This window comes from Oryctolagus cuniculus, chromosome 9, assembly GCF_051225735.1.
Source record: "Oryctolagus cuniculus isolate XC-2025 breed Fujian yellow rabbit chromosome 9, ASM5122573v1, whole genome shotgun sequence".
NCBI lineage: Eukaryota > Metazoa > Chordata > Mammalia > Lagomorpha > Leporidae > Oryctolagus > Oryctolagus cuniculus.
The window spans coordinates 30,413,643-30,485,731 of record NC_142875.1 but is presented as its reverse complement, the minus strand read 5'-3'; the positions used below and the strand labels follow the sequence as shown (position 1 = coordinate 30,485,731).

The window sequence follows — 72,089 nt, the reverse complement described above, 5'->3', positions numbered from 1 at the left end:
AAGAATTCAATAGATCAAATGAAAAGCACATTATAGAGCCTTACAAACAGAATGGGTGAAGCAGAAGAGAGAATATCGGACTTAGAGGACAGAGAACAGGGAAGGATACAGTCAGACCAAAGAAAGGAAGAGGAAATTAGAAAACTAAAAAATATTGTTGGGAATCTACAGGATACTATTAAAAAACCCAACATTCGGGTTCTAGGAGTTCCTGAAGGCATGGAGAGAGAGAAAGGATTAGAAGGCCTTTTTAGTGAGATACTAGCAAAGAACTTTCCGGGTCTGGAGAAGGACAGAGACATCCTAGTACAGGAAGCTCATAGAACCCCCAGTAAACATGACCAAAAGAGATCCTCAACACGACACGTTGTAATTAAACTCACCACAGTGAAACAGAAAGAAAAGATCCTAAAATGTGCAAGAGAGAAACGTCAGATTACTCTCAGAGGATCTCCAATCAGACTCACAGCAGACTTCTCATCAGAAACACTACAGGCTAGGAGGGAATGGCGAGACATAGCACAGGTGCTAAGAGAGAAAAATTGCCAGACCAGAATATTATATCCTGCTAAGCACTCATTTGTGAATGAAGGTGAAATAAAGACCTTTCATAGCAAACAGAAATTGAAAGACTTTGTGGCCACTCGTCCAGCCCTGCAAAAGATACTTAAAGATGTGCTACACTCAGAAACACAGAAACACAGCCATCAATATGAAAGAAGGTAAAGGAAGAAAACCTACCAGTAAAAGAGCATGGGAAGCTCAAAGCATATACTAGAAAATATCTCTGGTAAAATGGCAGGGCAAAGTCACTAAGTATCAATAGTCACATTAAACGTGAATGGCCTGAACTGTCCAGTTAAAAGACACAGACTGGCTGACTGGCTTAAGGAACAACACCCAACTATTTGTTGCCTACAAGAAACACATCTCTCTATCAAAGATGCATGCAGTCTGAAAGTGAAAGGTTGGAAAAAGATATTCCATACCAACAGAAACCAAAAAAAAAAAAAGCAGGTGTAGCCATATTAACATCAGACAAAATAAATTTTAATACAAAATCTGTTAAGAGAGACAAAGAGGGACAATATATAATGATTAAGGGTTCAATTCAACAGGAAGATGTAACTATTATAAATGTATATGCAACTAATTACAGGGCACCGGTCTATTTAAAAGATATGTTAAGGGACTTAAAGGGAGACTTAGATTCCAATACAATATTACTGGGGGACTTCAATACTCCACTCTCAGAAATAGATAGATAATCCAGACAGAAGATCAACAAGGAAACAGTAGATTTAATCGACACTATAGCCCAAATGGATCTAACAGATATATACAGAACTTTCAATCCTACAGCTAAAGATTTTACATTCTTCTCAGCAGTACATGGAACCTTCTCTAGGATTGACCACATACTAGGCCATAAAGCAAGTCTCAGCAAATTCAAAAGAATTAGAATCATACCATGCAGCTTCTCAGACCACAAAGGAATGAAGTTGGAAATTAGCAACTCAGGAATCCCTAGAGCATACGCAAACACATGGAGATTGAACAACATGCTCTTGAATGAACAATGGGTCATAGAAGAAATTAAACAAGAAATCAAAAATTTTCTGGAAGTAAATGAGGATAACACCACAACATACCAAAACTTATGGGATGCAGCAAAAGCAGTGTTAAGAGGAAAGTTTATGTCAATAGGTGCCTCCATCAAGAAATTGGAAAGGCACCAAATAGATGAGCTTTCAATTCACCTCAAGGATCTAGAAAACCTATAGCAAACCAGACCCAAATCTAGTAGGAGAAGAGAAATAATTAAAATCAGAGAAAAAATCAACATGATTGAATCCAAAAAAACATTACAAAAAATCAGCCTCACTCTTACTGTTGATGAGCAGCTTAATATGTTATCCTTCTTAGTATTTTTTTGTTTGTTCTACTTAATACTTTTGGTTGAATACTGTAATCAATACACAATTCTTCTTAAGTGCTGAAACTTAACTGAAAAGTGATCGCTGTTAAATATAAGAGTGGGAATAAGAGAGGGAAGAGATGTGCAATTTGGGACATGCTCAAGCTGACTTGCCCTAAATGATAGAGTTAGAAACATACCATGGGATTCCAATTCAATCCCATCAAGGTGGCATGTACAAATGCCATCTCACTAGTCCCAGTGATCAATTTCTTTTCACAATTGATCATAATGATAGGACTAAGAACCAAACAGATCACTTAAACAAGAATAGTGTCTGCAATTACTAGCTGATAGAATCAAAAAGGGAGAGAATGATCCAACATGGGAAGTGAGATACACAGCAGACCCATAGAATGGCAGATGTCCTAAACACACTCTGGCCTCTGAATCAGCCCTTAAGGCATGCGGATCCAGCTGAAATGCCCATGAGAGTATTTCAGGCATGCAAAGCCAAGACACTCTGGGGGAAAAAAAAAAAAAAAAAAAAAAACCTAAATGAAAGATCTCCGTGAGTGAGATCCCAGTAAAAGAATGGGTCATCAAAGAAGGAGGTACCTTTCTCTGAAGGGAGGAAAGAACTTCCACTTTGACCATGGCCTTGTCTAAATATTATCAGAGTCAGTGAACTCAGGGGGCTTCCATCGCCTTGGCAGCTCATGACAAGAGCCTAGGTTGATTACTGAGGCCATAAACAAGAGTGTCAATTTGTTAAGTCAACAACAGGAGTCACTGTGCACTTACTCCTCATGTAGGATCTTTGTCCTTAGTGTGCTGTACATTGAGATTTAATGCTATACCTAGTACTCAAACAGTATTTTTCACTTTATGTTTCTGTGTGGGAGCAAACTGTTGAAATCTTTACTTAATGTATGCTAAACTGACCTTCTGTATATAAAGAGAATCGAAAATGAATCTAGATGTGAATGGAAGGGGAGAGGGAGTGGATAAGGGGAGGGTTGTGGGTTGGAGGGACTTTATGGGGGGGAAGCCATTGTAATCAATATTCTGTACTTTGGAAATTCATATTCATTAAATAAAAGTTAAAAAAAAGCCAAACAGGAGCTGGTTTTTTGAAAAAATAAACATAATTGACACCCCATTGGCCCAACTAACTAAAAAAGAAGAGAAAAGACCCCAATCAATAAAATCAGAGATGAAAAAGGAAATGTAACAACAGACACCACAGAAATAAAAAGAATCATCAGAAATTACTACAAGGACTTGTATGCCAGCAAACAAGGAAACCTATCAGAAATGGATAGATTCCTGGACACATGCAACCTACCTAAATTGAACCAGGAAGACATAGAAAACCTAAACAGACCCATAGCTGAGACAGAAATTGAAACAGTGATAAAGGCCCTCCCAACAAAGAAAAACCTAGGACCAGATGGATTCATTGCTGAATTCTACCAGACATTTAAAGAAGAACAGACTCCAATTCTTCTCAAACTATTCAGAACAATCGAAAAAGAGGGAGTCCTCCCAAATTCTTTCTATGAAGCCAGCATCACCTTAATTCCTAAGCCGGAAAAGATTTATCATTGAAAGAGAATTACAGACCAATATCCCTGATGAACATAGATGCAAAAATCCTCAACAAAATAATCGCCAATAGAATGCAACAACACATCAGAAAGATCATCCACCCAGACCAAGTGAGATTTATCCCTGCTATGCAGGGGCGGTTTAATGTGCGCAAAACAATCAATGTGATACACCACATTAACAGACTGCAGAAGAAAAACCATATGATTATCTCAATAGACGCCGAGAAAGCATTTGATAAAATATAACACCCTTTCATGATGAAAACTCTAAGGAAACTGGGTTTGGAAGGAACATACCTCAATACAATCAAAGCAATCTATGAAAAACCCACAGCCAGCATCCTATTGAATGGGGAAATGTTGGAAGCATTTCCACTGAGATCTGGTACCAGACAGGGATGCCCACTCTCACCACTGCTATTCAATATAGTTCTGGTAGTTCTAGCCAGAGCTATTAGGCAAGAAAAAGAAATTAAAGGGATACAAATTGGGAAGGAAGAACTCAAACTATCCCTCTTTGCAGATGATATGATTCTTTATTTAGGGGATCCAAAGAACTCTACTAAGACACTACTGGAACTCATAGAAGATTTTGGCAAAGTAGCAGGGCATAAAATCAATGCACAAAAATCAACAGCCTTTGTGTACACAGACAATGCCATGGCTGAGGAAGAACTTCTAAGACCAATCCCATTCACAATAGCTAGAAAAACAATCCAATACCTTGGAATAAACTTAACCAAGGACGTTAAAGATCTCTACGATGAAAATTACAAAACCTTAAAGAAAGAAATAGAAGAGGATACCAAGAAATGGAAAAATCTTCCATGCTCATGGATTGGAAGAATCAATATCATCAAAATGTCCATTCTCCCAAAAGCAATTTATACATTCAATGCAATACCAATCAAGATACCGAAGACCTTCTTCTCAGAGCTGGAAAAAATGATGCTGAAATTCCTATGGAGACACAGGAGACCTGGAATAGATAAAGCAATCTTGTACAACAAAAACAAAGCTGGAGGCATCACAATACCAGATTTCAGGACATACTACAGGGCAGTTGTTATCAAAACAGCATGGTACTGGTACAGAAACAGATGGATAGACCAATGGAACAGAATTGAAACACCAGAAATCAATCCAAACATCTACAGCCAACTTATATTTGATCAAGGATCCAAAACCAATCCCTGGAGTAAGGACAGTCTATTCAATAAATGGTGCTGGGAAAATTGGATTTCCACGTGCAGAATCATGAAGCAAGACCCCTAATTTTCATGTTACACAAAAATCCACTCAACATGGATTAAAGACTTAAATCTACGACTTGACATCATCAAATTATTAGAGAGCAAAGGAAAAACCCTGCAAGATATAGGTACCGGCAATGACTTCTTGGAAAACACCGCAGAAGCACAGGCAGTGAAAACCAAAATTAACATTTGGGATTGCATCAAATTGAGAAGTTTCTGTACTGCAAAAGAAACAGTCAGGAAAGTGAAGAGGCAACCGACAGAATGGGAAAATATATTTGCAAACTGCAACTGATAAAGGGTTGATAACCAGAATCTACAAAGAAATCAAGAAACTCTACAACATCAAAACAAACAACCCACTTAAGAGATGGGCCAAGGATCTCAATAGACATTTTTCGAAAGAGGAAATCCAAATGGCCAACAGGCACATTAAAAAATGTTCAAGATTACTAGCAATCAGGGAAATGCAAATCAAAACCACAATGAGGTTCCACCTCACCCCAGTTAGAATGGCTCACATTCAGAAATCTATCGACAATAGATGCTGGAGATGATGTGGGGAAAAAGGGACACTAACCCACTGTTGGTGGGAATGCAAACTGGTCAAGCCACTATGGAAGTCAGTCTGGAGATTCCTCAGAAACCTGAAGATAACCCTACCATTCCACCCAGCCATCCCACTCCTTGGAATTTACCCAAAGGAAATGAAATTGGCAAATAAACAAGCTTTCTGCACATTAATGTTTATTGTAGCTCAATTCACAATAGCTAAGACCTGGAATCAACCCAAATGCCCATCAACGGTAGACTGGATAAAGAAATTATGGGACATGTACTCTATAGAATACTATACAGCAGTCAAAAACAATGAAACCCGGTCATTTGCAAGAAGATGGAGGAATTTGGAAAACATCATGCTGAGTGCATTAAGCCAGTCCCAAAGGGACAAATATCATATGTTCTCCCTGATCAGCGACAACTAACTGAGCATCAAAGGGGAAACTTGCTGAAGTGAAATGGTCACTATGAGAAACAGTGACTTGATCAGGTCTTGTCCTGACGGTTGATATACAATGTAATACTTTATCCATTTTAGTATTTTTTTGTTCTAGTACCATTGGATGAACTCTGTAATTAACACACAATTATTCTTAGGTGTTTAAATTTTAACTGAAAAGTGATCCCTGTTAGGAATTTGGAAAACATTATGCTGAGTGAAATAAGCCAATCCCAAAGGGACAAATACCACTTGTTCTCCCTGATAGGTGACAACTAACTGAGCACCAAAAAGGAAACCTGTTAAAGTGAAATGAACACTAGGAGAAATGGTGACTTGATCAGCCCTCACCCTGACTGTTGATGAGCAACTTGATATGTTATCCCTCTTAGTAATTTTTGGTTTGTTCTACTTAATACTTTTGGTTGAATACTGTATTCAATACACAATTATTCTTAAGTGCTGAAACTTAACTGAAAAGTGATCACTGTTAAATATAAGAGTGGGAATAAGAGAGGGAAGAGATGTGCAATTTGGGACATGCTCAAGCTGACTTGCCCTAAATGATAGAGTTAGAAACATACCATGGGATTCCAATTCAATCCCATCAAGGTGGCATGTACAAATGCCATCTCACTAGTCCCAGTGATCAATTTCTGTTCACAATTGATCATAATGATAGGACTAAGAAACAAAGGGATCACATAAACAAGAATAGTGTCTGCAATTACTAGCTGATAGAATCAAAAAGGGAGAGAATGATCCAACATGGGAAGTGAGATACACAGCAGACCCATAGAATGGCAGATGTCCTAAACAGCACTCTGGCCTCTGAATCAGCCCTTAAGTCATGCGGATCCGGCTGAAAAGCCCATGAGAGTATTTCAGGCATGCAAAGCCAAGACACTCTGGGAAAAAAAAAAAAAAAAAAAAAAAAAAAAAAAAAAAAACAACAACTAAATGAAAGATCTCCGCGAGTGAGATCCCAGTGGAAAGAATGGGTCATCAAAGAAGGAGGTACCTTTCTCTGAAGGGAGGAAAGAACTTCCACTTTGACCATGGCCTTGTCTAAATATTATCAGAGTCAGTGAACTCAGGGGGCTTCCATAGCCTTGGCAGCTCATGACAAGAGCCTAGGGTGATTACTGAGGCCATAAACAAGAGTGTCAATTTGTTAAGTCAACAACAGGAGTCACTGTGCACTTACTCCTCATGTAGGATCTTTGTCCTTAGTGTGCTGTACATTGAGATTTAATGCTAGAACTAGTACTCAAACAGTATTTTTCACTTTATGTTTCTGTGTGGGAGCAAACTGTTGAAATCTTTACTTAATGTATGCTAAACTGATCTTCTGTATATAAAGAGAATCGAAAATGAATCTAGATGTGAATGGAAAGGGAGAGGGAGTGTGAAAGGGGAAGGTTGCGGGTGGGAGTGACATTATGGAGGGGAAGCTACTTTAATCCATAAGCTGTACTTTGGAAATTTATATTCATTAAATAAAAGTTTAAAGTGGATTTATCTGCTAAGCTACAGTGCTGGCCTCAAGATTAGTCTTTTCTTTAAATGATACTGACAAAACTGGATGTATTTATGTAGATGAATGAAATTAGTTTCCTACCTCTCACCGTACATAAAAACTACCTCATGACAAAGCAAAGATCTCAACATAAGAGCAGAAATTATGTAATGGCTAGAAGAAAACCTAGGATAAACACTTCAACACCTAGGTATATGTGATGACTTCTTTGTTAAGACACCCAAAATATAAGCAACAAGAGCAAAATCAGACAAATGTGCTTAATAAAACTCGGAGGAAACAGTAAATTGAGTAAAGAGATATCTGACAAAGGGAAAATATTTGCAAGCTATTAGTGTGACAAAGGATTAATATTCAGAATACATCAGTAAATTAAAAACTCAACAGCAACAAAAATAATTAAGTTAAAAATGGACAAACTCAACAGCAACAAAAATAATCAAGTTAAAAATGGACAAAGGACCTCAGTAGACAGATCTCATAAGAGAAAAAGTAGATATCTGACAAATATATCAAAAACTGCCCAATATCATTAGCCATCAGGAAAATGCAGGTAAAAACCACAATGGCATATCAGTTCACCACTGTAAAAATGCTATTATCTACAATCAGTAACAAATATCTGTAGAATGTGGAAAAAAACGAACTCTTAAACATTCCTGGTGAGAGTCTAAATTAGTGAAACCACTGCGGAAAACAGTATGTAGATGTCCTTTAAAACTGGATATGAAACTGCCGTAAGATCCTGCAATCTTACTACTGTGGATACATCAAAAAGAAACGAGCTCATTGTATTAAAGAGACATCTGTAGCATCATGTTTATAGCAGCAGTATTCACAATACTCAAAATACTAAACCAAGCAAAGTATTCATCATCAACTGAATGGATAAAGAAAATGTGGTATATGTGGCCAGTGCCATGGCTCACTTGGTTAATCCTCTGCTTGCGGCACCAGCATCCCACATGGGCGCCAGGTTCTAGTTCCAGTTGCTCCTCTTCCAGTCCAGCTGTCTGCTGTGGCCTGGGAGGGCAGTGGAGGATGGCTCAAGTGCTTGGGCCCCAGCCTGCGTGGGAGACCAGGAGGAAGCACCCGGCTCCTGGCTTCGGATCGACATAGCTCCAGCCATAGAGGCCATTTGGGATGTGAACCAACGGAAGGAAGACCTTTCTCTCTGTCTCTTTCTCTCTCTCTCATTGTCTAACACTATCTGTGAAATAAATAAAAAAAAAAAAGAAAATGTGGTATATGTACACAATGGAATGCTATTCAGCAATAAAATAATGAAATCCTCTCATATGTTGCAAAATGGACAAAAGTGGAGATCATTATTTGAGTGAAATAAGCCAGATGCAGAAAAATATACTGCATGCTCTCTCTTATATGTGGAGTTAAATTTTAAAGCAAAATAAAGAGACAAACAAAAAACCTCAATCTGAACATAGAATGTTGAATACCAGAGGCTGGGATTGGGTATTGGTGGGATATAAGGATTAGATGAAAAAAAAAAAAAAATATATATATATATATATATATATATATATATACAGGTAGCACAGGCAAGGCCAGTACTAAGTACCACTTTGGCATAGTACATTAAGTTTCCACGTGTGGTGCCAACATGATAGATGGGTGCCATTCTTAGTCTCAGCTGTTCCACTTCTGATTCAGCTCCCTCCTAATGGCCTGCTAAAGCAGCTGAGGATGGCCCAATTGGTTGGGCCCCTGTACCCATATGAGAAACCTGGAAGAAGCCCCTGGCTCCTGGTTCCTGGCTTAAGATTAGCCTAGCTCCAGCCATTGCCATTATTTGGAGAATGAGCCAGCAGATGGAAGATCTCTCAGTCTGTCTCACCCTCTCTCTGTAACTCTGCCTTTCAAATAATATAAATAATTCTTAAAAAGAAGCAAGTAGCACAGGCAATTATATCCCTACAAATTTGCTAATATAGAGGTCATGAATAAATTCCTAGAAACATACAACTTAACATGATTGAATCAAGCAGAATGGAAAGCATAGATAGAACAGCTATAAAGAAAGATATTGAAGTAGCAATTAAAACTGTCCAAAAAAGAATACTTCAGATCCAGAAGGCTTCATGGCTCAATTTTACCAACTAAAGATTTAATAACAATCCTTCTTAAAGTATTAAAAAATGCAGAAGAAGAAGAATATTTTACAATTCTTTTCATGAGGGATGGGTTTTGTTGCAGCAGCTAAGATATGTATCAGAGTACCTAGGAGTTTTTAGTCCTGGCCTCATTTTTGAGCCAACCTTACTTATAATGTACACTTTACAATGAAGCAGGTGACTATTCAAGTGATGGATCCCCGCCATCCTTGTTGGAAAATGAAATTGAAGTCCTGGCTTCTGGCTTTGGCCACCCTGGTTTCCTAGTAATGGAATCTGAAAGGCAGCCAATGATGGCTCAAGTGCTTGGGTCCTTGAATTCCATGTGGGGTATCTGGATAGAGTTCCAGGCTCCTGGTTTCAGCTTGTCCCAGCTCTGGTTGCTGTGCATATATGGGGAGTGAACCAGTGGATGGAAGTAAACTCCTTCCCTTCCCTCCCCTTCCCTTCCCTTCCCTTCCCTTCCCTTCCCTTCCCTTCCCTTCCCTTCCTTCTCCTCCTCTCCTCTCCTCTCCTCTCCTCTCCTCTCCTCTCCTCTCCTCTCCTCTCCTTTCTTCTCTCTCTCTCTTCCTTTCAGATAGATGAAAATCAATAAGTAAACATTTTAAAAATGTTTGGAAAAAATTTATTTGTTCACAAGAGGAATTGTGCGTACAAGTGAGAGCTTCCCTCTAAAGCATATCTTGCAGCACTCACAAAAATTAATTTGAGCTAGATAATAAACCTAAATGGGATTCCTTAAATTATAACACTTCCCTGAAAAAAGAAACTTTCCTATGGGGTGAGCAAAAATGTCTTAGATGAGTCATAATATTCAGGAAATATCTAAGCTACATTTCAGCAAAATTTCCCGAAAGTCTCTTTTAATGGTAATGCTAAGAAAATGAAAACACAAGGGCTGGCGCCATGGCTCTCTAGGTTAATCCTCTGCCTGCGTCGCCGGCATCCCATAGGGGCGCCGGGTTCTAGTCCCAGTTTCGCCTCTTCCAGTCCAGCTCTCTGCTGTGGCCAGGGGTGGGAGGCAGTGAAGGATGGCCCAAGTGCTTGGGCCCCTGCACCCTCTTGGGAGACCTGGAAGAAGCACCTGGCTCCTGGCTTCAGATCGGAGCCGCGCTGGCTGTGGCGGCCATTTGGGGGAGTGATCCAATGGAAGGAAGACCTTTTTCTCGGTCCTCGATCTCACTGTTATATATCTACCTGTCAAATAAAAAAAAAAAAAAGAAAATGAAAACACAAGCTACAAACAAACACAAAATGTATCAACAATTGGGACCTGTACTGTGGTGTAGAAGGTCAGTGTTGGCATCTCATATGGACACCAGTTCAAGTCCAGGTTTTTCCACTTCTTTTTTTATTTATTTATTTTAGAGGTAGAGTTATAGACCGTGAAAGGGAGAGACAGAGAGAAAAGTCTTCCTTCCATTGGCTCACTCCTCAAAAGTCCGAAATGACCGGAGATGCACCAACCTGAAGCCGGGAGCCAGGTGCTTCTTCCAGGTCTCCCATACAGGTGCAGGGGCCCAAGCAATTGGGCCATCTTCTACTGCTTTTTCAGGCCAGAGCAGAGAGCTAGATTGGAAGAGGAGCAGCTGGGACTAGAACCGGTGCCCATATGGGAAGCCAGAGCTGCAGGCAGAGGATTAACCTACTGTGCCATGGCACAGGCACCAGTTCAAGTCTAGACTGTTCCACTTCTGATCCAGCACCCTGCTAATGTGCCTGGGAAAACAGCAGAAGATGACCTAAGTATTTGTGTCCCTGAGCCTAGGTGGGAGACTCAGAAGAATCTCCTGGCTCCTGGCTCTGGCCTGGTCCAGCCCTGACCATTGTGGTCATTTGGGGACTTAACCAATGGATGGAAGAGCTCTTTCTGTTTTTTCATTCTCTCTTCCTGTAACTCTGCCTTTCAAATAAATAAATAAATTCTAATCAGCATCTGTGATGAAGCACTTAGTATGCAGTATATGTAAAGGATTCTCCCCATTTAATAATATAAATAAACAAAAAATAAGCAAAAAAAGTGGGCAAAAGTCTTAAACATATACTTCACTGAAGAATAAATATACAATAAGGAAGCCACACAATTGCAATCAACAACATCAGTTATTAAAATTAAAACCAATGAAAAAGTGGTGTCGTGTTCCTGTGGGAATCATCATATATTTTCTCTGATATGTGGTTGTTTTATGGAATACAACAAAATACAACAAAATATTATGTAAGCAAAAGACATTTTGTGATTTGATTGTTTTTAGGCCTAGTTTGGACTCCTATTGAACTGTGATCTTTCTCCATTTTACTTGTTGAATATGATGGTTAGTGGCAAATTAACCATGTGATTATAGGGTGAATTAAAATTATAGTTTTGCAAAAATTAAAGAAAAGAGATTTATTTTTCTTTAAAAAAAGATTGAGGGATTGAGAGAAGGAAAAAAGGAGAGGGAGAAATATGGTTATCTTCTTAGAATTATACCTTTGCCTTAAATGAAATTTGCTTGCAACATATTAATGAAAATTAAAAAAAATATTTTAAGCTGATGAAAATGAAGGATACCACCAGGAACGTTGGGTATCTACTGAAATTATCATACATTTTGGTGTAAAAAGAACTCAAAGAGAAAGTTCCCAATAAAATAATATATACATTTAACATATGACCTTGCATTTGTGTTTCAAGGTATTATAGAAAAAGAAATATTTAAAAATGAGGTCATTAATGCCAGTATTAATTGCCCCACTGGAATTAGTCCATCTGGGGAATGTGTATCTTGTGATCAATTTACATGATGAAACATTACTTAATCAAAAAATGAACCTTTTCTAATGTCAAGAATATAGATGGCTCTCAAAAGTAATTTTTTATAAAAGAAAATATACACAAATATGTATAGGCTATATGATTTCCTGAAAATTTGACAACTTTAAGGATACATGGCAACATGAGAAGACATAATTATGGCGTCCCCTTGTAGTGCAGTGGCCAAAAACACTGCCTGAGAAATTAGCATCCCATATGGGCTTAATTTGTGTCTTGGCTGCTCCACTTCTGACCCAAAACCCTGCTAATGACCTGGGAAAACTAGTGGAATATAATCCAAGGACATTGGCCCCTGTCATCTATCTGGGAGACCGAGATGAAAGTCTTGGCTCATGATGTTGCTTGTCTCAGCCCTGAAATTTGTGCCCATTTGCAGAGATTGAAGCAGATTGAAGGTTCTCTCTTTCTCCCCCCACCCCGCTGTCTCCCTCTCTTTCCTAGAACAGACCTGCAAAGTAATAAATGAATCTTTAAAAGAGAGAAGACCTAATTATTATTCATTGCAACAGTGATGGGGGTTACATAGATACATGACTATATACATTTCTCAAACCTCTTAGAACGTAATTTGCTACTAGATGTGTGTTATCCCTCAATAAATCCATTTAAATATGTAACTTGGATTTCTGATCTCAAATCCAAAACAAAGAATGATGGAAATCATCACTTTCATTCTTACAGCAAAAATAGCTGAATGGAAAAGCAGTGACTTTTTTTAGTGCATCAGAAAACTGACATTTCATGGAAAAATGCTCTCCTCAAATCTAGAGAAACAGGGTAATTGAGAATGACAGTCGAAATCTGCTTACTTACAGCAAAGCTATTAGAGGAAGAAAGTGCAATGAAAACAAGCAACAAAATTGAAAAACGCTGGAGGTTGCCTGTGGATTCCTATGTTGGTGACAATCTTCTGAAAATCACAGTCTTGGCAGGGACACACACTTTTATGGTTTTACCTTTAGGTGCTCTGTCAGATTCTAAGAATGAAGAGCTGACAAAGATCCCCTGTGATTCTGTCTGAGAGAGGAGAATGACTATCAACATATAATAAAACCTGAACACTCTAACAAATAGATTCTCTTCAGGGTTGAAGACTTCTCCAAAAATAAAGTCCACCTAAGACAAAGGCAGTCACTCAAGGCCTACTAGCACTCCTGTCTCATGCAGTAGGGTAGGCATAAGGCACACTTGTAAAAAAAAAAAAAAAAGGCATAGAAGGTAAGGAACAGGGACCAAAAAAGGGCAAAGATTCAATAGCATTTTATTATTAGATTTAAAAATACAATGCAATTCTTCCCCAACACTTAGAGCAAGATAAAACCATACTTGGGTATAACACTGGCCAACAGTTAAAAGTTCTGCAAGATGTTGAAGTTTCATGTAGGAGATATTAGGGAAGCTCCAAGTAAACAGGGGATACTTACTCCTTAACATTAACCACAGTCCAGCTTCTTAAATAAAATGTCATATCAACGCCTCTTTATTACAATTCCTATTAGCAAAAACATATTTAGATTTCCAAAAAGGTAATTACAAGTCATAAGAAAATCAGAAAAAGCTGCAGCCTGAAGAGACAATAAACACATTAGCAAATTTCATTGCCATTGCCATTATCCCATAAAGAATTTAAAATAGTTATGAATAATATGCAAAAAGATCCAATAAAAAGTAGGTAATATATGAAATACGTTTTATTGTGGAAATGATACAAATAAATTTAAAGTAAATGGTAGGTAGAACATATATAGAAAAATTAAATCTAGAACCATACATGTAACATGTATTTTAAATATATTGCTGTAAATGTATTTGCAAAATTATTTCGAAGTTTTATCACACTAGTTATATGATAGAATACTTTTACACTGGTATCTATTAATACTGCTATTTATCAGAAAGTTACAATAGTTTCTTCTCTGAAATTTGCATTTAACAATCACTATTTTGCATTTTTAAAATTTGTGTAGAAAAATGTAGTCATGTGGATAAATGAAAAATAGTCATGCTTAAAGAGCAAAGTGTCCATTAGTGTCAGGTTGACAAACGTGTTAATAATCTCCAAAAGGAAAATTTTCATTTTTTTAAGAATGAGTTTTCAAGTCCCATTAGAAATAAGCATACAATGGTGAGTCATCCAATATTTGAGTGTGATTTATGCTCTGATGAAACAAATGGAATAGATCACTGTTTAGGTTATTCAATTGATTTTAAAGATGCCATAAACAAGAGTGTCAATTTGTTAAGTCAACAACAGGAGTCACTGTGCACTTACTCCTCATGTAGAATCTCTGTCTTTAATGTGCTGTACATTGTGATTTAATGCTATAACTAGTATTCAAAAAGTATTTTTCACTTTGTGTTTCTATGTGTGTGCAAACTGTTGAAATCTTTACTTAATATATGCTAAACTGATTTTCTCTATATAAAGAGAACTGAAAATGAATCTTGATGTGAATGGAAGGGGGGAGGGAGAGGGAAAGGGGAGGGTTGCGGGTGGGAGGGACGTTATGGGGGGGGGCATTGTAATCCATAAGCTGTACTTCGGAAATTTATATTCATTAAATAAAAGTTAAAAAAAAAGAACAATTGTAAAATATAAACAAAATATATACAATAAACACAGAAAATAATAATGATAATTTCAACAGAAATCATGAAGTTCCAACATAAATGAGAATCTGCGTAGCTGATACATATTTTTATATCTTGACAGGAACCTCACTCCAGCACACTTAGGGTACCCTCTGGATGACAGTTTGGCCTAAAGGAGGCTCAAGGAATTGACAATTAAACCTTAAAATGTTTATGTTTTAACCTCAAAGTGATGTCCAGTTTATATCTGACCTTTCCATTAGAGTGATATGGGTGTAACTATGGATGGTTTAGTAAAAAGTAGTGCTATTATGTATACTAGAATGAAATTTTGAGATTTTTTTTGGATATGGAATGAGAGGCAAACCTAGTGCATGAGAATGGAACACCTAAATTAGTTAAAAAAGAAAAAAAGGAATTGTAACTATTTAACAAAGATTGCATATAAAAGGCTTACTTCACATCAAAATAAAAATAGATAAAAAATAAAAGTAGGCAAATTAGTATCTATCAGAGACTATTGATACATAAAAATGATATCAGACAGAATATATTGAAAGGAGAAATTAATTTTAATGATGACAAAAAGGCTCAATAAATCTAAACATTCATAAATGTTTATGTACTCATAAACAGTCCTCAAAGTAAACAAAGCAAAACTTAAAAGCACTGAAAATGGTTATAGACAATATTAGTTGGCTTTTTCATTGCATTTACTTTATTTAATGTTTATTTATTTGAATGACTGAATACCAAATAGAGAAATATTTCATCTACTAGTCCACTTCTCAAACTCCCATCACAGCTGGGACTTGGCCAACAAAACCCAGGAGCCCAAAACCCAACTGGGTCTCCAACCTGGATGGCAAGGAGCCAAGTACTTGAGTCATCATTTGATGCCTTCCCAGACACATTAGCAGGGAGCTGGATCAAAAGCAGAGTTAATATTCAGTTCTAGGCTCTTAAGTATGGGATGTGGGCCTCCCAAATAGTGAATTAACCTCATTTACAGCTCCCCATCCCATCAATATCCTCCAATGTATTTCTTTTTAATAAATGAGAGAAAATCCTGGGAGAACAGAATGAACAATACTGCAAATTGGAATCAATGGTATGCCAATGGGAAAGGAGGAAGTCAAATTACCCTGTTTGCCAATGATTTAATCTTTTACAGAGGGGAACAAAAAGACTCCACTAAGAGATTGATGGAACTCATAAGAGAGTTGGCCAAGTGACTACAAAATCAACACACAAAAAATAAATAGCACTTGTATAAACAACGCCATGGTTGAGAAATAACATTTAAGATGAGTCACATTCACAATACCTACCAAAAATATAAATACCTTGGAATAAATTTAACTGAGGATGTAAAAGATTTCCACAGTGAGAATTAGCAAGCATTAAGGAAAGAAATAAAAGACAAAAAATGGAAAATATTCCATATTCATGAATTTAAATAATTAATATCTTCAAAATGCCCATATACCCTGAAACAATTTACAGATTCAATGTGATTTGATTAAAAATGCCATGGAAATTCTCAGGTCTACAAAAATGACCTTAGAATTCATGTGGAAACACAAGAGGTGTTCAATAGCTATAGAAATGTTAAACAATAAAACAGCTAGAGGCATCACAGTCTCACACGCTGTACATAAGCCAAATCAAAATAGATCAAAGATCTAAATCTAAGAACTGAAACCATTAAACTAGTAGAAGAAACACAGGGGAAACAGTGCAAAACATTAACAATGGCAAAACCTTCTTAGGAAAGACCACAGAAGCATACTTAATAAAAGCAAAAAAGACAATGTTTTAAATCAAGCTAAGAAGCTTCTGCACAGCAAAGGGAACACTCAACAGTGTACACAGGTAACCAAAAAAATAGATGAAAATATTTGCAAACTATTAATCTAATAAGTGATAAATTTCTAGAACACATAAGGAACTTAAGAAACTCAGGAAAAATAAAACAAATAATCCAGTGAAGAAATAGGCTAAGACAACGAACATAGGCTTTTCAAAGAATGAAATACAAATGGTTGACACATGAAAAAAAAATGCTCATGATCACAAGCCATCAGGGAAATGGAAAAAGCAAAAACATAAGGAAGTTTCACCTCGCCTCAGTTAAAATATTTGTCATCCAAAAATCAAAATATAACAAATGCTAGTGAGGAAGTAGAGAAAAAGGTACCCCAATACACTTTTGGTGGGAATGTAAACTAGTATGATAATTATGGATGCGAAAATAGATCTAATATATGACTCAGTCATCCCACTCCTGGGCATTTACAAAGATAATGCAATCAGAATATGAAGGAGTTTTCTATATTCTCATGTTTGTTGCTGCTCAATTTACAATAGCTAAGCTATTGAATCAATGGAAATGTCAATCAATGGATAAATGGGTAGGGGAAGGCATTGTGGCACAGCAGGTTAACACTGTGGCCTGAAGTGCTGGCATCCCATATGGGCATCAGTTCTATTCCTGGATGCTCCTCTTCTCATCCAGCTCTCTGCTATGGGATAGCAGAAAAAGATGGCCCAAATCCTTAGGCCCCTGCACCCACATGGGAGTCCCAGAGGAAACTCCTGGCTCCTGGCTTCAGATCAGCGCAGCTCTGGCAGTTGTGACAAACTGGGGAGTGAATCATTGGATGGAAGAACTCTCTGCCTCTCCTCTCTTTGTGTGTAATTCTGACTTTGAAATAAAAGAAAGATAAATGGGTAAAAATGTGGCATATATGCATGATGAAACACTACTAATCTATAAAAAATAAGGAAATCTTGTCTTGTCTTTCACAACAAAATGGATGCAATTGAAGACCATGTTGCATAGAAAAATAAGCCAGTATCAAAATGTAAGTAGATGCTTTCTTTGATTTGTGGTAACCAATATATAGAGCACAAATACACAATGTATATGACATCATGAGATTTGATTATTGCTCATAGCTTCTGCCTATATTCCTGAGGAATAGTGGTATTTCTACTTACTACTTGTTGAATTCTTTGTCCACTGGAGGTTAAAGATTATGAGTATAATGTAAACTGAAATTATGTCTTCACAAATATCTAAAGAAAAATAAGAAAGAAAGGAGGAAGGAAGTGTGGGAAGTATCATCATGTTCTTAAAACTGTATAAATAAACCACGATTCAAAAAAGTAATGACAAGGGAAATAAAAATAATTGAACTCAGTCGTATATATGGGATTCAAGTGAAACAGGGAATAAAAAATAAAACTACATATGTATTAATAGATATATTAGTATAGAAACATTTATGTTAATTACCAAAATGCTAATAAAAAGAACACACTAATCCCAAGAAAACCTTAAGAAGATATAATAAAATCATAACAGTACAGAATAGGAAAAAGAAAGAGAAAAAAATGAGACCAAAATTTTGCATTTTAAAATCATTAACAAAAGACAAAGATATAGTTAGACTATTCAAAAAGTTAAGTAATCAACATACTCTGAGGAACAGTTCTTTAGTGAAAATAAATCAGTTACAAGTTGACTAATATAACACATTTATTTACACACTTGAAATATAATCAGCTGCTTATTATGTGCAAGATATTATGCTTATTTATATGGAAAATAGGAATGACATGAACACAATTAAATTAAATAGTGTGTATCAATTTATAGTCTGCTTATTTTTGTAATCATTAAATTAAATTCTTCTCGGTTTTCCTAATTTGCAAGAACAGTATTGTTTAGGTTTCATATTGATTAAGTCTTAAAACACACAGCATAGCTATTTGTGAAATAGGAATAATATTATCGCAATTTATTTTCTAAATTATAGATTTGAAGGCCATACCTATTAAGTGGCCTGTTACTAGTCAAAAATAAGATAATGACAAACTAAGACTTCTGTCTAGGACATGTATATCAAGATTCAGTGCTTTTAATCACCATGCTACATAATATTATTGTATGATGAAGTGTTTTGATCAACACTTAGAATATAGGTCAGCATTTTTGTTGTCCACTATTTGTGTTGTCAATGTTCTATAAACATTGCAAAAATAAACAAATGCCTATCAGTTAATATTCTCTTCAACTTGGATATATTTTACCAAATAGAAAAAATAGGAAACACTAATATAGTATATATATTTTTCATATGACTAAACTAATGCGAATTGCCATAATTTAACTTCATTTCAAATATGGGGAAATTTTCTCCTAATTAACCTGTGCAAATACATATACTGCTACATCTATTGAAAAAAATCCTTAATGTTCATGGATTGGAAGAATCAACATCATCAAAATGTCCATTCTCCCAAAAGCAATTTGTAGATTCTATGCGATACCAATCAAGATACCAAAGATATTCTTCTCAGATCTAGAAAAAATGAGGCTGAAATTCATATGGTGACACAGGAGACCTCAAATAGCTAAAGCAATCTTGTACAACAAAAACAAAGCTGGAGGCTTCACAATATCAGATTTCAGGACATACTACAGGGAAGTTGCCATCAAAACAGCATGGTACTGGTACAGAAACAGATGGATAGACCAATGGAACAGAATTGAAACACCTGACATCAATCCAAACATCTAGAGCCAACTTATATTTGATCAAGGATCTAAAACCAATTCCTGCAGCAAGGACAGTCTATTCAGTAAAAGGTGCTGGGAAAACTGGATTTCCACGTGCAGAATCATGAAGCAAGACCCCTACCTTTCACCTTACACAAAAATCCACTCAACATGGATTCAAGACCTAAATCTATGACCTGACACCATCAAATTATTAGAGAACATTGGAGAAACCCTGCAAAATATTGTCACTGGCAAAGACTTCTAGGAAAAGACCCTGGAGGCCCAGGCAGTCAAAGCCAAAATTAACTATTGGGATTGCATCAAATTGAGAAGATTCTGTACTGCAAAAGAAACAGACAGGAAAGTGAAGAGGCAACTGAAAGAATGGGAAAAAATATTTGCAAACTATGCAACTGATAAAGGGTTGATAATCAGAATCTACAAAGAAATCAAGAAACTCCACAACATCAAAACAAACAACCCACTTAAGAGATGGGCCAAGGATCTCAACAGATATTTTTCAAAAGAGGAAATCCAAATGGCCATCAGACACATGAAAAAATGTTCAAGATCACTAGCAATCAGGGAAATTCAAGTCAAAACCACAATGAGGTTTCACCTCACCCCAGGTAGAATGGCTCACATTCAGAAATCTACCAACAACAGATGCTGGCAAGGATATGGGGAAAAAGGGACACTAACTCACTGTTGGTGGGAATGCAAACTGGTTAAGCCACTATGGAAGTCAGTCTGGAGATTCCTCAGAAACCTAAATATAACCCTACCATACAACCCAGCCATCCCACTCCTTGGAATCTACTCAAAGGAAATTAAATTGGCAAACAAAAAAGCAGTCTGCACCTTAATGTTTATTGCAGCTCAATTCACAATAGCTAAGACCTCGAATCAACCCAAATTCCCATCAACAATAGACTGGATAAAGAAATTATGGGATATGTATTCTATAGAATACTATACAGCAGTAAAAAAAATGAAATCCGGTCATTTGCAACAAAATGGAGGAATCTGGAACACATCATGCTGAGTGAAATAAGCCAGTCCCAAAGGGACAAATATCATATGTTCTACCTGATCAGTGACAACTAACCGAGCACCAAAAAGGAAACCTGTTAAAATGAATGGACACTATGGGAAACGGTGACTTGATCAGTCCTTGCTCTGACTGTTGATGAACAACTTAATACTTTATCCCTTTTAGTATTTTTTTGGTTGTTCTACTTAATACTATTGGTTGAATTCTGTAATTAATAAAAATAGACAATGAAATAATTAAATGGTACATTAAAAATTCTATGAGTTGAATAAAAAAAGAAACAAGAGAACTTGAAACTTTTGGGATGCAGCTAAAACAGTTATAAGAGGGTTGTTACAGCAATAAATGTCAGCATCTAAAAGAAGATTTAAACAACTTTATGTTGAGAGGGAGCTGGATCAGAAGTGGATCAGCTTGGACAAGAACAGACAAGCATATGGGATTCCACCATTTCAGGAGGTAGGTTTTACTTGTTATGCCACAATGCTGGCCCCTTGAATGTTCTTATCCCTCAAAAATGCTAAATGCTTAAATTATTTGATATACTTATTGTTCTTATTTAATCACCACAAAATATATACATATTTTGAAACATTAACTTGTACATGTCAAAAATAATAATAAAACAAGCAAGAAACTGAAGTAAACTCTATAAGATATTTCTTGTAAATATATCATTATCTTAATTTGAGATATCATCATACACCAAGATGTTTAGTGAATATGAGGTAGTCAAATGGTATCCCTTAGAAATGTTTCAAGGGGTAGGCATTTGCTAGAGGGAATAAGATGTCAATAATGATGCCCAGTCCTATTTGTGAATGCCTGGTTTCATGTACTGGCTCTGATCCCAATTCCAGCTTCTTGTTAGTGCTCACCCTGGAAGAATGATGATGGCTTAATTAGTTGGGATCCTGACACCTAAATGTGGGAGTCCCAGCCAGACTGAGTTCCTGTTAGCTTCAGACTGGACCATGTCTGGCTGTTGAGTGTATTTGAGAAGTGAAAAAGCAGACAGAAGATTTTCATCTTTCTGTACCTCTCTTTCAAAAAATGAAATGAGATGAAATAAAGTTTCAATTGGATACACTAGTTTATATTCCTTTGTTATGGAAGTTGGTAGATGGAACACAGTGAGAAGTGTTTTAATCCTCAAAACATTCTACATTTGGTTTCATTTCTGTTGAAACTGTTTTAGTGACCTGTCTTCCTATATCCATTTACTTCTAAACTCATTGGCTTAAAATATTGAACATCTGATTTTCTTGGATTTTTGAATTTTGTTGGTCAGAAATTTCAAAACACATCATCTTGTACCTTGCTTGAATTCTCTTGAGAGTCCAACTATAGTGTTGATGTGAGCCATATTCTTCCCTTAGTTTTTAATCTGCAACTGTCAATTGCAAATCATACTTCTTTTGCTCTTATGTGACATTGATGATGTTCTTGTAGAATATCCTCATATTTGAATTTGTTTGGTTGTTTTTCTTTACTTTGTCGAGTTCCCATTCTGTAACATCAGCTATAGAAGGGATAAGTCCTATGTGTAACTCTGACTTTCAAATAAATAAATAAATAAATATTTTAAAAAAAGAAATAATCAAGAGTAAAGCCACAAATTAGCTGATATTTCAAACTTTCTAATGGGCTATTGCAAAAATATGTTCAGTCAAGATGTAATCTAGTTTCCTTAGATTCAGGTGCATGCCAGTACAATAAAAATAAGCACTATCTGATGTGTCCTTATGTATTAGTTTACTTGATATGTTATGAAATTTACTTGATAATAGCCTTACACAACAATTATGAAGGAAGTACAAGATTTAAAGGAAGTATTTTATTTTTAATAGTTGTTCAATAGTTTGTTATTAATGAACAAAACAGCCAAAGTAAATGGGATTGCCATTATCATATCTAATATTGCTCAAATTCAGAGACTGTATATGAGTGTATGTGCACTTTTTGCTTGTCAAAGAAGGACTGATAGGCTGGTGCCGCAGCTCACTTGGCTAATTCACCTGCGGCGCCAGCACCCAGGGTTCTAGTCCCGGTCGGGGCGCCGGATTCTGTCCCGGTTGCTCCTCTTCCAGTCCAGCTCTCTGCTGTGGCCCGGGAAGGCAGTGGAGGATGACCGAAGTGCTTGGGCCCTGCACCCCATGGGAGACGAGGAGAAGCACCTGTCTCCTGGCTTCAGATCAGCGCAGTGCGCCGGCTGTAGCTGGGCGGCCGTGGCGGCCATTTGGGAGGTGAACCAATGGAAAGGAAGACCTTTCTCTGTCTCTCTCTCTCTCTAATTCTGCCTGTCAAAAAAAAAAAAAAAAAAAAAAAAAAGAAGGACTGATAGTTGTATTCCTTTTAGTTACAATAGACTAATTCTCTAAAGCTATTACAATTCATCAATCAGAAAATGGAAAACTTACTTTATTTAGCAGTTTTGCATTTCCAAAATTAAGATTGAAAATGTAATAAAATGACAGAAAGAAATATTATTTAAGAACAAATAATATTTCTTTAATTTTTTATTCATATAAAGGGAACAAATTGGATGTATTCGTAGATACAGTTTTGAGAGCATAATCATACTTCCCATCTTGCCCTCCCTCCCTCCTCATTTCACCCTCCTTTCTCCCTCTTTTCTTTTCATTTTTTACAGTAACATATTTTCAATTTACTTTATAGTCACACATTTAACTCTGCACTAAATAAAAGATTAACAAGTAGTAAATAGAAAAACCAGTGTTCCTCAAGAGTACAGATAAAGGCTATAAATAATAATCAAATCTCAAAATGTCAGTTTTGTTCATATACATTATATCTTTTTGCACTGTTTATTAGTTACCACAGATAAGGGAAAGCATATGGTATGTGCCCTTTGAAGACTGTCTTACTTCACTAAGCACAACAGTATCCAGTTGCACCCATTTTGTGTGAAAGACTGGATTCCATCCTGTTTTTTTTTAATTTTTTTAACTTTTATTTAATGAATATAAATTTCCAAAGTACAGCTTATGGATTACAATGGCTTCCCCCCCATAACCTCCCTCCCACCCGCAACCCTCCCCTTTCCCGCTCCCTCTCCCCTTCCATTCGCATCAAGATACATTTTCAATTCTCTTTATATACAGAAGATCAGTTAAGCATACATGAAGTAAAGATTTCAACAGTTTGCACCCAAACAGAAACACAAAGTGAAAAATACTGTTTGAGTACTAATTATAGCATTAAATCACAATGTACAGCACATTAAAGACAGAGATTCTACATGAGGAGTAAGTGCACAGTGACTCCTGTTGTTGACTTAAGAAATTGACACTCTTGTTTATGGCATCAGTAATCACCCTAGGCTCTTGTCATGAGCTGCCAAGGCCATGGAAGCCTTTTGAGTTGACAGACTCTGATGATATTTAGACAAGGTGGTAGTCAGAGTGGAAGTTCTCTCCTCCCTTCAGAGAAAGGTACCTCCTTTTTTGATGACCTGTTCTTTCCACTGGGATCTCACTCATGGAGATCTTTCATTTAGGTCATTTTCTTTTTTTTTTCCCCCGAGTGTCTTGGCTTTCCATGCCTGAAATACTCTCATGGCTTTTCAGCCAGATCCGCATGCCTTAACGGTTGATTCTGAGGCCAGAGTGCTATTTAGGACATCTGCCATTCTTGAGCCTGCTGTGTATTTTGCTTCCCATGTTGGATTGTTCTCTCTGTAATTAACACACAATTATTCTTAGGTGTTTAAATTTTAACTGAAAAGTGATCCCTGTTAGGAATTTGGAAAACATTATGCTGAGTGAAATAAGCCAATCTCAAAAGGACAAATACCACTTGTTCTCCTTGATAGGTGAGAACTAACTGAGCACCAAAAAGGAAACCTGTTAAAGTGAAATGAACACTATGAGAAATGGTGACTTGATCAGCCCTCACCCTGACTGTTGATGAGCAACTTGATATGTTATCACTCTTAGTATTTTTTTTTTGTTTGTTCTACTTAATACTTTTGGTTGAATACTGTAATCAATACACAGTTATTCTTAAATGTTGAAAGTTAAATGAAAAGTGATCGCTGTTAAATATAAGAGTGGGAATAAGAGAGGGAAGAGATGTGCAATTTGGGACACGCTCAAGCTGAATTGCCCTAAACGGTAGAGTTAGAAGCATACCAGGGGATTCCAATTCAATCCCATCAAGGTGGCATGTACCAATGCCATCTCACTAGTCCCAGTGATCAATTTCTTTTCACACTTGATCATAATGATAGGACTAAGAGCCAAAGGGATCACATAGACAAGACTAGTGATTGCAAATACTAACTGATAGAATGAAAAAGGGAAAGAACCATGTTTTTTTTTTTTTTTTTAACTTCTGAGTAGTATTCTATAGAGTGTACCATAATAATTTATTAATCCAGGCCTATGTTGATGGGCATCTGGGTTGATTTCATACCTTAGCTATTGTGAGTTGAGCTGCTATCAACATGATGATACAGATAACTCTTTAATATGCCGATTTTATTTCCTTTGGATATATTCTCCAGATATGAAGAACTGGGTTATATTGTAGATCTGTTTTCATTTTTCTGAGGAATCTCCACACTGTAATCCATAATAGTTGTTCTAATTTACATTCCTACCAGTAGTGAAATCTGATACCTTTTTCCTTACATGCTTGTTAGTATTTATTATTTTTCTGTTTTTGGATGGTGGCCATTTTAAATACAATGAGGTAAACACTTCACTGTGATTTTTATTTCTGTTTTACTGATGACTATTTTTTCTGAGAATTTATTTGTTCATGTGTCTGTTGACCATTTGTATTTCATCCTTTGAATAATGCTTGTTCTTTTCCATAGCCCATTTTTAACTGGATTGCTTGTTTTGTTATTGAGTTTCATGAATTCTTTATATATTCTGGACTTTAGTTTTTTTTTTCATATGTGTGTGTGTGTGTTTGTGTGTGTTGTGTGCGTGTGTGTGTAGTTTGCAAATATTTTCTACCATCTATCAGTTGCTACTTTATTTGATGAGTTTATATTTACATTTGGACTAGAGTTGTAACCAGACTTCCACCCTCCCCCCTCTTCCCTCTTTTGTAAAGATGTATTTATTTATTTGAAAGTCAGGGCTACCAGGTGATATCCCCCATTTGCTAGATCACTCCTCATATGATCTCAATAGCCAGGGCTTAATCAAGCTGAAGCCAGGAGCCAGGAGCCAGGACCTTTTTCTAGGTCTCTCATGTGCATGGCAGAGGACCCAGGCCATAGCAGAGAGCTGGATCTGATGTCCAGCAGCTGGGACAGGAACTGGAGCCTATATAAGATGTTAATGTTGCAGGTAGTAGATTTACCTGCTATGCCACAAAGTTTCCCCGCACTCCCTCTTCTATGCATATCATTCAAACACATATTTGACCTCTGTTTTTCTTCTCTATAGTAATTATTCGTGCTAGTAAAATTTAAAATATAAAATGATATGAAGGCTAATTATAAACCTGATTGAAATATTTATTTATTTATTACTTGAAAGGGAGAGAGGAAAACAGGGAAAGAGAGGGGGGGAGAGAAGGAGAGGAAGAGGGGGAGAAAGAGAGAGAGAGAGGGAGGAAGATAGAGAGAACTCTCACACACTGCTTCATTCTTCAAATGACTACAACTGCCAAAGTAGGCCCAATTCAAAGCCAGAATCTGGGAACTCGGTGTAGGTCTCCAATATGAGTAGCAAGGAATCAACTGCTCCACCCAGCTCTTGCTAACTGCTAATGTACAGTAGTAGCAGGTTGGATCAGGATGGAAGTTGGGATTCCAATATTGGATTCAGGAACCCCAGTGATATCTTAACCTCTATTCCAATCTTCTATTCCTAGTGACAAACTTTTTAAGTATTTCTACAATTTGATTATTCTGTTTTTTCTTTCTTCACGTTGTACACTCTTTGGAGAAAGTCGGTATCATTGGCCCAAACTTGAGAGATGAGGAGTTATGTGCCACCTCCTTATGGAAGGAATATTAAATAATTCAGAATTCTTGGGCAGCACTGTGGCTTAGCAGGTTAAGCCACTGCCTGCACTCAATCCAGCTTCCTGCTAATGGCCTGGGAAAACAATGGAAGATGGCCCACGTGCTTGGGCTCCTGCACCCACATTGTAGACCTGGAAGAATCTCCTGGCTCCAAGCTTTGTCCCTTGCCCAGTCTTGGCCCATCTGGGGAGTGAATCAGCAGATGGAAGATTTCTCTCACTCTCTCCCACCCTCTCTGTATAATTCCACCTTTCAGATAAATAAAATAAATCTTAAAAAATAATAAATAAAGTGTTTCTGGAAAAGACCTGGGAGGCACAGGCAGTCAAAGCCAAAATTAACTATTGGGATTGCATCAAATTGAGAAGTTTCTGTACTGCAAAAGAAACAGTCAGGAGAGTGAAGAGACAACCGACAGAATGGGAAAAAATATTTGCAAAGTATTCAACATATAAAGGGTTAATAACCAGAATCTATAAAGAGATCAAGAAACTCCACAACATCAAAACCAACAACCCAATTAAGAGATGGGCCAAGGACCTCAATAGACATTTTTCAAAAGAGGAAACCCAAATGGCCAACAGGCACATGAAAAAATGTTCAAGGTCATTAGTAATCAGGGAAATGCAAATCAAAACCACAATGAGGTTTCACCTCACCCTGGTTAGAATGGCTCACATTCAGAAATCTACCAACAACAGATGCTGGCGAGGATGTGGGGAAAAAGGGACACTAACCCACTGTTGGTGGGAATGCAAACTGGTCAAGCCACTATGGAAGTCAGTCTGGAGATTCCTCAGAAACCTGAAGATAACCCTACCGTTCGACCCAGCCATCCCACTCCTTGGAATTTACCCAAAGGAATTTAAATTGGCAAACAAAAAAGCGGTCTGCAGCCTAATGTTTATTGCAGCTCAATTCACAATAGCTAAGACCTGGAACCGACCTAAATGCCCCTCAACAGTAGACTGGATAAAGAAATTATGGGATATGTACTCTTTAGAATACTATACTGTAGTAAGAAACAACGAAATCCAGTCATTTGCAACAAAATGGAGGAATCTGGAACACATCATGCTGAGTGAAATAAGCCAGTCCCAAAGGGACAAATACCATATGTTCTCCCTGATCGGTGACAACTGACTGAACACCAAAAAGGAAACCTCCTGAAGTGAAACGGACACTATGGGAAATGGTGACATGATCAGCATAGCCCTGACTGTTAATGAACAACTTAATACATTATCCCTCTTAGTAGTTTTTTTTGTCTGTTCTACTTAATATGACTGGTTTAATTCTGTAATTAATACACAGTTATTCTTAAGTGTTGAAAATTAACTGAAATGTGATCCCTGTTAAACATAAGAGTGGGAATAAGAGAGGGAAGAGATGTATAATTTGGGACATGCTCAAGCTGACTTGCCCCAAATGGTAGAGTTAAAAACATACCAGGGGATTCCAATTCAATCCCATCAAGGTGGCATGTACCAATGCCATCTCACTATTCCAAGTGATCAATTTCAGTTCACAATTGATCATAATGAAAGTTCTAAGAGTCAAAGGGAGCACATAAACAAGTCTAGTGCCTGCTAACACTAACCGATGGAATAAAGGGGAGAGTGATCCAACATGGGAAGTTAGATACTCAGTAGACTCATAGAATGGTGGATGTCCTAAATAGCACTCTGGCCTCAGAATCAGCCCTAAAGGCATTCGGATCTGGCTGAAAAGCCCATGAGAGTATTTCAGGCATGGAAAGCCAAGACACTCTGGCAAAAGATCTCTGCGAGTGAGATCCCAGTGGAAAGAACAGGTCTTCAAAGAAGGAGGTACCTTTCTCTGAAGGGAGGAGAGAACCTCCACTTTGACTATGACATTGTCTAAACAAGATAAGAATCGGAGAACTCAGAGGGCTTCCATAGCCTTGGAAACTCATGACTGGAGCATAGGGAGACTACTGATGCCATAGACAGGAGTGTCAATTGGTAAAGTCAACAACAGGAGTCACTGTGCACTTACTCCTCATGTAGGATCTCTGTCCTTAATGTGCTGTGTATTGAGATTTAATGCTATAACGAGTACTCAAACAATATATTTCACTTTGTGTTTTTATGGGAGTGCAAACTGTTGAAATCTTTACTTAATGCATACTAAACTGATCCTCTGTAAAAAAAAAAAAAAAAAAAAAAAAAGAAATTCTCAACTCCCAACTTGACTCTCACTGGGATTAAACATGACAATAGGTCTGATCTGATTTCATCATCATTTTAAAAAAAATCATCTATTATTTTTCACTTTATGTTTCTGTGTGAGAGCAAACTGTTGAAATCCTTACTTAATGTATACTAAGCTGATCTTCTTTATATTAAGATAATCGAAAATGAATCTTGATGTGAATGGAAGGGGAGAGAGAGTGGGGAAGCGGAGGGTAGTGGGTGGGAGGGACGGTATGTGGGGGGGCCATTGTAATCCATAAGTCGTACTTTGGAAATTTATATTCATTAAATAAAAGTTAAAAAAAATAAATAATGTAGAAATCCTTAGCACAGGAAATATTTCTATTCTGTTTTACTTATGAACATAATGTTTGTTTGTTTGTTTGTTTGTTTTGTATCAGTATGCAGTCCTGGATACAGATTTCATATTAGTGGTTAAATCCAATGAGGTTTATTTGGCGGCTTACATTGTTTCTAGTTTGTTCACAAGTGTTTCTGTTAATGATTGCTTTTGCTTAACATATCACCATCTTCATTTTCTGTTTGCTTTTTTTTTATTGAGCTTATTTTCACCTTATGTCAGTACAAGATTTTCCAGGTTCATCTAGATTTCCTCTTCGAGGCTTAGGATCAGTGATTTTTTCCAAAGGTCTCCAATGTCTTGTATCAAATGATGCTGGGAAATTCACGATCTGTATGCTGTGCGTGCAATTGATATTAGAGTGTCTTTGCTTCTATACCCTCTCAGTGCACAGAGCTAGAAAATATAGTGTATACCATTTGTGATACATTAGTGTATTTGCAACTATTTGCAGATACAAGTATTTATATGTGCAATAAAGTCACTTGAGGGCATTCTGATGTCTCCAACACAAACTTGTAACCCCTTAGGTAAACTATGTCTTTCCCCTTTGCTTATTTATAATCTCTCACTTCAAAACTGATAATCATTGATTGCACCATCAGATATCTACTTTCCATTACATTTTAAAATTTCCAATAAAATTCAGAGTGGTTTCTGAACTTGTGGAATCTGGCACAGTACATTTCTATTCATATGCATTGTCAGCAGCTTTTCTTACCATCTCTTTGGGTAAATTTGTACCATACATTTGTCATATAATTAGATTTATTGTCACATCATGAATTCCATCCTGAGCAATTATATTCTTGAGTTGTCTTTAGTGTATACAATAAGTTTCTATTTTGTACTTTATTATATGAGCTTTACCAAATGAATAACACTCTAAGTTCCCACCACTGCAGTATCAGAGAATTGTAGAAAAGATTTTCATTATTAAAATAAATCTTTTCAGCTTTATCTCTTACACACACACAGAGACACACAGCATACACAACTAAAAACTCATGATTCCTTCATGAAAATGGAACTTAAGTTGTTGCACCAAGAAAAACAGAGCTTTATTTTACAATCTCTTATCAATGTATAGTAAATGTTATTAAATCAATGCATAGTAAGCTAATGTATACGATATATTAAATGAAAGAAAACATAACACAATAAAATATATTTTGGAAAGTTTTGTTTAGCAACTATGACAGCAGTTTGTTAACACATGGAATGTATTAACCGATTTATATGTTCATTTGCTTTATAATGTTTTGGAACTGTTGACATTATGAATAAATTATGTGAATACCTGACCTAGCTATAAAACTATTCTCTTTAAACCTGCTCAATTAATATCCAACTTGTTACTCAGAGTTTCTCATTACTATCATTTTGAAATAAGATACTGGGAATTCCTAGGTATAAAAATGCAAATATGTTTTCTCTGTAAGTTATTACATTAAACTCTCATTTCATATTTTTAGCATCATATACCAGTTTTCCTGATTTTTTAACAGGAAAAATATCCTACAGGGCTAGGTATTTTGCCAGCTAACTTTAAAAGTAGGATAGAATTGTCATTCCCCTGCTGTTTTCTTTGTTTTCCATTGCTTCATTTCATTCACAGTTAATTTGAAATAGCAGAATTTTAAAACTGTTTTGAGGATTCATTGTCTCAAAGTTAAAGTAAAAAGCATGTACAATGATAATACTGTCATTTCTGTTCTGAATTGAATATATAGAAATATTGTCCATCATCACAATATTCATTTGTCACCCTTTGAAGTTCAATAACTAATCTAGTAAAATTATTTCTTACCTGGTTTGTAGTCTTTCATAAATCCATGAGACAAAGCATCCTTATGTATATAAAAGAACTTTATTTTTGTTGCTCTGTTGCAATCACAGCTTTTTGCTCCTTGTTCACTCCTTGCATTGAAATATAGTCAAGTATCTGAGATCCCCATTTAGCATGTGTCATAGTGACAACATATATTCTTATTTGTGACAAAAAGTTGTAAAAGTAAAAGAGATTTGTCAGAGTAAAGTTATAATAGATTAGACTTAATTTATTGGAGTGAACAATTTGATACGTTTTGGTATAATTATACATTAGAGAAACTACTATCACAACTAAAATAATAAATTCATTCACCACCTCCAAAAAGTTCTGTGTGTGTTATTCATTCTAACCCTTTGGGCATATCAACAGACAACAGCTGAGCCCTCTTACTCTTTAAATTAGTTTACATTTTAGAATTTTGTAGGAGTGCAATAATATAGTATATACTTTATTTTTGTCTATCTTTATGTGTAAGTGTCTATTTTTACATTAAGACATTTTAAGATGTTTCCAATGATATTAAATCATGCATTGAATTTATGATTTAATTAATTAAAATGCTGAACTGCTTTTCACAATTTTTCCCATCCAGAAAATTTTCTGAATACTCTATATTTGAATACTTTGTTCATCATTTCTTAGATTGTTTGTTTTTTTTCTTTTTTTTTAAGTTGTTTAGTTTTTAATGTTTAATTTTGAGACTTCTTTATATGTCCTATATTAAAAAATCAGATGTAAATCTAACTATGTCTTTCAAAGAATTTGTTTGACTTTGATGAATTCTAACTGATTGATTTTTTTATGGTTTGTGCTTTGGTGTCATATTTTTTAAAAATCAAAGAGATTTTATAATGTGATTATTCCATAAGTTTTATGATTATGTTTTATGCATTGATGTGCCATCAACTTTGAGTTAATTTATTTTCTGATGGACACAAAATTAATCTAGAATTATATGTGACAAATGCTATTTTTATATAGAATTGCCTGTTTGATTTTATTTTTGTTTCCTCAATTTATCTCAGAAAATTTTTGTAGTTTTTAATAAATTCTTTTTAAATACTTTTTCATCCCAGATTCATTCTTACATTTTTATGATGTTGATGTTACTTTACATGATAATGTCAATTTACTTTTCTATCAGCCCATTGCAATTTTTTACTTGGTATTCTGTCTTATGAACTGAGTATCTGAATCAGTTCAAGCTACTGTAGCAGAATATCATAAACCAAGTGACTTAAACATGTGAAATTTAGCCTGCACAAATTTGAAGGCTGGGAAGTCCAAAGTCAAAGCACCAATGGATATATTGTCTTGTAAAGGCACACTTTCTGATTCACAGAGTGCCCTGTTCTCATGCCCTCCCACAGCAATGTTCTCATTGCATCCTCAAATGATGACAGAAAGCAGAAAGTAAAGAAACAAGCTTTCTTCTATCTCTTTATTAACAAGTGTTAGCTCCATCTGGATGTGTCCACCTTCACGATCTAATTACCTTTCATTAGGATGCTAGGTTAATGTAGAGTTTTGCAGGAAAACATATATTCAATTTTACCATCTAGTATACTTGTGTCCCTGTTCTCTCAACTCTACCATTTTAATCCTGGGAACCAATCTTCACTATATTTCTTAGCCATGTTCAATACCATGTACCCAATTTTTCTTTCCAATTTATGTGGGTAATTTCTTGGTGATTTGGATGAGCAGGTAATTTTCTTCTGTTACTGCATCCTGGGCAGAAACAGAAGTTACATATTGTACTTTGTTCACCTTGGTATGCTAGTGTGTCATAGCATTCTCTGTAAAATTCTCAAAATAGAAAAAAAATGCCAACAGGGCTTTCATGAGTAAACAGAGTAGTAGTACATGAAGATACAGGAGTAAAAATTACCAAATGCCAAAACAGGCAATAAAGATGAAAGATTCATTAAACACAGCCTACTAAAAAAGTCAATGCAACTGTAATATTTTCACTTCATTTTTACAACCTCAGACAAGTTTTTTAACCCATGTAAGCCTTAGATTTCTCAAGTGTAAAATTGAGGTGAAAATAATGTGCACTCCATAGAGTATTTGGGGAGAATTGTAGTAGTTAACATGCAAAATGTTTGGCATACTGCGTTTGTTCAATACATTGGAATTTCCATTTATCTGTCATAAAGATTATTGCAACATGTGGGAAAAATATCATTTAAGTCATTTTTGGCTGAAGGCAGAACTTAAATTGAACATACTTTTACCCTCCAGAGTAAATTCCCAACAGAAAATTGCAAAAGCATGTTTAGGGTGTGGATGAAAAATAGGGAAAAGAAAACTTCACTTCAAGTTTTATCTTGTAAAAACTAAGAACTGCTCTCAGAATGTAAAATTTTGATAAATTCTTGAGGATTTGGAACTCCATTGTGATGGCTCAAAAACTTATTTTCCATTATTTCAACTAAATAATTTTATGAATGTCATAATTTTCTTCTCCTTAATACTACAGTGCAGGTAAACTGATCAACACCATCACTTTCCTTATATTGCTTGCATAATGCCACAAAGTTTACTGTCTCTTCAACTCAACCAATAATTGATTGCAGGTGATGGATGATTTTGTTGTCCACTTTACTTAAATAGTATCCGTACATCAATCATATTGAATGATCATTTATAAGGTATTCCATCTTTCAAGTTCTATTTTTTTACAAATTTCATAAGTACAATTTTAGGAATAATGTGATACTTCCCACTATGCCCTCCCACCCACCATCACTCCCACCCCACCTCCTCCTCACTCTCCCATTCCCAGTCCCATTCTTCACTAAGATTCATTTTGAATTAACTTCATACATAGAAGACCAACTGTATACTAAGTAAAGATTTCAACAATTTGCACACCCACAAAAAAACTATTTGAAATAAGTTTTACAGTGAATTCTCACAATAAAACTCATTGAAGACAGAAGTCTTGCATGGAAAGTAAGTGCACAATGACTCCTGTTGTTAATTTAACAATCAACACTCTTTTTTTTTTTTTTTTTTGACAAATAGGGTTAGACAGTGAGAGAGAGAGACAGAGAGAAAGGTATTCCTTTCGTTGGTTCACTCCTCAAATGGCCGCTGTAGCTGGAGCTACGCCAGTCTGAAGCCAGGAGCCAGGTACTTCCTCCTGGTCTCCCATGCGGGTGCAGGGGCCCAAGCACCTGGTCCATCATCCACTGCCCTCCCTGGGCCACAGCAGAGAACTGGACTGGAAGAGAGGCAGCTGAGACTAGAACCCGGTGCCCATATGGGATGCTGGCGCCACGGGTGGAGGATTAACCAAGTGAGCCACAGCACCAACCCAATCAACACTCTTATGTATGACATCAATGATCACCCAAGGCTCTTTACATGAGCTGCCTAGGTTATGGAAGCCTTTTGAATCCACAATCTCCATCAGTATTTAGACAAGGCCATAAGAAAAGAGGAAGTTCTCTACTCTTTTCAGAGAAAAGTACATCCTTCTTTGATGGCCAGTTCTTTCCACTGGGGTCTCTCTCATGGAGAACCTTCATGTAGTGTTGCTGTGGATTCATTTCTGTGAGGAGGAACATGGTGGGGGCAAGAGGCACGGAGTCACCACACAGACCCTGGGGGTCAGGTGAAAGCAGGCCTGAGGCAAGCAGCCTACAGACTCGTTTATTTCAGTTGCTACACCTGCTTATATAGCCAAGGCAGCCAATCCTATCAAGGGGCGGTCTATGCCCTAACCAATCACAGCCTGTTGCCAGGCAGTTTCCAAAGCCATCCAATTGCAGCCTGTTGCCAGTCAGGCTGTGTTGCCAGGCAGTTTCTGTTGTCAGCGGCCATCTTGGCATGACCTTCTCACCTTCTCATTCTACCACAATGTAGGACATTTTTTGTCACATTGTCTTGGTTTCCCATGCCTGAAACACTCCCATGCACTTTTCATCCAGACTAGAATGCCTTAAGGGCTGATTCTGAGTTCACAGTGCTATTTCAAGTGGTTGTCATTCTATGAGTCTGCTGTGTGGACTGCTTCCCATGTTGGAACATTCTCTCCTTTTTAATTATATCTATAACTATTAACAGACATTTGATCTTATTTATATGATCCCTTTAACACCTAATCCTATCTATATGATCACTTTAACACTTAATATGATATCTTTAATACTTAAGATGGCATTTTTACTGCTATCATGCCAGGAAAGGACTCTGTTCTTTAGGTTGTATTGTAGATAATTACTTCCTCTTATGTAAGAGACAAGTTTCTTCTAATTTTAGAAAGGAACCTTGATTAGTCCTTAGAGTTTAGGGAGACTACACATAAATGATGCCAACATTATCTGGAGAATTTTAGTTTCTTAGGTATGATAGAGTAGAGAGTCTGGAGAACTCATGTCTATCTGGCACAAAAGTTTTATCTTTCCCTAGTGTAACAGCCAGCACATAGGAGGTCATCTAATGTAAAATTACTCAACAGGATTAGTAGTTAATTGGATTTTATAGTAAATCTTCAGCAATTGGTACCAAGTAGTGTCTCAGTCGGTTGGGAGCCAAGAGTATAAATTGAATATATCACTCTGTTAGAGAAGAAAAGAAGGGCTTGACACAATTAATATATCTGGAATAGCATCAAGAAGAGTAACAAGGGCCTCAGCTAACTTCTGAATGAAGAGATTCCAAAAGCATTAACTGAAAACTGTCTCACAAGGTACATTTGGAGTCACATAATGTTGAGCATGCCAAATATAGCATTATAATAAATTCATATTTTGAGATGTGACTATAGCACATATGTATTCTACAAAAAGGGACATTAATGAAGGTAATGCTATCTACTTTTAGAGTAGACCTATAATAATTATGCATAGTAGAAATTAGATTTGCTCCTTTGCTGGGGAAAACTGAGTATATAAAATCTTGAAGGACAGAGAAAATCAAAATTAATGTTCATCTACTCATCTACAGCTTTAAAAATGTGAACTCCCTCTGCTACTCACTTGTGTCACCTGGAAGAAAAAATGAAGATGATACAGTGATATGGTTTAGTAAATTTCACAATGGGGTAAGGATACTTAATGCAGCTTAATATATCTCAACAAAAATGAAATATAATGGGTAATTAGCAGCTTTCCATAGTTACAGAAAATTTCTGTAGCACTCTATCAAATCTGCCCATCTTATGAGTGAGGCATTCCATCATATGTCATGCTTTCCTGTCTGATAACAATCTCATAGCTAGCACCCCACTGGAGCAAGGACACTGCACAACAGCAAATGGGACCATTTCTGTGTTTCCATTTCTGTGAGCAACAGGGGTTAAATTAGGTCATTGATTTTAAGTGACATTTATATTTCACAACAAATTTTGGTAGTCACATTATATGATTTTGGTTCAGAAGCAATCCATTGCAGCAAGACAAAGTCATAAGAAAGAGAAATTATTTTCCTTTCATTTAGATGATTTATGTTAATTAAGGTCCAGTTACTTCTACAAGATAGAAGGAGAGAATTCTTGAGTTTCAAATCCAGGACAAGTAGTCACAAATATCTTCAATCAACTACAGGATGGCCATAGGTGTTCATGGAGACTGAAACTCAATAGCTGATTGAGAAAGACTTGAAGATAGATTTTTTTATCAGCATCTGGAGTCTAGTTTTCTAGGATACCTGGGAAAATATATCAGGTTAACATCAACTTTTGATGAATGTGTTAACATGGAAAATATCTCTGTCACCTTGTTGTTATAGATATATGCTTTTTTAGTTGTTTACTATTAAACTTCTTTTTCCACATTATTCCAATGAATTTCTGATGCCATTATTTTATTTTTTAAGAACTTTGAGATTACGTTTGATTTGAGAATACCACATGAGTAAATAATAACCTCTCTTGGCTACTACAGCAAACACACTGATACATAAACTCTCACAAGTTCATCAATATTGCTATATTTATTTGTAAACTATTATATTCTACTCTCCATGGGGTAACATAATCAGAACCTATCATCCAAGTTTTTTAAATAATGTAATGCATCACATGAAAATCCATTGTTGCTCAATATATTATATGTTTAATTTTAGTGTGGGAAGACTATGACAGCACAAGGCTAGAGACCTCAGCACAAGCAGCTATATGCTCACTTTAAGATCCACCTCAGGATTATGGAACAAGTCTGTTACTGCACTATCAGGTAGGGAAAGATTCTGCATTTGTCAGAATGAGAAGGTTAGGGCAATTAGAGACCTTGGGTCTGCTGATTCATATAACTCTGCCACAATCCTGATTTCAGTTCTCAGGGTGACAATCATTTCCTTGGAAATTCATCAGCTTTCTTTTTAAAATGGTAAGAAAATTTGCATGATGACTCGTCTATCTGAAAGCTTAATCTTTGATTTCTGGGAAACTAAGAACTTTGGAAATAGGGCTGAGCATCTTTTTCTATCAGAAAAAGCTACTGTTTATCAGACAGTAACTTGACTGAAATGTTTAAGACTTTTAACTTAAGCTTGCAATTTATTTTAACTGTCTCATTTAGTTAGAAGTCACCAATCCATATTTTCCATATTCCTCAGACTGTTATATAATAGAAATCATTCTGTCATCTAAGATCTTGTTTGATAACCCATTGAAAACATGAATTTGGTATGGATGTTGTGTCCCACTGGGTTCAGCCACCTCTTGGGATGCCTGCATCCCATATTGGAGTGCCTGATTGAGACCTAGCTCTTCGAGATACAAACCAGATTCTTGCTACACATACCGGGAAAAAAACAGATGATGGGTCAACTGCTTGGATCTCCAATACCTTTGTAGTAGACATGAATGAAGTCCCAGGCTTTTGACTTTGGGCTTCCCCACCCCTGAGTTTTGGGGGAGATTGAGAAATGAATCAGAAAATGAAGATCTCTCTGACTCTCTCTTTGTGTCTCTGTCTCTCTGCAGCTTTCAAGTAGATGAAAATGAATTTTAAAAAATCATGAGTTAATTAAAATTACATTTTTGCCCCTGTAACTACTAGATTTTTTTTTTTTACATGCAGAGTGGACAGTGAGAGAGAAAGGTCTTCCTTTGCCGTTGGTTCACACTCCAATGGCACCGTGCTGTTCTGAAGGCAGGAGCCAGGTGCTTCTCCTGGTCTCCCATGGGGTGCCGGGCCAACCTCCACTGCACTCCCGGGCTACAGCAGAGAGCTGGCCTGACCGGGACTAGAACCCGGTGTGCCGGCGCCGCAAGTTGGAGGATTAGCCTATTGAGCCGCAGTGCCAGCCCTACTAGATTTTCATCTTTGAATTCTAGCTGCCCCCCAATCCCTTAAAACTCAAACATATACAACAAATGTCAGGAATTCATTCCATGAATGTCGATTGCTTGTATGCATCCATTTCCAGCATCAATGTCTGGATTGAAATAAGAATTCACTATAATCTGTTTAATCTAGATCTATATTTGTTACAAGATTCTTTTAGAGAAAAGTAACTTGCAACCTATTCAAATAGTGACATAGTACTTTATAGTTTTGTTCACCATGACTCTATAGATGTTGTCCTAGGGCATAGGGAACTATTGGTCTTAGCTGCTGAAGCTCAATTGATTCTGGCTTTAGTAATCACTGTCACATTTATACACTGAGCCATTTCCTAAAAGTGGACACTGAGCAGCTGATGCTTCTTTAGGTTATTGTAAGACCAGATCCAATAATGAAACTACAGTCTGTTGCCAGAGAAGTAGGTGATATGAATAGATATCTTCTATTTAGCCATTCAAAATCCAAAATGTGGAAGACTTTTCCCCATTTGAATGGTAATCAACATACTAGGTAACTAAAAGCCATGTTAAATGTACATTTCATATGGTACTGAGATACTAAATTGTCAATAAATTTACGAGTACATGTTTTGTTAAGATAATTATTTAATATATGAAAAGTTGTCCATGATTGAAGGATCTCAGTAATGAAATGGAAAAGCATTTGTTGCCCTGCAATGAATTGCTTTGGAAAATAAAGCATAACATGGTCAATAACTATTTAACTGGAAACTAGAAGAGTCCATAAAAAATAGAAATACAACTTTTTATATGTATAAAAATTGTTGAATTTGCTCAAAATGAGAAATATGAAAGTTAAATTTATACTGAGACAATATTTTTCACTGAAGAAATTATCAAAAGTACAGAGTTTATTTACTGTCATGAGACTGAAGGAAAACCAGTACTCTCCTACTTTGTAGTGGAAGTTGCAAATAGTACAATCCCTATACAGGAGCTGTACCACTTATATTTTTAAAAGCCCAAAAATGCTTATAAATTATGAAAACATACATTTATGATTGTTATTTTCAGCACTGCTTTTAATATCATTATCCTATAATTAGCATTAGCATATAAGTTGGATGAACTCTGCCATGGCTCATACTTGTGTTCTCTACAGTTTTTAAAAGGAAAGTGAAATACTGCAATAAGTATATACAGGGTGATCTTTGGAATAGAAGAAAAAGTGAAGAAAAAGAATGGTAGTTATTTTCACATGTTATTAATATAGAAGAAAATCTTCAGTGGTTCTTTACAAGGTGGTGAAGGAGAAAACATAGTATGGAGAGGGAACTAGTTTATTCTTTTCAGGGGGGAATGAGTAGGCTTGTATGTGGTCATTGCTTTTTTTGAGGTTTGGTTCAGAAAGTAAGGGTGTGCAGATTCACATATTCTAGGACAAAAGTTCATATAATTTTATTTCATTTTTTAAATGTTATTTTTTAAATATTTTAGCACATTCAATGTCACTTGTGGATATAATTCTAAGAACATAATGATATTTCCTTCCTCCCTCCCACCCTCACTCTCAATTTAAATGTGTCCAGATTAAACAGAGTAGATATGTCTGATGCTAAATTTTTATTTTGATGAATGTAAAATGAAGAATTCCTGAGAGACTCTAAGAGTTCATATGTGGATTTGTGTAACAGTTTACACATATCTGTGTTGGATACAGATATACCCAGGTTGCACATGTGAACTCAAATAACTTTATTTTTTTTTTAACTTTTATTTAATGAATATACGTTTCCAAAGTACGAATAATGGATTACTATGGCTTCCCCCCCATACCGTCCCTCCCACCCACAACCCTCCCCTTTCCCACTCCCTCTCCCCTTCCATTCACATCAAGATTCATTTTCGATTATCTTAATATACAGAAGATCAGCTTAGTATACATTAAGTAAGGATTTCAACAGTTTGCTCCCACACAGAAACATAAAGTGAAAAATAATAGATGATTTTTTTTAATGATGATGAAATCAGATCAGACCGATTGTCATGTTTAATCCCAGTGAGAGTCTAGTTGGGAGTTGATAATTTCTTTTCTTTTCTTTTTTTTTTTTTTTTTTTTTTTTTTTTTTTTTTACAGAGGATCAGTTTAGTATGCATTAAGTAAAGATTTCAACAGTTTGCACCCCCATAGAAACACAAAGTGAAATATATTATTTGAGTACTCGTTATAGCATTAAATCTCAATGCACAGCACATTAAGGACAGAGATCCTACATGAGGAGTAAGTGCACAGTGACTCCTGTTGTTGACTTTACCAATTGACACTCCTGTCTATGGCATCAGTAGTCTCCCTATGCTCCAGTCATGAGTTTCCAAGGCTATGGTAGCCCCTTGAGTTCTCCGACTCTTATCTTGTTTAGACAAGGTCATAGTCAAAGTGGAGGTTCTCTCCTCCCTTCAGAGAAAGGTACCTCCTTCTTTGAAGACCTGTTCTTTCCACTGAGATCTCACTCACAGAGATCTTTTGCCAGAGTGTCTTGGCTTTCCATGCCTGAAATACTCTCATGGGCTTTTCAGCCAGATCTGAATGCCTTTAGGGCTGATTCTGAAGCCAGAGTGCTATTTAGGGCATCTGCCATTCTATGAGTCTGCTGAGTATCTCACTTCCCATGTTGGATCACTCTCCCCTTTATTTATTCTATCGGTTAGTGTTAGCAGGTACTAGACTTGCTTATGTGCTCCCTTTGACTCTTAGTCCTTTCATTATGATCAATTGCGAACTGAAATTGATCACTTGGACTAGTGAGATGGCATTGGTACATGCCACCTTGATGGGATTAAATTGGAGTCCCCTGGTATGTTTCTAACTCTACCATTTGGGGCAGTTCAGCTTGAGCATGTCCCAAATTATATATCTCTTCCCAATCTTATTCCTACTCTTATGTTTAACAGGGATCACATTTCAGTTAAATTTCAACACTTAAGAATAACTGTGTATTAATTACAGAATTAAGTCAGTCATATTAAGTAGAACAGACAAAAAAACTACTAAGAGGGATAATGTATTAAGTTGTTCATTAACAGTCAGGGCTATGCTGATCAAGTCACCGTTTCCCATAGTGTCCCTTTCACTTCAACAAGTTTCCTTTTTGGTGTTCAGTCAGTTGTCACCGATCAGGGAGAACATATGGTATTTGTCCCTTTGGGACTGGCTTATTTCACTCAGCATGATGTGTTCCAGATTCCTCCATTTTGTTGCAAATGACTGGATTTCGTTGTTTCTTACTACAGTATAGTATTCTAAAGAGTACATATCCCATAATTTCTTTATCCAGTCTACCGTTGATGGGCATTTAGGTTGGTTCCAGGTCTTAGCTATTGTGAATTGTGCTGCAATAAACATTAGGCTGCAGACCGCTTTTTTGTTTGCCAATTTAAATTCCTTTGGGTAAATTCCAAGGAGTGGGATGGCTGGGTCGAACGGTAGGGTTATCTTCAGGTTTCTGAGGAATCTCCAGACTGATTTCCATAGCGGCTTGACCAGTTTGCATTCCCACCAACAGTGGGTTAGTGTCCCTTTTTCCCCACATCCTCGCCAGCATCTGTTGTTGGTAGATTTCTGAATGTGAGCCATTCTAACCGGGGTGAGGTGGAACCTCATTGTGGTTTTGATTTGCATTTCCCTGATTGCTAATGACCTTGAACATTTTTTCATGTGCCTGTTGGCCATTTGGATTTCCTCTTTTGAAAAATGTCTATTGAGGTCCTTGGCCCATCTCTTAAGTGGGTTGTTGGTTTTGTTTTTGTGGAGTTTCTTGATCTCTTTGTAGATTCTGGTTATTAACCCTTTATCTGTTGCATAGTTTGCAAATATTTTTTCCCATTCTGACGGTTGTCTCTTCACTCTCCTGACTGTTTCTTTTGCAGTACAGAAACTTCTCAATTTGATGCAATCCCAATAGTTAATTTTGGCTTTGACTACCTGTGCCTCCCAGGTCTTTTCCAGAAACTCTTTGCCTGTGCCAATATCTTGAAGGGTTTCTCCAATGTTCTCTAGTAACTTGATGGTGTCAGGTCGTAGATTTAGGTCTTTAATCCATGTTGAGTGGATTTTTGTGTAAGGTGTAAGGTAGGGGTCTTGTTTCATGATTCTGCACGTGGAAATCCAATTTTCCCAGCACCATTTATTGAATAGACTGTCCTTGCTCAAGGAATTAGTTTTAGATCCTTGATCAAATATGAGTTGGCTGTAGATGTTTGGGTTGATTTCTGTTATTTCAATTCTGTTCCATTTGTCTATCCTTCTGTTTCTGTACCAGTACCATGCTGTTTTGATTACAACTGCCCTGTAGTATGTCCTGAAATCTGGTATTGTGATGCCTCCGGCTTTGTTTTTGTTGTACAAGATTGCTTTAGCTATTCGAGGTCTCTTGTGCCTCCATATAAATTTCAGCACCAATTTTTCCAGATCTGAGAAGAAGGTCTTCGGTATCTTGATTGGTATTGCATTGAATTTATAAATTGCTTTTGGGAGAATGGACATTTTGATGATATTGATTCTTCCAATCCATGAGCATGGAAGATTTTTCCATTTCTTGGTATCCTCTTCTATTTCTTTCTTTAAGGTTTTGTAATTTTCATCGTAGAGATCTTTAACGTCCTTGGTTAAGTTTATTCCAAGGTATTTGATTGTTTTTGTAGCTATTGTGAATGGGATTGGTCTTAGAAGTTCTTCCTCAGCCATGGCATTGTCTGTGTACACAAAGGCTGTTGATTTTTGTGCATTGATTTTATACCCTGCTACTTTGCCAAACTCTTCTATGAGTTCCAATAGTCTCTTGGTAGAGTTCTTTGGGTCCCCTAAATAAAGAATCATGTCATCTGCAAAGAGGGATAGTTTGAGTTCTTCCTTCCCAATTTGTATCCCTTTAATTTCTTTTTCTTGCCTAATAGCTCTGGCTAGAACCTCCAGAACTATATTGAATAGCAGTGGTGAGAGTGGACATCCCTGTCTGGTCCCAGATCTCAGTGGAAATGCTTCCAACTTTTCCCCATTCAATAGGATGTTGGCTGTGGGTTTTTCATAGATTGCTTTGATTGTATTGAGGAATGTTCCTTCCAAACCCAGTTTGCTTACAGTTTTCATCATGAACGGGTGTTGTATTTTATCAAATGCTTTCTCGGCATCTATTGAGAGAATCATATGGTTTTTCTTCTGCAGTCTGTTAATGTGGTGTATCACATTGATTGTCTTGCGCACATTAAACCATCCCTGCATACCAGGGATAAATCCCACTTGGTCTGGGTGGATGATCTTTCTGATGTGTTGTTGCATTCTATTGGCGAGAATTTTATTGAGGATTTTTGCATCTATGTTCATCAGGGATATTGGTCTGTAATTCTCTTTCAGTGCTGCATCTTTTCCCGGCTTAGGAATTAAGGTGATGCTGGTTTCATAGAAAGAATTTGGGAGGATTCCCTCTTCTTCAATTGTTCTGAATAGTTTGAGAAGAATTGGAGTTAGTTCTTCTTTAAATGTCTGGTAGAATTCAGCAGTGAATCCATCTGGTCCTGGGCTTTTCTTTGTTGGGAGGGCCTTTATCACTGTTTCAATTTCTGTCTCAGTTATGGGTCTGTTTAGGTTTTCGATGTCTTCCTGGTTCAATTTAGGTAGGTTGCATGTGTCCAGGAATCTATCCATTTCTGATAGGTTTCCCTGTTTGCTGGCATACAAGTCCTTGTAGTAATTTCTGATGATTCTTTTTATTTCTGTGGTGTCTGTTGTTACATTTCCTTTTTCATCTCTGATTTTATTGATTTGGGTCTTTTCTCTTCTTTTTTTAGTTAGTTGGGCCAATGGGGTGTCAATTTTGTTTATTTTTTCAAAAAACCAGCTCCTCATTTGGCTGATTTTTTGTAATGTTTTTCTTGATTCAATCCTGTTGATTTCTTCTCTGATTTTAATTATTTCTCTTCTCCTACTAGATTTGGGTCTGGTTTGATGTAGGTTTTCTAGATCCTTGAGGTGAATAGAAAGCTCATCTATTTGGTGCCTTTCCAATTTCTTGATGTAGGCACCTATTGATATAAACTTTCCTCTTAACACTGCTTTTGCTGCGTCCCATAAGTTTTGGTATGTTGTGCTGTTATCCTCATTTACTTCCAGAAAGTTTTTGATTTCTCTTTTGATTTCTTCTATGACCCATTGTTCATTCAGGAGCATGTTGTTCAATCTCCATGTGTTTGCGTATGCTCTAGGGATTCCTGAGTTGTTCATTTCCAACTTCATTCCTTTATGGTCTGAGAAGCTGCATGGTATGATTCTAATTCTTTTGAATTTGCTGAGACTTGCTTTATGGCCTAGTATGTGGTCAATCCTAGAGAAGGTTCCCTGTACTGCTGAGAAGAAGGTGACATCTTTAGCTGTAGGATTGAAAGTTCTGTAGATATCTGTTAGAGCCATTTGGGCTATAGTGTTGTTTAAATCTACTGTATCCTTGTTGATCTTCTGTCCTATTGATCTGTCTATTTCTGAGAGTGGAGTATTGAAGTCCCCCAGTACTATTGTATTGGTGTCTAAGTCTCCCTTTAAGTCCGTTAACAAATCTTTTAGATAAACCGGTGCCCTGTAGTTAGGTGCATATACATTGATAATTGTTATATCTTCCTGTTGAATTGATCCCTTAATCATTATGTAGTGTCCCTCTTTGTCTCTCTTAACGGTTTTTGTGGTAAAGTTTATGGTGTCTGATATTAAGATGGCTACGCCCGCTCTTTTTTCATTTCTGTTGGCATGGTATATCTTTTTCCAGCCTTTCACTTTCAGTCTGTATGGATCTTTGTTGGAAAGATGTGTTTCTTGTAAGCAGCAAATAGATGGGTTTTGTTCCTTAACCCAATCAGCCAAACGGTGTCTTTTAACTGGACAGTTCAGGCCATTCACGTTCAATGTGACTAATGATAAGTGGTAACTTTGCCCTGCCATTTGCCAAAGATAAGTTCTAATATATGCTTTGAATTCCCTGTGATCTTTTGCTGTGAGCGTTCCTTCCTTGGTTTCCTTCCTTTACCTTCTTTCATATTGATGACCGTGTTTCTGTGTTTCTGTGTGTAGCACATCTTTAAGCATCTTTTGCAGGGCTGGACGAGTGGCAACAAATTCTTTCAATTTCTGTTTGTTATGAAAAGTCTTTATTTCACCTTCATTCACAAATGATAGCTTTGCAGGATATAATATTCTGGGCTGGCAGTTGTTCTCTCTTAGTACCTGGGCTGTATCTTGCCATTCCCTCCTAGCTTGTAGAGTTTCTGATGAGAAGTCAGCTGTGAGTCTGATTGGAGATCCTCTGAGAGTAATCTGACGTTTCTCTCTTGCACATTTTAGGATCTTTTCTTTCTGTTTCACTGTGGAGAGTTTAATTACAACGTGCCATGGTGAGGGTCTCTTTTGGTCGTGTTTATTAGGGGTTCTGTGAGCTTCCTGTACTAGGATTTCTCTGTCCTTCTCCAAACCTGGGAAATTTTCTGCTAATATCTCACTCAAAAGGCCTTCCAATCCTTTCTCTCTCTCCATGCCTTCAGGAACTCCTAGAACCCGAATGTTGGGTTTTTTAATAGTATCCTGAAGATTCCCGACAATATGTTTTAGATTCCTAATTTCCTCTTCTTTTCTTTGGTCTGACTGTATCCTTTCCTGTTCTCTGTCTTCTAAGTCCGATATTCTCTCTTCTGCTTCTCCCATTCTGTTTGTAAGGCTCTCTATTGTGTTTTTCATTTGATCTATTGAATTCTTCACTTCAGTCACTATCCCAGTTTCCTGTTGTACTAGTTGTTTCGTTTCATTTTGATTCCTCCTTAATATTTCATTTTCACGAGAGAGATTTTCTATCTTGTCCATTAAGGATTTCTGTAGTTCAAGAATTTGTTTTTGAGAACATCTTAATGTTCTTATCAATTTTTTGAGATCTGCTTCTTGCATTTCTTCTATGTCATCATCTTCATAATCTTGAATTGGGGTGTCTTTTTCATTTGAGGGTGTCATGGTGACTTCTTTGTTTTTATTACCTCGGTTTTTGCGTTTGTTATTTGGCATATTGGAGATATTTGGTTTCTTCACTGTGGTGCTTTTTCTTGTTATACTATGACTCTAGATTAAGTGGACTATCTGTTTTTGATGGAGCCTTAGTGCTTGAGATGGGTGTGGCCTGAGAGCTCTGTTTGGTGTGCCAAAGGTGACACTCCCAGGTTAGGCGTGGTAAACCTCTCTCTCTCTCTCTCTCTCTCTCTCTCTCTTTTTTTTTTTGATTCAACAGGGAAGTTATTCTGCACAGCTGAACAAAGTTGGAGGTAGTTAGCAGGCAAATGATATACCCACAGGAGCCAGAGATTGGAAGCTCTTTCCCAAGGACCACACAGGGAATCTGTTCGGCCCTTAGAGTGGGCTCAAATTCTCCTTCAGTCTCCCACTGGGTTGCCAAAGTTACGGAATTGTAGCGTCTCTGGAGAGTGCTCACGTGAATTCCGTGAGTTCTCTCCCCCACCGTCTCTTTTTTCACAGTCTCAGTTCAGTAGCACCATAAATTTACTAAGTCCTAATCTCCTGTTAATTCGCCCCACCCAGAGTCAGGTTTTACTGCTAGGCTCAGGGCCGGTGCAGACCTGAGGTCGCTCTGCTTATGACGTATGTCCAAGATGGCGCCTGCTCTTTGTCTTGCTCGCCCTTGAGAGGTGAGCGGAGAGAGAGAAACCCGTGTCCATACCAGTCACCTTTTTTTTTCCCCTCTCTCTCTCTTCCAGTTAGCTTGGTGAAGTCCCCCCCGCCCCGGGGGTCGTTCCCTCTAGTCTCCTCTCTCCGCTTGCCTGCCGGTGTCTCGGGTTATTGAGGTTCGGCTCACCTTGCGTTCCAGCGCTGGTGTGTTGAGTCTGCCGCTGATGTCCCGAACTGTGGGCTCCCACGCTCTCCACGCAGGTCTGCTCCCCTTCCAGCGCCGATGTGTGGACTCGGAGCCCTGGACTTCCCAAGTCTCCCCGCTGTTGCACTCCCCTTCGAGCACTTGCGCGCAGACCCTGCAGCTTGCGCAGCTCAGTCCCGCGGCTCGGCTTCCGCGGCTCAGTCCCGCGGCTTGGTCCTGCGGTTCGGCTTTCGCGCGCGGTGGGCGACCTTGTTCTCCCAGTAGGTCCTCCGATTCACGCCCACTGGATCCAGAAGAGTTTTGTCTGCAATATTTTCCTGGTTCTTTTTTCTGAGGCTACCGTAACTCCCCTTTTATTAAACTAAATTTTCCCAGACTATCGGTGCGCGCCCTCACTATTCCGCCATCTTGGCTCCGCCCCCCTCAAATAACTTTATAAAGTCACATAATCACTTAATATTTTAATATACGTAAAGGGTTTATTAGATAAAAAGTGGGACCACTGTTGTGTAGCAGGTTAAACCACTATTTGGGATGCCAGCATCCAATATGGGCGCTAGTTCTTATCCTGGCTGCTCCACTTCTCATCAGCTCCATTCTGGGAAAAGCAATTTAGGATGGCTTAAGTGCTTGGGCCACTGTAACCTGTGTGGGAGACCTGGAAGAAGCTCTAATTTCATGGATTTGCTGTGGTCCAGTCCTGGACATTGGGGCCATCTGAGGAGTGAACAAGCAGATGGAAGATCACTCCCTTTCTCTTCTTTACTCACTCTCTGCTTCTCTTCTCTCTGTAACTTTGCATTTCAAAAATAAATACATTTTTGTATTTATTTATTTTTAAAAGATACATATATTTTTGAAAGGCAGAGTTACAGAGAAGCAGAGGCAGATTGGCCGGCTCTGCAGCTCACTAGGCTAATCCCCCCACTGTGGTGCCAGCACACCTGGTTCTAGTCCCTATTGAGGCGCCGGATTCTGTCCTGGTTTCTCCTCTTCCAGTCCAGCACTCTACGGTGGCCCGGGAAGGCAATGGAGGATAGCCCAGGTCCCTGGGCCCTGCACCCGCATCAGAGACCAGGAGGAAGCACCTGGCTCCTGGCTTCAGAGTGCTGGCCGCAACGTGCCAGCCGTAGCGGCCACATGGTGGGGTGAACCAATGGAAAAAGGAAGACCTTTCTCTCTCTCTGTCTAACTCTGCCTATCAAATAAATAAATAAATAAATAAAAACAAGAAGCAGGGGCAGAGAGAAAGGTCTTCCATCAGCTGGTTCACTCCCCAGATGGCTGCAATGGCCGGAGCTGGGCCAATCAGAAGTCAGGAACAAGGAGCTTTTTCAGGGTCTCCCATATGGGTATAGGGGCCTAAGGACTTGGGCCATCTTCTGCGGCTTTTTCAGGCACATTTGCGAAGAGCTTGATCGCAAGTGGAGTGGCTGGGACTCAAACCAGTGCCCACAAAGGATGCAGGCATTGCAGGCAGCAGCTTTACCTGCTATGCCACAGCACTGACCCCACAAATATATCTCCAAAAAAACCCCCATAAAAATGAAAATAATGATGAATAAGTAAAGTACAAGGACAAGAATAAAAGTAGAGTGTAGACTTCTTGGAATATACTTTTTTGTTAGATTTGCCTTTGTAACATGAATTATATTGCATAATGTAATTTAACTTGATTTTTTGCAAAGTTAATTTTAAAATGAATTATTAACATCAAAATTAAAATGAATGATTATAAAGAGAAAATAATAAAAGTTCCTTTAAAAGATATTACAATAATATTTTGACTGTATATCCTTACTGGAATAAAATCTAAGTACTGAATAATTACGGCCGGCGCCGTGGCTCAATAGGCTAATCCTCCACCTTGCGGCGCCGGCACACCGGGTTCTAGTCCCAGTCGGGGCGCCGGATTCTGTCCCGGATGCCCCTCTTCCAGGCCAGCTCTCTGCTATGGCCAGGGAGTGCAGTGGAGGATGGCCCAGGTTCTTGGGCCCTGCACCCCATGGGAGACCAGAAAAAGCACCGGGATCCTGGCTCCTGCTATCGGATCAGCGCGGTGCGCCGGCTGCAGCGGCGGCCATTGGAGGGTGAACCAATGGCAAAGGAAGACCTTTCTCTCTCTCTCTCACTGTCCACTCTGCCTGTCAAAAAAAAAAAAAAAAAAAGAAAAGAAAAAAAGAAAGAAATAGAGGTGAATAATTGCAAAATTTCTTAGCAGATTGTTTTTGTAATAATGTTTGTTATCCTGGTGCTTTAGTTTAAAGCAGGGATACTAAACATCTCTAATGCACAAGTTGAATATTATTTCAAATCACCTTGGGGAATTGCTGATTCTGGACAAAGGGTCAAGTGATGTCAAGTGATACCTTGACATCAAAAATAACAAGATAATTATCAAAAACTACTTGGCTGTGATACTTGACTACATTATTTCATCTAACAAATGCAAGGAACCAGATTAAGAAACCTCTCTATCTCCAATCTGGGACAATTTGAGATTCCAAAAAAGAAACTGTAGATTAAATATATATTAAATGCGTTTAAAATCATGCTATGAATGAACCACAAATATTCTAATTGTTCATCGTCTTCGTAAAATAAAAAGAAACATCAAAACTAAAAGCCTGCAACCTGCAACAAATATCAGAGTGCTTGGGATTGAGTTCTGTCTGCCTGATCCAGGTTATTGCTACTGTGTCTTGGAGGCAGTCGATAGTGGCCTATGTACTTGGGCCCATCAGACCTACTTGGGAGACCCAAAAGGAGATCCTGGCTCCTGGAGGAGGCTCAGGTGTTGCAGCACATTGAGTTGAGAGGGGTATTCAAAATGCCGTTCTCTTTTCTAGAAGTTACTTTGTAAATAGGAATCTATGAGGTAATTAGAATGATTTCGGTTAAAATATCAAGGGTTAAATTGTTGCTTATGATGTCCACATCTCATATTCGAGCATCTGGGATCTAGTTCTGCTTCCAATCTGGGTTCCTGATAATATACTCTAGAGGAAGCAGATTATGGCCAAAGTTTGGGCCCCTGTCACCCTTGTTGGATATCCATGGGAAGCTCCTGCCTTCAGCCTGCCCTAGTCCTGTCTAATGTAGGCATTCAAAGAGTGAACCAGTATATGGGTGGAAGTTCTCTGTCTCTGTCTATCTCTGTCATTGTCAGTTTGCTTTTCAATTAAACAATTTACTAAAATTTAAAATATCAAAATCACTCTAAAATGTAATAAAGCTCGTGATATATCATTATATGTACATACATAGGTTTCTTTTATTATTTGAATATGAATTACCTCAATTTCACACTGCTGATTTGATGACCACAGCTATAATTAATCTCCTGATGATTAACAAGGAGAGACACTTTTTAATGTCAAATAGATGAGAATAATAGCTTCCATGAATTTTGTGAAAACTAATTTATTAAATTGGTACTCAACAATTTGGAAAGTCTTCTGGTAGTATAAATGAATGAAATCCAGCAATGAAGTACTTGTTCTGAAGACAAGATACGTAATGAAAATACTGTGGAATAAAATCTATCATTCTTACAATGACAGTGATTATAAAGTCAAATATGAAACACTATTAAAAATGGAATTGTGAAGAGTGAGGTCAAAATAACACTAAAAAGATGATGGTGTATTTTAAAAAACAAGGTCATTTTCAAATACAGATAGGATATTTAATTCTCAGAAATCACATTAAAGAGAAATGGTTAGCAGAACTTAAAATTCAACTTTATATAAATTGGTATCATTACTACATCTTACTATATATTCTATTTTTAATATAACATATAACAGACAAAAATATGTAATATTTCTACAAAGTACTAAAAGACACAATGAGAGTGACATAAAAAGAAATAGGATCACAAATACTCATAATTATTATATTCATGTTCCTACAGGAGCAGCTGTGATATCTGTATTAGTAACTGATGTGCCCATTAAATGACACAGAGCTGTCCAAAATCCTTCCGGTCTTGTTCTGCAGCCTTAAAACACTTATGTCTTGCACATCGATCTTTCATTTCCATACTTATATTTTGTTTCCTAAACTTGTCATTCTTTATAGGACGTAGGACCATTAGATTTTGTTCACACTTCAGCTTTTCTCCTGACAGCACATATTCCCTCCTACCTTGTTTCCTACAATAAAATTGGCAAATATCTACGCCATTATTTAGAGTCAGCTATAGAAAACATTATATGTCATTCCTTTCCCACCAGGTAGAAATTGATCCTGCCATCCTTTGGCTAATCATTATGCAAAAAATTAACATTTCATTTCAGTAACTATAAAACATTCTGAAACTTATATTTAACAAATCTGTTTCCTCTTCTAAATCATGGTCTTTTCTCTATGTTGCTTCTATTGAGCCAATGACTGCTAAATGCATGCCTTTGATTTAGCTAAGAATTTTAGTTAGACTACCAGATAATTATCAATAGGTTGCTTCCTTAAAATTTAGATGACAAGATCCATTAATTTGATCAGTATTATGTGGCTTACAGATAATTAAACAGATTTTAGTGAATTATGAGAACTATAATTTTCATCTATATCAAAAATATCCTTAATTAAATATGTAACATATATTGTTGAAATGTCACATACTCTATAGAGTACCACCTTGCAATAAAACTGCAGTGATAAAAATTTCTTTGAAGTGTCCTATATGATAATCATTAGGTGTAAGTAATTATTGAATTTATGAAATGACCAAAGTATCTGAGAAAGCAAAGAGTAAATTAATTTTAATTCTTCTACATTCAAATTTATGTAGCCACATATCACAAATTGGGGCTACCTATTGTACAGCACCACATTAGAGTTAGAAGACAGAATTGAAGTATTTTTAATGCTTCACCAAAATGTGCCTTCTTATACACTAATATTTAATTGATGACTTCCTAATTGTGAGTTTTATTGCATGCTTTTCAAATCACATTGCTGTATATTGGAGACTCAAAACAATGTCATGCATTCTTAAGAACTCTAGATATTTTTACTTTCTATGGAGATATTTTGATAAAATCTAGCTCTTATTGTTGTAAATATGAGTAATGATTATTTGCCTCTATGTGTTTTCCATCACACAGATTAGACATCTTGCAGAGAAAGAAAGGAAAGGATAAGTGGCAAAAAGTAGGTTTACTAAAGAAGGAAAACAGATATGACAGAGTTAAGATATTGACAATGGAATGAAATTATTCAAAATGAGTTTTATATATTCCAGAATTACAACATTGAGGTAATTACCCAATAATGGACATTTTAATGGACAATCTTTTATTTTATTGATTTTAAAAAGTTTATTTATTTGAAAGGCAGAGTTTACGTGGTAGCAGGGTGAGAGGATCTTGCATTGCTTGGTTACTCCCCAGAGGGCTGCAATAGCCAGAGCTAGTCTGGTCTGAAGCCAGGAACTTCTTCCAGGTGTCCTACATGGGTGCAAGGGCCCAACTGCTTGGGCCATCTTCCATAGTTTTCCCAGACACATTAGCAGGGAGCTGGACCAGAAGTGGAGCAGCCAAGATTTGAACTGTTACCCATATGGGATGCATGCCGGTGGTGGCTTTGCCTCCTGCAACACAATGCTGGCCCCATGAAGTCTTCTAAATGATACAATTATATTTTTAAAAAAAGAAAATTTCAAATTTCAGGTCATAGAGGTTTCAGGAAATTAGTTTATTCAGTGTTACCTCTTACCACTATGCATTTATTAAGAAAAGCTACAATGTCAGCCTTGTTCCTGGGGTCCTTTCACTTAATGTGGCTATTGAACTATATAATACAACAAATATTACATCAAATACTGAATTAATCACTGTTCCTGAATTCTCCTAAATGTTTGATGAAATTATACAAGTTAGAATTTAATACATATTAGAAACAAATTGAGGATTTTAGATCTTATAGCAAAACACCAACACAATATTCATCTGCAGAAGGAATTAGAATAATAAAGTAACTGTCAAGTGACAGGTGAACTAACAAACATTGACAACAGGTTGCTTTGTTGACATTGTCAATTCAGAAATCTAATTCTCTTTTCTTTTCTCAGGGGCCAATCATATTCTCAGTGCCACATGTCTTCTTCCTTGTCAACGTTTTTAATAAATGTGATATGAAGAAAAATACAATTGTGGGGGGGAGCCATGTATACACTTTGGGTGATTTCATGAATTATGTGTTTTTTGTTGTTGTTGTTCAGTCGGGAAGCAGAGAGGGCATAAAGAAAGACAATGATCTCTATTAGAAAAAAAAATTTAAGAATGCTTAACACTATAATACTTAATTATATTAAAATATCATAAAGAAATTTTTACAATGCATAATTTGTTATATCTGAAGAGGAAGGCATGATGCTTTGTAATTTAATTAGTATACATTTATTTTTAATTTTTAGAGTAATTTATCTGTCAATATATATCTCAGGGGTAAAACTTTAAATTATGGCACTATCTTACATTCTTAAGATATGAAATAATGTTGCACACACCTGTCATGTATACACTGTAGTGCGAGTTTGCCACTTTCACTCTCAAATAATCATCACTGAATCCTGAAAAAAACTCTATTTTAAATTACTGTTTATATTTTTCTCCAAAAAGAGTTTTTCTTATAGCTAATGAGACACCAGTGTTAAACAAATTATAATTTACAATTATTAAAAACCAACCTTCAAAGTCTCAAAAAGTCATTTCTTTGGAAAATAAAGTTCATTAGAAACTGAATTTAAATCCAGTTTAGATATGCATGTCTATGTTATATTAAATTTAGAAGTAGTGGTAATTAACTTTACATGTTTTATTTTTCAATTATTTATATTTGAGCCAAATATTAAGTAGGAGTTTAATTATAGTTTTATCCCCTCCTCCTGAGATATTTTATTTCTTTTTCTGATTGTTATCTTTGACAATTTTATAAATTATTTATTTTTAATCATTTTTAAAGGAGACTTTTCTGAATTTTAGCCTATTATATATTTTATTCCAGAATTGTGGTATACTAAAATATGAAAAAGATTAAATTGGCAGGAAACAGGAAATCAACAAAGTTAAAGAACTGGAAGTATTAAGGGACTTGGAGGAAATGCTGCTTCCCTAGCATCATCACTGGGGCAGCCCAGAGGCTACTTTAATTGGGCTGCATTTCATGCTGCACAAAATAGTTTTGTAATTACTTTCAAATGACCACACAGTATAGAATCCTAAGGAAAATATCATATACCCAGTAATGAACCGATTTGCAATGACTGGATTTTTTATGTAAGGTATTTGTTGGGAAAACAATATTTAAATATATGCTCCTTGAAATCTATATCCTTGTAAGTAGTTTCATTTTAAGATCTTATTTCAGAATATATAGAAGTAATGAAGGAAGTTAAAAATAAAACCTACTGATCTTTACAAATATGTTTTGCCCAAAGTAAATGCACTATATCTAACATCAAGAAATATAATGCTAAACAAACTAAAGATAAAAACCTTAAAATCTAATTTTAAGTATGTAAATTATATTTTATTAAAATCCATATTTCTTAATGAGTGAGAAAAGAGAAATGCCTCATATTTTTGTGATTCAGTGTCTACAGTTAATTATTTTGCTTGGAAATTTTCTGAAACATAACAGTTTCTTGACAAAACTGTCCCTCTTTTGTCTTTCCTACAGGATGAATGATTTTATGGTATCAGAACTCCAACCCAAACCCGAAATCTCTCCTCTCCAATGTAGTCAGAAATGAAACTATCAGACTTTACATAGGGAAGGTAGATTTGACTTCTTTTACTTTATTTAAAGTTATTTGCATTCCTAGAGACAATAGCATCATACAAAAATGTTGGATACAGAAAATTTTTGAAACATGAAAAATTAATGATTTGTAAATAACTACATTTAACATTTTGAGAATTTAATGAAAAGAAGAAAAGAACAGCAACAATTAGTTTTATATGTCACAAAATCAAAAAAGTATAATTTGATAATGGAAACATAGGTATTTCACATATGCATAGGCCAAGAATACTGCATAAATAATCTTATACATCAGTTACTTTGTTGTATTTAGCGCATACAAGCTGAAAAACTAATATTTTCCGTAATTTTACTGAAGAAATACTTATTGTAACAATTATATATAGATTTTAATATGTTTTTTTTCACAGCTGAAATAGACGAAAGTTGAATGACTTACCAAGAACACATAAGTATCAAGGTAGAATTACAGATAGATAGTCTATCCACTGGTCACTCCCTAAAGGGTTGCAATGCCTGGTGTAGGACAGGCTGAAGCCAGGAGCCAGGAGCCAGGAGCCAGGAGCTTCTTTGTCTCCACGTGGGATGTAGTGGCCCAAATGTCTGACCCATCTTCCGCTACTTTCCTCGGTGCATTAGCATGGAGCTTGATTGGAAGTGGAACAGCCAAGACCTGAACTGTCATCCATATGCAATGTCAGAGTCCCCAGTGGCAGCTCAATCTCTTATGCCACAATGCCATACCCCAGAACGTTTTAATTTTAAAGCCCGTAGCCTGACAACAATGCCATCATGCCTCTTCATGATTTACTGCTTGTGTGGTTATTGTAACAATATCTTGGTTAAAGACACACATATAAATGTATTGAACATTCACATCAATCTATGGGTACTTATAAAGAGAAACTAAGAGACAAGTCATAGCGAGATATACCTCTCTCAGAGAATTTACATACATGTAGAACAAAATTGAATAACTGAAACAGAGATGGGCATTTGCTGGTTGATAAGCCTACATCTGGCATTGAAAAGATTGGCTTCAACTCTTGGCCACACTACTGATTCCAGCTTCATGCTAATTTGTATGGTTATGTCCCTGACACCTATATGGGAGACCTGTATTGAGTCCTAGCTCCTTGTTTTGATCTGATCCAGCTGTGGCCATTGAGCACCTTTGGGGAGTGAATCATTGGATAGTAGAGTTCTATCTGTCTGTCTGCCTGTCTCTCTGCTTTTCAGGTAAATAAATAAAAAAAAGTAATTATATATATATATATATATATAAAGCATGTTTAGACTAATAAATATTGATAATAAATATGCATTTCATATATGATCAAGCACATCTAAGTAGTTATAATTAATTACTCGTATTTTTAAACAAAAGTGATTACAATATTTAAAAAATAAAGAAGATACTATCGAAAAGCAATTCTTCATGGAGATTCCTTATTTGTAACATAGTGTATGAGCAGATACACTTTCTGCCATTGTTCCAGATAATTTGATTGTCGAAAAGCCAATATTATTGGAAAATAGACATATTTCTCTCTGTGGATTAAACAGCAGGTTTACTTAAGCCTTAGGAAAAATACCCAAATTTCTATCTGTAATATGGTCAAATATGGTTTTTGTCCACTATTAAGATTTTGGGTTGTTTTCCTATTAAATGGGCCATTGCATTAACAATCATGTATTTTAACCCATCTGTGTACCCCCCCACACACCTTGGGGCAAGAAGAGCTGGTGTAAATATGCTGCTAATAGTTCCTGCTGTGCTAGGATTAAGTAACATACTCTTTTGGATTTAACACAAAAATCTTGTGTTTTCCTTTTTGCCCAAATCCATAAAGCTTTTGAATTTTTTTAACCTGCAAGTTGCGTAAAATCATAGACCCTTCTCAGTTCTTCATGAAAACAGTATCCAATAATAATTCAGGATCCGAATTCATCAACTAATCAGAAACTTTAAAATAAATTTTAAAATACACTTTGAAAACAAAAGAAGAAAAGACTTAAATTGGCTATTTTAGGGGCAAGCATTGTGGTGTAGAGGATACAAATGCCACCTGCTGCATTGGCATCCTATATGAGAGCCGATTTGAGACCCAGTTGCTCCACCTACAATCCAGCAGAGGAAGATGGTCCAAGTCCTTGGGCCCTTGGACCCATGTGGGAGACATGGAAGAAGCTTCTGGTTCCTGCTTTAGCTTGTCCCAGCCCTGGCCATTGTGGCCATTTGGGGAGTGACCCAGTAGATGTAAATATTTCTTGCTGTCTCTCTCTCACTCTCTCTCTCTCTCTCTGTAATTCTGCCTTTCAAATAAATAAGTAAATCTTTAAAATAAATAGGTTATTTGAATTCTCTAAAATTTTCTCTTAGATAGGAATTCAAAATCATATTTAGGTAAAATTTTAAAAGAATTACATTGACATTTTCCTTGTAAACATGTAGAATGGACAAGGTTCTCTTATAAATTGACTTATGAGGAAAATAAATGAAAATATTTAAATTAACTGTTTAGACAAAGGACTGAAAAATTAATTAACAAGAGCTACAGGAGAGTCTAATAAGTTATATTTGATAAACTAAGATTTTTCTTGAGACATAAAATTAACAAACTTGGAAAATCCTATGAAGAAAGTGCATGTCAAGAAGTCACATTCCGCCAATGCCGTGGCTCAATAGGCTAATCCTCCCCCTGCGGCACCGGCACACCGGGTTCTAGTCCCGGTTGGGGCACTGGATTCTATCCCGGTTGCCCCTCATCCAGTACAGCTCTCTGCTCTGTCTGGGGAGTGCAGAGGAGGATGGCCCAAGTGCTTGGGCCCTGAACCCGCATGGGAGATCAGGAAAAGCACCTGGCTCCTGGCTTTGGATCAGCGTGGTGCGCCGGCCGCAGCACAGTGGCTGCAGCAGCCATTGGAGGGTGAACTAATGGTAAAGGAAGACCTTTCTTCCTGTCTCTCTCTCTCACTGTCCACTCTGTCTGTCAAAAAAAAAAAAAAAAAAAAAAAAAAAAGCACATTCATTAAATTAAGAGAGGCTAACGCTAAATATAAAGAATGACAAGTTACTCCATGAATTAGTAAAGAAATATTCACCTATTCATTTTCTTCTAATAAATACAGAAATTTGGGAAAAATGAACAATATCTCAAGGAAAAGTGTATTTGAAATTTCCATGGAAAAGTAGAAAACCTACATTTAAAAAAATGACATGAAGGATGTTAAGGGAGTTAATATTAAATATAAATATATAATCCACAACAAAATTCAGTGCACTTGTGGAAAAATAATGTACTGATAGTCTTACATACATCTGGTATTGTAATTTATTATTAGGTATATGTCAAAGGGTTAAAAACATATTTATGCATGATTTTCTTCCCAATCAACTTGAATAGGTTTTTCATTAACTTTGTTACTTCATTGATTTATTGTTATTTTGCCCTATATATCTGTTATTTACTTATAAACTGTTGTTAGATTTATGTATGTGTAGTTTCTAAGAGAGTATACTTAAACTCAAGCAAAGATAATTTTTTCTTCCTTCATATTATTATCAGTGCTTTTATTTTACATGGTATTAATACTTTTGAAAGAAGGTCATGAGGAAATTATCTTCAGTTAATAGACTAAGCAATATAATTAATTTAGACTTCAAAAGTTTCCTTGTAGTATGAGAACAAAAATTCATCTTTTAAGCTTATTATCTTTTGATTTTTCTGATTCAAGTTTATTTAATCAGTCCCAAAGCCACCAATGTTATGGTTTAGAATAAGTTCACTGAGAAAGATATGGATTTCTGAGTTTTTTAAAACATCGATATTAAAATAAGATTAACTCTAAATGTGATTTTCTTCTTAGGAAATTATTATATGGCTGTTCTCTGACATTTGTCTCTTATATACATGTCATTTTAACATGAATAAGTATGCATAAAACAAAAATTTTCCATTCCATGGTTTTTGAGAATGAAAATTTGTTAATAATTAGATGCTTTAGAATTATGCTTGATAGACAAATTGCTTAAATTTTTTTTTAAATTACACATCCACAAATATAGTAATAATTCATCAAGCCTTTAATTTAGGTAATGTGTGTGGCTTGGTAAATGCTTGTTATTCAAATAAATAAAACAACATAGAAACTGTATAGGTTACGTTAAACATTATTGAAAATAATTTAATTACTGGCATATATATTCAAGCATATCCTGTATACATAAAATAGTCACTGACATTTGAAAATAATGGCCGGGAACTTCTGTGGGAGTCTCCAACTGTGGAGTGGAAACGCTCACCTTCTTTTGTGAGCGTGGCCGTGGAGTGATAGCTCTCCCAGGAACAGTTATCACCCTGCTCAGGAGGGCTGAAATTGTGCCCCAGTTCTTCTCATTTGGCAGCAACAGCATTTATATATAAGCGTGGCATGTATCCATCTCAGTCCTTTACTCAGGTGCAGAAGTGTGGATTCACCTTGCTTGTCACCACGGATCCTGAACTCATAAAATACCTAAACAATGTTGTGGAGCAACTAAAATACTGACTACACAAGCATTCAGTCAGAAACTGACAGTAGTCATCTCAAATAGTAAAAGCCATAAGCACCTTGAAAGATGACAATTTGGTATCCAATGAAACAATACTGCAAAAGATAATAATGCTCCCAGAGAAAAGTGTCAGGAAGTTATCCTAGGTGAAATTCTGATCAGACAGATCACAGTGACAGTGACATTTCTGGCACTGTTGCAAGTTTCATTTTCATTTGATCCACTGATTTTTTTTCAGACAAAGATTTGGCTTTCCCTGAGAAATGTGAAGAATCTGCACCAGAGTTTATTATCAATTCTGAAAAAAAAAAATTGTCTCTGTCCATTTACTACAACTATCTACAAAGTAAACAGAATTATGGCCTACAAAAGTCCTGTCAATGACTGATAATGATAAGAGAAAATAATGTATTTATCAAATAGGGTTTTTTTCTGAGATGAAGTTAACTGTAGTCGATAAGGTGTTTGTTTTGTTTTGTTTTGTTGGTGATTGTTTTTTCCATTGATTAAGATTTTGTTTGTTTTAAGATTTTTTTAAATTTATTTTAAAGGTAAAGTTATAGAGAGAGAAGAGACAAAGAAAGTTTTTCCATCTGCAGATTCAATCCCCAAATAGCCTCCATAGCCAGACTAGGACAGGATGAAGCCAAGAGCCAGGAGTTTCAACCAGGTCTGCCACATGTATGCAGGGGCACAAGGACTTGTACATTGCTTTGCTATTTTCTTGGGTGCATTAACAGAGAGCTGGATCAGAGGTGGAGCGGATACATCTTGAACTGTTGTCTATATATGATAATAGTGCCACAGGCAGAGACTTATCCTGCTGTGCCACAAGGAGGTTGGCCCCATTATTGATTAAGTTTCAGATGGAGACAACCAATATTATACTTTAATCAACTGTAAATTATTTTACTTGACCTCCCCTCCCACAAATAAAATAAAAGCTTATTATGAACAAGGACATTTCTCTCTTTTTTAGTGCTTTACATGTAAAACCAGTAATGAATATCTTTGAGCTTCTGAATTATCAAGTGGATGAATACATTTATTTCCACAATATGTCTAAATAATAACAAATACTAAAAAAGCATCTAAAATCAACTAGTATAAATGGCTTCAACTCTCCAGTTAAAAGACACAGACTGGTTTAATGGATTATAAAACAAAACCCATCTATTTCCTACAAGAAACACATCTCACCTACAAAGATGCATGCGGAATGAAAGTGAAAAGATGTAAAAAGAAATTCCATGCCAAAAGAAACCAAAAAGGAGTGGTATAGACATCCTATTATCAAATATAAAATACTTTAAAACAAAAACTGTTCAAAGAGGTAAAAAGGGCACTATGTAATGATTAAGGATCAGACAAACAGGAAGATGCAACTATTATAAATGTATCTGCACCTAATTATAGGGCACCTGGCTATTTAAAAATGTTGAAGGATCTAAAGGGAGACATAGATTCAATACAATAGTAATGGAGGACTTTAATACCCCAACTTTAAGCAATAAACAGATCAACCAGACAGAAAATCAACAAGAAAACAGCAGAGCTAATCAACATTTTGGACCAAATGTACCTGACAGAAATCTACAGAACTTTCCATCATACAGTTGCAGAATACACTTTCATCTCAGCAATTCAAGGAACTTCCTCTCGGATTGACAAGATGCTAGGCCATAAAGCAAGTCTCAGCAAATTCAAAAACATCGAAATAATACCATGAGTCTTCTCTGACGACAATGGAATGAAGCTGGAAATCAACAACCCAGAAATCTCTAGAACATATGCAAACATATGGATACATATGAAGGCTGAACTACATGCTCCCGAATGAACAGTGCTTCATAGAAGAAATCAAAAGAGAAATCAAAACATGTCTGGAAACCAATGAAGATGAGAGTACAACATATTAATACCTTTGGGATATAGCAAAAGCAGTGTAAAGAGGAAAGTTTAAAGCAATTAGTGCCTACATCAAGAAATTGGAAAGATATCAAATAAACGAGCTATCAGTGCATCTCAAGGATCTAGAAAACAACAGCAAACCAAACCCAAAACTAATAGGAGAAAAGAAGTAATTAAAATTAGAAAAGAAATAAACAAAATTGAATAAAAAATACAAAAGATCAGCAAAACAAAGTGGTTTTTTGAAAAAATAAATGAAATTGACAAACCATTGGCCCAATTAATTTAAAAAGAGAGAGAGAACACCCAAATCAATAAATTAAAGATTAAAAAGGAAATGTAACAGCAGATGCGACAGAAACAAAATGAATCATCAAAAAGAATAGATTGATTCCTGGACATTAACAACCTACCTAAATTGAGCCATGAAGACACAGAAAACCAAAAGAGACCCATAACCTAGATAGAAATCAAATCAGTAATAAATGCCTTCCCAACAAAGAAAAGCCTAGGACTGGATGGCTTTACTGCTGAATTCTACCAGACATTTAAAGAACTAACTCCAATATTTCTCAATTTATTCAAAACAAATGAAAGGAGGAGAATCCTCCCAAATTCTTTCACCTTAATTCCTAAACCTGAAAAAGATGCAACATAGAAGGAGAATTACAGACCATTTTCCCTGATGAACATAGACACAAAAATCCTCAACAAAATTCTAACCAATTGGATCCAACAACACAAGAGAAAGATCATCATTCCTGACCAAGTGGGATTTATCCCTGATATGCAGGGATGGTTCAACATTCACAAATATTTTTTTTTTTTAATGTGATACATCACATTAACAAGCTGAAGAACAAAAACCAATGATTATTTCAATGGAAGCAGAGAAAGCATTTGGTGAAATACAACACCATTTCATGATGAAAACTCAGCGAATTGGGTATAGAAGGAACATTCCTCAACACAGTCAAAAATTTATGCCAAACCCACATCTAGCTTCCTACTGAATGGGAAAAAGTTGGAAGTATTCCCATTGAGATCCTGTACCACTGCTATTCAATATAGTCCTGGAAGTTTTAGCCATAGCCATTAGGCAAGAGAAAGAAATCAAAGGGATTCAAATTGAGAAGGAATAAGTGAAATTATCCCTATTTGAAGATGACATGATTCTATATATAGGGGATACAAACACTCCACCAAGAGACTATTGGAACTCATAAAAGAGTTTTGTAAAGTAGCAGGATATAAAACCAACACATAAAAATCAACAGCCTTTGCACACACAGACAATACCAAGGCTGAGACCAAAAGTAGGAATGAGAGAGGGAGGAGGAAGTTTATAACTCTAAAACTGTATAGTTCTGCATACATTCCTATGGAATAACTTCTAAGGGCACAATTTAAAAACATATCATGGGGCAACAAATCCCATTAAGCTGGTCATCTTAAGTGTCAAAGTGATCATATTAAATGTTGAAGTGAACATATATGTAGGATTAAGTGTTGCTATGACACTGAAGCAAAAAATTATAATCTACATGAAGGATTTCTGTGAGTGAGATCCTAATGGAAAGAGGTGGCCATCAAAGAAAATTTTGCTTTTCTCTAAAAGGAGGAGAGAACTTCCACTTTGCTGTGACCTTGTCTAAATACTGATGGGGTTTGTGGATTCATAATGTTCCATAGCCTAGGCAGTTCATGTCAAGATCTTCAGGTGGTCACTGACATCATACATAGGAGTGTTAATTCTTAAATTAACAACAAAAGTCACTTTGCATCAACTCCCTATGCAGGATCCCTGTCCTCAACCTGCTGTATTATGAGACTTAAATGTGATACTTGCTCTCAAACACTTTCTGTGTATGTGTGCAAATTGTTGAAATCTTTACTTACTATACAGTTCGTCTTCTGTGAACAAAGTCAATTGAAAATGAATCTTAATGGAGAATGGGACTGGTAATGGGAGAGGGAGGAGGAGGGGTAGGAATGTGGGTAGGAAAGCAGGTATGGCTGGAAGAATAACTATTCCTAAAGTTGCACATAGTAAATTTACATTCCATAAAAAATAGATTAACTAATGTTAAATCTATGTTTTTAATTCTTTGTATTTTCCTCTATTATTTGAAATATTTTCAAATAAAGAAAGAGCCTAGATTTAGAAATGAAAAATTCATATCACATATGCTAATTCTTGACTGGCTCTAGGCTAGTTATTCCAAAAAGAAAATAAAACATCTAAAGATTATTTGTGTTTCTATTATTGCAGTAAGAGTGGTAGACCAGTTAAATGAAGCATTTGGTCTCCAAGCATTATATTTATTCATTTGTTTATACATCCAACTATTTCTTCAATATAGTGTGCAAAGTTGTATACTAAAATGAAAATACAATTTCAGAAAAGTATATATTATAGATCACATGAAACAATAAATTTAATGAATATTTAGCTCAATAATGTTATTGAAGGATTAAATCCATAACCATAAAAATGTATTAAAATAAAGCCTGATGACAAATAGGATTTATTATTTGATAGTTAGTATTTTATTACAAACATCAACAGTATTATTATTAGAACAGAGCAAGATGATTAGAAAGACTTGCACAAGGGCTGAATGATCAAACATTTGCAAAGCAACGCAAATGTTGAAGATATAATCTAAATATTTATTGGATGCAACAAAGAACACAATAATCAGTGTAGAAACAAAAATAAACTGAGATTCAGAGGGAAACTCAGAAACTCTTTCCATGACAAGGATGGTAATTACTTTGTAGACTAATGAAGCTATGTCACAACACTGGCCCCAGTGTCAAACTTTTGAAGTATATAATTCCTCATCACCTGTGTGCCTTAGTAATAATTACTATATTATCCTTTTTAAATAGTCAAAGTTTATAGATATTCTGTACAAGTTAGCAATTCAGAATAATTTTTCTTTTTATATAAATATGCAGCACTCAGCTTTTTTTTGAAAGAGTACTTCATTTATTTTATAATTATTGCTGGAAATATTTATTGCAAATGAAAAATGTTAGTATCCAATGGAATCAAATATGTGTTCTTTTAATATTATTTTATTTTTCCACTGAATTTTTGCTACTCAAACTATTTTGGAGAATTGGAACACACGTATTTCCTGAAATATTTCTTTTCCCTCCGTTTCTCAGGGGAAGCCCATAATGACTGTCCATGGACCACACTTTGAGTAGTCAGGTTTGAAGGAGTAACTGTTTTCTGTACAAGATATTCTAGTAGCTTTCCATATTCTTTACTGTGCAGTGTGTCAGAGAGACAGGTCTTCCTTCCGCTGCTTCATTATGCAAATGGCCACAATAGCCAGAGTTGGGCCATTCTGAAGCTAAGAGCCAGGAGCTTCTTCCAAGTCTCCCACATTGATTTAGGGACTCAAATACTTGGGTTGTCTTCTATTGCTTTCCCAGGCCATAAATGAGAGCTGGATCAGAAATGGAGTAGCCAGGACTCAAACCGACACCCATATCGGATGCTGGCACTACAGGCAGCAGTTTCACTTACTATGTCAAAGTGCTGGCCCTATAGTGATGCTTTTAAGAAGAAAAAAGTAATACTTCTCTGAATTGATAATAATAAATTTTAAGATAAAGATTTATTTCACAAAATGGCATTAAATAAATATAAGTGTTATATAAATAATTAATATAATTTATAGAGTTGAGAATGTATGTTCTATTTTGATTTTTTGTTTAAAAGATGCCTGGCATTCTGGATTGTAGGAAATAGACACATTATTTTTGTTGTTGTTGTTGATAGCAGAGGGGGAAGAGACAGTTTTTCACACAATATTGACTAAAAGGCTATACAAAAGCAAATATAATAGGTTCCTTAGGCATGAAAGAGAATTATGGTTAAATAGGAGTTTCAGATGAGAACAGAAACTAACATAAAACAGAATATATGGGTTTTGTCTTAATTATTAATATTGCAAATTGAATGCTATAATAATTAGGTAGACCAACAACCATTCTCCTCTTTTAGGAAAACTGAAGTATTTTGAGCAAAGAAATGAAACAGTGGTAAAGGCCAAAGTTAGTTAGTTTGTATTTTTCCAACAACAATTCACGTCTACCCAATCACTTAAAGAAGATCAGATATTCACAAAAGTTTAAAGGATAGAACTTTTTAGTGTGATGTTCTTTATCATCACATTGTATTTTATAAATATGTAGAAATCACTCTATTGCCTTTTCCAGTGCACAATGAATATGTAGAAGTGATTTTCAGCCACTTAATGAACATCCTTAGGATAATACAATTGCTGTAAAAAATAGACCAATATTACATGTCAAGATTCACTGAATCCAATATACTCTTAAGTTAATCAAGCTACAGGATTTAATTTAAATTAATCATGGAATCACTTTAATTTCCTAAGCATATTGCACTTGGCTTTGGTTAGAACACTGGGCTGAACCCCCAGGCCTGACAAAACTTGGTCCTGATAGTTGATGCAAAGGCTAGTGGAATGTTGATTGCTTCAGAAAATCCTGTACTGGGGACATTTCAAACTGCTAAGACAATGCACTATAAACTTCACCAAGGAGCCTTTTGCACATCTCCCATCCACCTGGTCAAGGTCCGTGAAGTGATCTGCAGCTCCCACAATAAGAATTTTAAGAAGGGAGTCTGCCTGATGCTCAAATGGAATGAAGCCTGTTTTAAAAGCTCCTACCCTATGTCTGGACAGACTCAACTCCACTCTATCTTTACCTCCTACATTCTGCACTTCCCCCGCCCCAAATAGTCTTATCTAACTAGCTGTCCCTTCTCCTTCTCCTTCTTTGAATCCTAAAATCATAAAACCTAACAGATTTGGGCCCAAATTATTTGCATGCTTATGATTGTCTCAAATGGGGTACATATAAAACAGTGACAGGCTATTCACAGAATCCAAATAGCCAGCACTTTAAAATGCTTTCTACAGAGACACTTGTTTGGAAGTAATAGAAGATATGTACAGAAGAAGCCTTTGTGATGATGAAGGGAGTCAACATGAGGAGAAAGCAAAAAAATAAATAAATAAAAGTGAGAAAGGCATACTGAATTCCAAAATTTCTAAAATGTCTACCTGTAAATAGATTTTTTAAGAGATGTATTTATTTATTTATTTGAAAGGCAGAGTTACAGAGAGGCACAGGCAGAGCAGAGAGAGAGAGAAGTCTTCCATCATCCGATTCACTCCTCAAATGGCTGCAAAGGCTGAAGCTGCACAGATGCAATTCCAGGAGCCAAGGACTTCCTCCAGGTCTCCCATGTGGATGCAGGGGCCCAAGCCTTTAGGTCATCTCCCAGTGCTTCCCCAGGCCATAACAGAGAACTGGATCAGAAGTGGAGTAGCCGGGTCTCGAACCAATGCCCATAGGGGATGCCAGCACCACAGCCGGAGATTTTACCTGCTATACCACAGCACCTGCCTCTAGATTTCTATATCTTAAGGTCACTATTTTCTGCTTCTGGGTTAGTTCCAGTGAAAGTAGGGAAGAATTCCCAAATTTACCTTACAAGATGTGTGTCTTTGTTATTTGTTTCTAGAATTTCAGCTACAGACAGTGTTTATAGGCATAACACATTAGAGTGTATATGGATTTGTTACCCCTGATACATTGTGGATAATATATTCCTGTTAATCAAATATTTGTTTCTTCTGTTTTCCCCTACTTCTTATAATAATTTTTCCTTTCTCAAAGCAAACAAACTTTGCACCAAAAATGTTTATGAGATATGGGAGACTTTTGCAAGCATGACTAAAAGCAATAGAGAGATGCCAGAACTCAGCTTGAGCTTAACTATATGAAATAAAAGAATTGGAGCATTTTCAAAGCTGGAGTGGAAGATCTTAGGCCATATGTGTTTACTAATTGGCTTTACCCAAAGGGAAAGTAAACTTTCTTCTATTTTCTTTACAGGAGGCAGCTTTATGAAAGAAAACACGGTGTTATCCTAAGTTAGACACTGATGCCCTCACAAAGATTGGGAGTTCGGGGACAAGTTTCCTTATTTATTACATTTTAGACTGATGAAATCCATGTTCTTTAAAGGAGTGCTTACTCTGTTAAATTGACAAGAGACTTTTAAAAACTATACGTTTCAAAAAAATAGAGAAATTACAGTTACAATTTTCCTACAAGTAATGCTCTAAGAAAGGGGAAGTCAGGGACTGGTGACAGAAGCATGGGGGACTCTGGGGGACACACTGGGGGAACAGTTAGGTGTTAGGCACCATCTAATAAATGAGCAATAAAACATGAAAATGTCAATACATGCTCATCTGAATAACTCTCCTTGCCACTACCATAGCTGAAGCTTCTGCCATACTGAAGCTTACATTAACACAACAGTGACTCCAATAGCTTTGGACTTTAGATGAATGGAATACAGTTAAATAACTAACCTGAATTGGACATTCAGAATAAGCAAAATATGTGTTTATTTCTAAACCAGTGATACCTTGTATTTCTTTGACATATAGCATGATCTGATATCACCTGGCTAATGCAAATATTAGTTTTTATGTTACCCTCATGAATCTAGAATATACAACACAAATTTCTGAGCTGGAATGGGCAATTAGCAGAGGCTGGAAAGATGTCATTCTTAAGCAGTAGGAAAATATTTGGAAACACAATGTCTCAGAAATGTCTTCTGGAACAGATTGCCCGTCCAATTATTTTGTAGCTGTGGAAGAGGAAGACGTTGTTGAGGAAGAGGTTGAGAGAGAGAGAGAGAGAGAGAGAGAGAGAGGGAGGAGAGAAAGCAAATTAATATTTTGAGGTTTTATTGACTAAATTGTATCAAGTACTATTTGGAAGATAAAAACTTTGTCAATAGAAAGCAGAAAAAAAAAAGAAGTTCAAAAAAATTTTGGAACTTTGGGGCTTGATGTGCTGTGAAGCTCAAACAATAGGTGACATAATTGATAAAGGTTTGGAAAGACTGCACCTTGTTAAAATTAAGAATTCTGGAAAAGGTAAAAATAACAATCTAGGTTTCCCATTTACTGCTAGAAATTCTCAAAGGATCCAAATGCCCAGGGCAAAGGTCAGATTAAGGCTATAGATGACAGTTAAGCCTCAAATTGAATGAATTTATTTAGAGAAACCCAGCCATAGCTTTCCCCAAGAAGCTAAGGAATTCAAAGGATCAGCTGCAAATTTAAGGACAAAGTAGAAGTTGGAGTTGAGAAATGATATTGATCATCTGTACTCACACACATACACATATATGAATTGTGGGTATGAATTGAATGTTTACTAGCATATGAAATAGGATCTTTTCATACAGACAAAATATAACATTTGGTCTGTTTTGAAGCAAATTGCTAGAATGCATAGAAACCTTAAGGACAAATGGTAAAATGAAGCCATTCTTATTAAAGACTATCTGTCTTCCCCATCAATGGACGGGGGTCTAGAAAACTGAATAAATGTACGATAAGAACTTTTCTTCAAGTAAATCGAAGAATAATAAATAGAAAGAGGAGTCTGATGTGTGTAGGTCCAGAACCACAGAATACATCACACCCTGGCACAAAATCTACAGAGCAGAAGCAGGCCCTAATTCATGGATATTCAGCAACACAATGGAAGGGTCTGCTTTATGATACTCCCAGAAGGATTTTATGAATCCTACAGCCATGGCTGGTGAGGATCTACCATTCTCCCTTTTCTGATTAGGAGAATGTAGTGCATGTAGATTCAGCCCTTAGTTCACGGAAGCAGGAGTTGATGGAAAGAAGATAATTTGTCCTACTCTTACTGAAAGTCTAGTCCTTGCAATGATGCTGAATGAGAAATCGAGGAAAAGGCTTGAGAATAAGTGAAAGGGAAATTTAAAACCACTTATTGATGAGGAGGGTAACAGATTGTGGTCTCAAGAACTATCTTCCTCCTTAGTGTGGGCTGTCCGGTTCTTTTAAGCATTACAAAGGGGAATTTGGGCTGCCGAGGGTGTGACAATGATAGGACAGGAACAGACAAGTGCTGAAGTCCATTGCAGGTCTGACACAGGGTATTTTATCAATCTTAGATTTCAACGCAATTCCTGGAGACTTACTGACAGCTTGGCTCAATCACGATGAGGGAATGGCAGGATGCTCTGCACAACTCAGCAGCTGGGTACTGCAAAATATTTAGCTCAGGATCTGAAAGAGGCAAACTATGATGCTATGATGTTTAGTGTTTTTGATTTTTTTGTTGTTTTTTTTTTCTTTCAAACTTTTATTTAATGAATATAAATTTTCAAAGTACAGCTTATGGATTACAATAGCTTCCCCCCCATAACGTCCCTCCCACCCGCAACCCTCTCCTTTCCCACTCCCTCTCCCCTTCCATTCACATCAAGATTCATTTTCGTTTCTCTTTATATACAGAAGATCAGTTTAGCACACATTAAGTAAAGATTTCAACAGTTTGCTCCCACACAGAAACATAAAGTGAAACATACTGTTTGAGTACTAGTTATAGCATTACATCTCAATGTAGAGCACACTAAGGACAAAGATCCTACATGAGGAGAAAGTGCACAGTGACTCCTGTTGTTGACTTAACAAATTGACACTCTTGTTTATGGCATCAGTAATCACCCTAGGCACTTGTCATGAGCTGCCAAGGCTATGGAAGCCTTTTGAGTTCACTGACTCTGATAATTTTTAGACAAGGCCATGGTCAAAGTGGAAGTTCTCTCCTCCCTTCAGAGAAAGGTACCTCCTTCTTTGATGACCCATTCTTTCCACTGGGATCTCACTCGCGGAGATCTTTCATTTTTTTTTTTTTTTTTTTCCCAGAGTGTCTTGGCTTTCCATGCCTGAAATACTCTCATGGGCTTTTCAGCCGGATCCGCATGCCTTAAGGGCTGATTCAGAGGCCAGAGTGCTGTTTAGGACATCTGCCATTCTATGGGTCTGCTGTGTATCTCACTTCCCATGTTGGATCATTCTCTCCCTTTATGATTCTATCAGCTAGTATTTGCAGACACTAGTCTTGTTTATGTGATCCCTTTGGTTCTTAGTCCTATCATTATGATCAATTGTGAACAGAAATTGATCACTGGGACTAGTGAGATGGCATTGGTCCATGCCACCTTGATGGGATTGAATAGGAATCCCCTGGTATGTTTCTAACTCTACCGTTTGAGGTAAGTCAGCTTGAGCATGTTGTTTGTTCTACTTAATACTTTTGGTTGAATACTGTAATCAATACACAATTCTTCTTAAGTGCTGAAACTTAACTGAAAAATGATTGCTGTTAAATGTAAGAATGGGAATAAGAGAGGGAAGAAATGTGCAATTCGGAACATGCTCAAGCTGACTTACCTCAAATGGTAGAGTTAGATATTTAGTGTTTTATTAATTAGGATGAGACTCACTCGATAGAGAGTCTATACCTACTGTGCACTTAGTTATGAATACAGTGTGTGTTTATGATTTTTGTAAATAATTTGTAGTTTCTTATTTACTTATTGATATCCATTTTTGTAAGTCTGATACTTATATAATAGTTGATAGAATAGATATTTCAAAATGTATATGAATAAATAAGGTTATATATATTGCTTAGCAATATATGTAATTATATCCTGAACACCACATAATAGAATTTACTTCCTTAGGGCAGTTGAAGAGTTTCACAAATTTTATGAATGTTATAACAAATTAACAAACTGGTTTTAAAGCAATATATATAGTCATGATAGATCTATTATGATGGTATATTTTCAGTTTTCTTATTTTAACACTGTTATAAACTTATTAATCATAAAGTCTCAGCAAGCACTAATACTTGAATTATATTTATTGCTTCTTTGTTTCTGTTTCTCTCTGTCTCAAATACACACCCCATCATTCTTGTCTTTTAATCTCCCGCTCTATCTTCTTTCCTTCCTTATTTCTTCTTCTTCCTTCCTTTCTTTTCTTTCATATATCAATGCAAATATAGATTTGCAAATGTACACACACACACAGCCCCACGTATGTACACATACATATGTGTATATATATATATTTATTTATTGTTAGACGCTAATTCATCTAATGCCTCTCTAATATTAATAACGTCATAGTGGCCTTTTAAAAGATAAAGATCAGACATATTTTCTGAGTAGCATCTCGTTTTATACACACTATTACAAAACTCAAAACTGGACAATAGCTGCCTCTGAAAGTCAAAATATGACTCAGAATATTTATAAATAGATTTGATATGTACATGCTATGTTAATATTTTAAAACTAACTCACAGGCAAATTGAGAATGTTGTATATGGCTGTAATTCAAATTTCCGTTAAAATGAAATGTTTTATATTGGATGCTGTCAATGAAGGTTTTATTTTTACAAAGCATTTGTTCTGGAAGAAGAAATACTTCATGTGAATAAATCAAATTACTATATCATTCCTTTTTTTTTTTTTTTTTTTTTTTTTTGACAGGCAGAGTGTACAGCGAGAGAGAGAGAGACAGAGAGAAAGATCTTCCTTTTGCCTTTGGTTCACCCTCCAATGGCCACCGCGGCAGGTGCATCGCGCTGATCCGAAGCCAGGAACCAGGTGCTTCTCCTGGTCTCCCAAGAGGGTGCAGGGCCCAATGACCTCTTCTACACTCCCAGGCCATAGCAGAGAGCTAGCCTGGAAGAGGGGCACTGGACAGAATCCGGCGCCCCGACCAGGACTAGAACCTGGTGTGCTGGTGCCACAGGCGGAGGATTAGCCTACTGAGCCACGGCGC

The 72,089-nt window shown here is 36.5% G+C and overlaps 1 pseudogene; it reads left to right on the top strand.

The window, feature by feature from the left end:
* The first annotated feature begins 13,064 nt into the window (after window positions 1-13,064).
* Window positions 13,065-59,803, top strand: LOC100346108 (mitotic spindle assembly checkpoint protein MAD2A pseudogene; annotated as a pseudogene).
* The last annotated feature ends 12,286 nt before the right edge of the window (window positions 59,804-72,089 follow it).